The sequence below is a fragment of the Manis pentadactyla genome, chromosome 1 (genome assembly GCF_030020395.1).
Source record: "Manis pentadactyla isolate mManPen7 chromosome 1, mManPen7.hap1, whole genome shotgun sequence".
In the NCBI taxonomy this organism is placed as follows: Eukaryota; Metazoa; Chordata; class Mammalia; order Pholidota; family Manidae; genus Manis; species Manis pentadactyla.
In genome coordinates, this window is record NC_080019.1 from 144552514 (window position 1) to 144624602 (window position 72089).

The following is a 72089-nucleotide window of genomic DNA, read 5'->3' on the forward strand; positions in this document are numbered from 1 at the left end:
CCCTCTAGCTCTATCCACTTTTTTGCACATGGTAGGATTTGTTTTCTTCTTATGGCTGAATAGCATCCCATTGTGTATATGTACCACATATTCTTTATCCATTCATCTACTGATGGACACTTAGGTTGCTTCCATTTCTTGGCTATTGTAAACAGTGCTGCAATAAACATAGGGATGCATATGTCTTTTTCAAACTGGGCTGATGCATTCTTAGGGTAAATTCCTAGGATTGGAATTCCTGGGTCAAATGGTATTTCTATTTTTAGTTTTTTGAGGAACCTCCATACTGCTTTCCACAATGGTTGAACTAATTTACATTCCCACGAGCAGTGTAGGAGGGTTCCCCTTTCTCCACATCCTCGCCAACCTTTGTTGTTCTTTGTCTGTTGGTTTATGTGATCCTTACTGGTGTGAGGTGATATCTCATTGTGGTTTTAATTTACATTTCTCTGATGATTAGTGATGTGGAGCATCTTTTCCTGTGTCTGTTGGCTATGTGAATTTCTTCTTTGGAGAAGTGTCTGTTCAACTCCTCTGCCCATTTTTTAATTGGCTTATTTGCTTTTTGTTTGTTGAGGTGTGTGAACTCTTTATATAATTTGAAAGTCAACCCCTTATCAGATATGTCATTTATGAAATTATTCTCCCATAAAGTAGGATGTCTTTTTGTCCTACTGATGATGTCTTTTGCTGTATGGAGACTTTTTAGTTTGATATAGTCCCACTTGTTCATTTTACTTTTGTGTCCTTTTCCTGGGAGATATGTTCATGAGGAAGTTGGTCAGTATGTTTTTCTCTGCATGCATTAGGTAGTACTTTCCCACATAACAGTGAGAAGGGTCTGTAACAAGATACAAGATCCAATACTGGATAATTTCTTTGTTTCTGTAATCCCTTCAAACTCTTAACCATGGTGACCAGGAATTGTTTGTTTAGAAATTAATTCTCTAATTGTTCAAAAAATCCTCCCACACAAGTGACTCAGGTGCATTTCAACAACCTTGCCTTTAGTTTTAATTAGAGCCATGATTCTAGATTCTAGAAGTACATGTATCACCCCCATTTCTGAAAGGCTGCATGCCCACACAGTTAAATCAAAGAAATAATCATTGAATGGAATTTCCTGAGGTCTTGGAAGAATGTTGTATAATTGTTAATCTAAAGATCACTTCAAAGATAAATACAAAGGGAGATATATGTGACACAATTTTTTTAATAGTAGAACTTTGGTTAAATGGATTAAAGGGATATGTGATTAAGAGTATACAAGTGTATATTTCTATTAAATATTTACATATATATAAATAAAAAACTCCACAAAATAAGGTATGTACAATTTAGAAAAAGGTTTCTCAAGAACAAACTTTCTTAAAATTGTGTTCTCTTTTATGTAATTATTAGAATGAAAGCAAAGAATTTCTGGAAATTGAAGTTATTCAACACAGTTGAACACAAGATTGTAATCTGTTGTATGGGTAGGAGGTCTGTGATTGTCTGAAAATGTTGAAAATGGATGAATTTATGAAGGAAAAATAGTCTATAAAAGCATGAGATAAATTCAGTTAAACATAACAACTTCCCTCCCTGATGATGTAATTCTACTACCACCATCTTGAAATGTTAAGAAGGAAAAGGTTTTGAGATGATAAACTCCCAATGAAGATGAAAATGAAAGACGTGTAAAATTTGTCATTTAAGATTAAAGTTAAAACATATTCATCATTCATTATCAATAGCTTATTTTTCATTATCAAAATTCTTATCCCTATATTATTTCCCTAAGTACCATAAACTGGGTGGTTTAAAACAATAGAAATGTATACTCTCACACTACAAGAGCCTAGCAAGCAGAAAACAAGGTGTTAGCAGGGCCATGCTTCCTCCAAAGCCTCTTGGGGGAGGATCCTTCCTCTCTTCCGGTTTCTGGTAGCCCTGGCGTTCCTTGGCTTGAGGCCACCTAACTCCAAACTCTGCCTATCTTTTCATGGACATACTCTTTTTCTTTCTCTCTTTTTCTTCTTGTAAGGGCACCATTTATATTGGATTAAGGGTCTACCCTACTCTAGTGTGATTACATCTTAACTATTTACATTTGTAATGACACTGTTTCCAAGTAAGTCCAAGAGTCTAAGGTACTGGAAGTTAGAATTTCAATGTATCTTTTTTGGGGGGATACAGTTCAACCCATAACAATCCTATTATATACAGGCTTAAAGAAATAATCAACCCGAAACTGGTATAGCTATTTTCATTTCAGTTTTAATGGATCAAGAATTAGTCTAAATTACTAAATCTATGTTTACATTGGCTAACTAGTTCAATTTTCTGGTCATTACATTAAAAACAAAACAGTTTAGATTAAAAAAACAGTTTAGACTTTAGAGAACTAATAAAATTTAATATATATTTTAAATTTTATGTTATTAAGGTATATAGTCAATATGTATTCAATATATTATACATATAATATTTTTTCAATAAAGGAGTTAAGGTGCTGATAAATGGGCTGGGCTGCATAATTTGTCCTTCAATCTCAATTCCAATTCTGAGTTAATAACTATCTTTTCTTTTATTCTACTTGTATAAGAAATTAAATAGGCATGATTTTAGTTCTGTCCAACCTGTTGCATGAATCTGATAATATACTAATGCTATAAAAACTATCTACATGCATGTGATTGCCTAAGATACTTTATAGAAGAAATTAAGATACGAGTGAATAAAAGGCACGTACATGTTGCAAAGTCATCTTTTTTAAGCAATGTACAAGGTATGATAGATTTCTATTAGAGAAAACTAGGCCAAGATGTGACTACAGATTCTAATTTTTGGAAACTCAAATATGCAACAATGCAACTGAATTAGGAAGTTGCCTGTGCAGAAATATTCTGAGTAATCACCCACCAAACTTGTTAGTTTCAGAGAAAGAAAGCCCATCCAGTTTTCTTATTTTATTCAGGGTACTTTGTACCATATTGGAAAAATGGATTATTATTTCTATTATATAATTTTCTACTTACAATATAAAGTGTGTTTTTCTTTAACCTGCCACAAATTATTTTTATAGTAAGATATGATCAAATAAGTAAATAAATGGGTTTTTCATGCCCAGCATGGTCTTCAAGATTATGTGACAGGGCAGGGACCCTAGTAGCCAGCTTCCTTACAGACACCATGCAACTATTTCTTTCTGAGTCTTGTCTCTTGCTAAGGGTACCTACCGCCATAGTGGTTCATGGTCAGAATGAACCATGCATTCTGGTTTGCCTGGGGCAATCCAGTGAATATTTGTGTACATTTGTCTAACACTTATCCTGAATTGTTTATTTTGCAATAAAGTACAAATTACAAACAAATGCATTATACTTAACCAGATTAGGTCTGGTAGACTTTCATGTTATACTTCCAGCTTCTTTCAAGCTCTTTGTCAACTAGCATGTAAAGCTCATAAGCAGCAATCATGATTCTATTTTTAATGTGATTAAATAGAAAACATGAACAGCAATAACTCATTACTCTTTCCTAATGCCTCAAAAACACAGCACACTGTCTTTCAAAGATGTAATGTCAGGTCCTTGCTGATGCTTAAACAAATGCACTTTAACATTGTGGGCTTAGGTCAACTAACTCCTACTGACTGGTGGTGGAAAAGCATTATACAGAACTGCAGTAGTGGTGAGGTATTTATATTTTTGGGCAACAGTTTTAGAATTTTTTCTCACTGAAGTATCAGGATGTCACATAGAAACTCACATGCATACTATATCAATTTTGCATTTCAGCAAGAATATATTTCAAAAGTATTTTTTCATTAACAGAGAAGAGACACTTTTTAAGGTAAAAATTCACAGCATGACCTTCCTGGTTATGCCTGATTTTGTCAGCTAGTTTCAATCATGTAACAAAAAAAATTGAAAGAGAAACAAAGAGACTATATAAAATGACATACAAGAATATATCAGCAGAATTTGAAACAATCAGACAGAATAAGGGACCCCCAAGGGAGAAGAAAGCTATTTGGCTGCTTGACTAATTATATGCACTAATAGATTTCCATTGGGCCCTCTGGTTTTTAAGAGTTCATTTAATTGCTGGATCAAATTAGAAATATTTCTAGATTCTTCTCACGGATAGGCCATTTGTGCAAAAATACAAAAAAATCAAGAATTCAGAAACTTACAGGCTGTCCCACTTTCTACTTTCCTTTGAATACTCTGAGTTTCACTTTCATTACCTATAAAATGAAGATAATAATAATTTAATCCAAAAATTGTTCCAAGTATAATCATGAGAAAAATAAGTATCAAATGTAAAAAAATATATAAATGCAAATATTAATCTGAATTGACATTAAATGTACTTTTAAAGCAATAATATTGCTTTTAATTTACTTGTGTAATATGTATAATTATCATTAGACACTACTTTTTTGAGTAATTTTAGTTTTTCATGGCAAAATTGAGTTGAAAGCACAGACTTTGCAGGAACCTCCTGGACCTTCATACATGCATAATCTTGCCCATTATCAAAATCCCCCATCAGAGTGGTACATCTGTTATAATCTATAAGTCTACATTGACACACCATTATTATTCAAATCCCATAGTTTATACTGGGGTGACTCTTGGTGTGGCACATTCTATAGGTTTATGTGAATTTATAATGATATGTATCCACTATTACAGTATCACAGAGAAGTTTCACTGCCTTAAAAATCATCTGTGCTCCACATATTCATCTCTCCCTCACCACTGACCCCTGGTAATCACTGAACTTTTACTATCTACATAATTTTGTCTTTTACAGAATGCCACTCAATTGTAATGGTACAGTATGGAGATTTTCAGATTGGCTTCTTTTACTTAGTAATATGCATTTAAGTTTCCTCTATGTCTTTATGTGGCTTGATAGATCATTTCTTTTTAATGCTGAATAATATTCCACCATTTGAATGTACCACAGTTAATTATTCACCTACTGTAAAAAATCTCTTTCAAGTTTTGGCAATTATGAATAAAGCTGCTATAAATATCTATGTGCAGTTTTTTGTGTGGGCATAAGATTTCACTGGTCTTGAATAAATACCAAGTAGTGTGACTGTAACAGTACAGTAAGAGTATAGTTTTGTAAGAAACTGGCAGTTTCTTACAGACTGTACCATAGAAATTCCCACCGCTAATGAACGAAAGTTTTTGTTACTCCACATTCTCACTAGCATTTGGTATTGTCTGTATTGTTGATTTTGATCATTCTAATAGATCTGTAGTGGTATTTTGTTTTAATTTGTAATTCCCTGATGGCATATGATGTGAACATTTTCATATGCTTATTTTCCATCTGTATATATTCTTTAATGAGTTGTCTTTTAAGGTCTTTGGCCCATTTTTTAATCGTGTGTTTTGTTATATTACTGTTGAGTTTGAAGACTTCTTTGTATATTTTAGTTAAGTATATTTTAGATGACTGTCTTTCATTAGCTATGTCTTTCGCAAGTATTTTCTCCTGGACTGGCTTGTCTTTTCATTCTCTAGACAGTGTATCTCACCAAGCCAAAATTTAAATTTCTTATGTCAAAGAAATTCATCTTACCAATTATTTATTGTGCTTTTGATCTAAAACATCATCACCATACCCAAGATCATCTAGATTTTCTCCTATGTTATCTTGTAGGAGTTTTCTTTTTTACATTTAGGTCTGTGATTCATTTTGAATTAATTTTGTGAAAGATGTAAGGTCTGTGTCCAGATTAATTTAGTATGTGGATATACAGTTGTTCTAGTAACTTTTGTTGAAAAGACTGTCATTGTTTCATTGTACTGTCTTTGCTCTTTTGTCAAAGATCAATGTGGGTCTATCTATACGTAGGTCTATTTCTGGGTTCTCTATTCTGTTCCATGGATCTAATTTTCATCAATACTATATTTAATTACAATAGCTTTGTAGTAAGACTAGAATTTGGGACCATCAGTCTTCCAATTATTTTCTCCTTTAATATTGCATTGCCTATTTTAGATCATTTGTTTCTCCTTATAAACTTTAGAATCAATTTCTTGATATCCACAAAATAACTTGCAGGGCTTTTGAATGAGATTTCTTTGAATTTATAGATCAAAGGGAGAATAACATATCTTGGTAATTTGTGTCATCTTATCCATGAGTGTGAACTCTCTACTTATATAGTTCTTTGATTTCTTTCATCAGTTTTGTACTTTTTTTCATAGGCCACACATATATTTTGTCACATTTATACCTACGTATTCTCTTTTTCAGGGTATTAATGTAAATAGTATTGTGTTTTAAATTTTAAACTAACTTTCATGATATATAGGAAGTTGAATTTTTAATGTTGACCTTATATCCTGCAACACTGCTATAATCACTTTTTAGTTCCAGATTTTAAAAAAATCAATTATTCTGTTTTTTCTACATATATAGTAATATTATCTGCATACAAAAGCAATTTTTTTTCTTCTTTCCCAATCAGTTTACCTTTTATTCCCTTTTCTTGTCTTATTACATTCTCTGGTACTTCTAGTACAAAAGCAGTAGAGAGAGGGGTCATCCTTTATTTTGTTGCTAATCTCAGTGAAAGAGATTCTAGTTTCCAAATAAGTATGATACCTCTTATAGGTTTTTCTATTTATTCTTTATCAAATGGTAAAAGTTGCCATCCATTCCTAGTTTTCACCATGAGTGGGCATTGGATTTTGTAAAATGCTTTCTCTGTATCTCTTGAAATGATCATGTGATTTATATTCTTTAGCCTGTTGATGCAATGGATAACATTAATTGATTTTCAATGTTGAATCATCCTTGCATACCTTTAGATAAATTTCGCTGGATCATAATAGGTATAATTATTTCATACATTGTTGGATGAAATTTGCTAATATTTTGCTGAGGACTCTTGCATCTATTTTCATGAAAAATATTGTGCATAGTATTCTTATATTTTGGTTTTGGTATTAGGGTAATTGTGGATTCATAAAATGAAGTAGGAAGTAATCTCACTGTTTCTGTTTTCCAGAATAGATTGTAGAGAATCAATATAATTTTTTTCTAAGTATTTGGTAGAATTCACCAGTGAACAATTTGAACCTGGTATTTTCTGTTCTGGAAATGTATTAATTGTTGAATCAATTTCTCCAATACATCTGCCTATTCAGATTGCCTATCTATTCTTGTTTGAGTTTTGACAGATGTGTGTTTCAAAATATTGGCCCATTTCATCTAGGATATCAAATTAAATTTATGGACATAAAGCTGTTCATAGTATTTCTTTATTATCCTTTTTATGTCCACAGAACCTGTCATGATGTCCCCTCTTTCATCTCTAATATTAAAACTTCATGTCCTCTTACTCTTTTTATTTTACCTAGCTAGAAGCTTATTGATTTCATTGATCTTTTCATAGAACCAGTTCTTGATTTTTAAATTTTCTCTGTGGATATCCTGTTTTCAATTTCATTGACTTCTGTTTTATTATTTTTTTTTCTCTAGCTTACTTCAGATTTAATTTACTTTTTTTCTAATTTTTAAGGTGGATGCTTAGATTATTAATTTTAGATTTTCTTTTTTAATATATGTATTGAATGCTATAAATATCCCTGTGTGCACTATTTTCACTGTATCTGACAAAATATAAGTTGTGTTTTCATTTAGCTTAAAATAGATTACAATTTATCTTGAAATGTCTCCTTTGACTATCCATGTGCTACTTTAAAGTATGTTGCTTAATTTTCACATACTTGGAGGAGTTTTTCCATTATCCTTCTATTATTGATTTGTAGTTTAAGTCCATTGTGGTCTGAGAGAAGACATTATATAATTTATATTCTTTCAAATTTATGATGTGTTTTATGGCTCAGAATGTTGTCTATCTTGTAAGTGTTACATGTGAGCTTGAGAAGAATTTGTATTCTGTGTTCTTGTATGACATGGTCTATTGATGTCTATTATATTCAGTTGATTGATGGTGTTACTGAGCTCAACTATATCCTGACTGATTTTCTGCCTGTTGGATCTGTCTATTTCTCAGAGAAGGGTGTTAAAGTCTCCAACCATGATAGGGGATTCATCTATTTTTCTTTGCAGTTCTACTAGTTTTTGCCTCACATAATTTGATGCTCTATTGTTGGGTCCATATGCATAAAGATTTTTATATCTTTTGGGGGGAATTATGTCTTTACAATTATGTAATGCCCTGTTTTGTCCTCATAACTTTCCTTGCTTTGAAGTCCTCTGTACCTGTAGTTAATATAGCTACTCCCATCTTCTTTTGATTAGCATTAGCATAGCTTATCTTTCTCCACCCTTTACTTTTAGTCTCTATGTGTCTATATATTTAAAGTGGGTTTTCTGTAGAAAATGTATAGCTGGGTCTTGTTTTTTGATCGACTCTGACAATCTCTGTTTTTCAGTTGATATATTTATACCATTCATGTTCAAAGCTACTATTGAATAGGTGGATTAATATCTATCATATTTATTACTTTCTATTTGTCTTTGTTCTTTGTTCCTATTTTTGTCTTCAACTATTTTTTTTTTGCCTTTTTTGGTCTTAATTGAGCATTTTATATGATTTCATTTTCTCTCCCCTTCCAGCATATTCATTGTGATATTTTTTTTACTGTTTTTTGAGTCAATGCCCTAGAGGAGTTTTCAATATACATTTGTGAGTAATCTAAGTTCATTTTCAAATAACACTGTATCACTTCACAAGCAGTGTGAGTTCCTCATATAACAAAATAACCCTAATCCTCCCTCTGGTCCCTTTTATCATTGCTGTCATTCATTTTCCTTATATATGAACATTCATACACATATTTATATACATAAGCATATATAAATCAATACATTGTTACAGTTGCTATGTTGAACAAATTGTTATCTGCTAGATCAATTAAGAATAAGAAAAATAAAAGTATTTTTTTATCTTTACTTATTTCTTCTACAGTATTCTTCCTTTCTTTATATAGATCTAAATTTCTGACCTATATCAAATTCCTTCTCTTTAAAGAGCTTCTTTTAAATTTATTGCAAGATAGGTCTGCTGTTAACAAATGCCCTCAATTTTGTTTCTCTGAAAGTCTTTAAAAAATAATTTTTCAGAGCGAAGAATTCTAGGTTGGTATTTTTTTTCTTTCAACACTAAATATTTCACTTTACTCTTTTCTTTCTTACATGGTTTCTAGGTTCATATACAATTCCTGTATTTTCTAATATTTAGTTAAGGTATTTTTTACAATCCTTATTTTTTCTGGATTTTTTTTTAACTTTGAATTTTTTTTAATGTAGTTTCAAAATGATATGCTTATCATGGAAAAGCAGTCAAAAGGTACATGTTTCCAGTTATAAAGTAGATAAGTCTTAGGAATATAATGTATAGCATGGTGACTATAGCTAATATTGTATTGTATACTTGAAAGTTTCCAAGAGAGTGGATCTTAAGGTTCTTTTCACAATAAAAAGTCTCTATGTATGACAAACAGCTATCTATATTTGGTGATCATTTTGGAATGTTGTATACCTGATATTAATAAAAAGTTGTATGTCAATTACACTTCAGTTAAAAAAACCTGATCTTCCAAATGTGCCACACTGCCCTCCTTATATATACAAATGCTTATGTATAAATGTGTGTATATATGCTTATGTTTATATACATGTGCCTATATATTTATGTATAACAAATGAATATTTCCTGTTGATCCTGAAGCCTGATTTAAATTTTTTTACCAACTTTATTGAGATATAATGCACAAATCAAATTGTAAGATATTTTATAAAAAATGATATATATTTAAGTAGGATTTTGGGGGAGGGCATTTATCCTGCTTGCTGTTCTATGAGGTTCCTGGATTTGTGGTGTCTGACATTAACTTGGGCAAATTCTATTATTATTTCATACATTTTCTGTGCCTCTCTATCTTATATCTCCTGATACTGCCATTTTGTATCTGTTAACCTTTTATAGTTGTCCCACAATGCTTGGATATTCTGTTTATTTATTTTTTCAGTCTTTTTTCTTTTTGCTTTTCAGTTTGGGATTTTTTTCTTATTTTATTGAGACAGTCTCAAGATCAGAAATTCTTTCCTCAACCATTTCCAATCTACCAATAATAAGCCATCAAAGGTGTTCTTCATTTCTGTTATAGTGTGGATCATTAGCATTTCCTTTTTAGTTCTTTCTTAGAATTTCCATTTTTCTGCTTACATTGCCCATCTGTTATTGTATGCTGCCTATTTTATCTAGTAGAACCCTAAGTATATTAACCATAATTGTTTTAAATTGCCATTTTGATAATTCCAACATTCCTTTCATAACTGAGATGCATCAGAACTCTGATGCTTGTTCTGTCTTTTCAAACTGTAGCTTTGCCTTCTATTGTCATTTCTCATGATGTGACTAATCATTAAAATGCAATGTATTTTGAAAGTTTGGTAACTGGAAGGAACCTGTATAAGATACCTCTTTGCAAATAACATGCAATGATTGGATAACTTGCCTCATATAGTGCATAAAATCACTAGCTATCACCATATAAACAAATTTGGGGCAGATAACAGGTTGGTAAGTATGACAATATACAAATGAAGAAATCATTTTTATGGGGTTACTGATAGGCTTATTCTTATTAGTGTATTGAATTTCTGATGGTATTCCTCATCTACTTTTATGAACTTATATCTCACACTGAAAGAAAATCATGATGAAGTGACAGAATACAAAATTAACTTCTGATAGTTTTCTTGAATTATCAATATGTACCAACTTTTATTAGGAAAGTGAAATTAAATTCAGGAACATCAGTCTAAAAAACAACCTAGCTGTTATCTATTTGCCTAGATAAAAACCTCATAAGCTACTTAATTTTTCTCCATTATATCCATGGCCTCTGTTAAAATACTACTGTTTCAAATTTAAAAAAAAAGGATTATGAATTCCATATGCAAATTTATAACCTAGTATGGCTAGCAACCTCATAATGAACTCCATTATTTGAAGTAGCATTTTGTTATGGAACATGGTTTTTACTTGCTCTCTTACTTCTGTTCATTAAAACAATGAACACATTGTAATGAATAAAACATTTGTATGCCATTTATTACATCCACTTCTAAGGTGCCAATGCTGACCATAAATTGAACTCATGTTCTACCATGTCTATGCCAAAATCCATTTAATAAATAGACATCTAAGGAGTATTGAGAGAACAAAAGGTTAGGTTTCTCAGAGGTTTTCAACACCTGAATACCTTTTTTGAAATCTAAACATTATTCATTTTAGAAAGTAGTAAACATGAACAGATGGAATTTGACCTTTTGTGGCATATGGATAAAATAAATCTAATTTACTTTGGGCTAAATATAATTTTGCAATTTTTAAAAATGCACTTTTTTACAGGAATGAAAGTAACTAGAAAAGAATTGTAAAAGTATGGGAATTCTGTTGCCATGTGATTCATTAGATTGTGCAATATTTCTAAAGAGTAAGAAATCACGTACTGATATAGAATTACTGTCTCACTGACCTGATGCCATCAGGGACTAAGGTATTATGTATTGTTAACATTTTTTTTCTATTTATTTTTATTTATTTTGATATTTAATGTACAATTACTTGAACAACATTATGGTTACTAGACTCCCCCTATTATCAAGACCCCCCCACATACCCCATTACAGTCTCTGTCCATCAGAGTAGTAAGATGCTATTGAATCACTACTTGTCTTCTCTATAGATACTGCCTTCCCCGTGCACCCCTGCTAAATTATGTGTGTTAATTGTAATGCCCCTTTTTCCCCCTTATCCAGCCAGGAAATTGAAGCAACCTAAGTGTCCATCAGTAGATGAATGGATAAAGAAGATGTGGTACATATACACAATGGAATATTATTCAGCCATAAGAAGAAAACAAATCCTACCATTTGCAACAACATGGATGGAGCTAGAGGGTATTATGCTCAGGGAAATAAGCCAGGCAGAGAAAGACAAGTACCAAATGATTTCACTCATCTGTGAAGTATAAAAACAAAGCAAAAACTGAAGGAACAAAACAGCAGCAGACTCACAGAATCCAAGAATTGACTAACAGTTACCAAAGGGAAAGGGACTGGGGAGCATTGGTAACTTTTTAAATCTTGAATTTTACCATTGTAAACATCAGCATTTCAAAATATTAACAAATATTTGTTATAATTCTTTCTGGCATGTGTTATATGTTTTTCAGCTGAGGAAAAAATCTGTACTACATTTTTACACTATCCAAAATGTATATATTTATTTATTTTTAATTTTTATATCATTAATATGCTATTACATGAGCAACATTGTGGTTACTAGATTCCCCCCATTATCAAGTCCCCACCACATACCCCATTACAGTCACTGTTCATCGGCATAGTAAGATGCCATAGAGTCACTACTTGTCTTCTCTGTGCTATAGTGCTTTCCCTGTGCCCCTGCCCCTATATTATGTGTGCAAATTGTAATGCCCCTTATTTCCTTTTTCCCTCACTTTCTACAACCCCCTCAGTCCCTTTCCCTTTGGCAACTGTTAGTTCATTCTTGGGCTCTGTGAGTCTGCTGCTATTTTGTTTTTTAAGTTTCTGCTTCGTTCTTATACTCCACAGATAAGTGAAATCATTTGGTACTTGTCCTTCTCTGCCTGGCTTATTTCACTGAGCATAATATTCTCTAGCTCCATCCATGTTGTTGCAAATGGTAGGATTTGCCCTCTTCTTATGGCTGAGTAATATTCCATTGTGTATATGTACCACAGCTTCTTTATCCATTCATCTACTGCTGGACACTTAGGTTGCTTCCATTTCTTGACTATTGTGAATAGTGCTGCGATAAACATATGGGTGCATATGTCTTTTTGAATCTGAGAACTTGTTTTCATTGGGTAAATTCCTAGGAGTGGAATTCCCAAGTCAAATGGTATTTCTATTTTTAGTTTTTTGAGGAACCTCCATACTGCTTTCCACAATGGTTGAACTAGTTTACATTCCGACCAGCATACACTATCAAAATTTAAAACAAACAAAAAGTAAGTAATTAAAATTTTTGGATTAGAAGTAAAGCTTTCAATTAATCCAAAATTATAAATACTACATTGAAAAATAAGTGAGGAATATTACTAAAATTAAAGTTCTTGTTAGATTAGATTTTGTCATAAAACATTAGCTAATTAGAAAGATGAAATTAGCATAGGTGAAAGGAATACCCACTAATTCCTAGATTTTAATGTTAATTAAGTCCATTAATTTTACTGATTTGCATTATGTAATAGAAAGATGGGGACTGAGGGAAAAACTGGCACACATAGCAACCTTGGAAAAGGAAGAATGGCATGTATCAACAGAAGATGCTCAAGTCTTTCAAAAGGATTTGTGATTACCCTCATATGTAACCAGTAATTAATTAACCAAATCTAATTCATGGTTAATAACATCATTGTTGTAATCAACATTTAAGAAAGGAAATGAGATAATCAGTGTTAAGTGCCAATTAAGTGGACTAGAGGGGGGTATACAAACGCTTTATGAATGAGGTAAAAATTTCACCCATAAGAAAGGAAAGGATTTAGAGAAATGGAAAGGAAGAAAAAGAACTAAGAGTAACTTCAAAATATTAGAAGGGTTGCTTGACTTGACTATATTATTTGCTTTTAGTGGCAGTGTTCTTTAGCTGAACACTGGTATGGGCAGTAATACTAAAAGAAAACATGTATTTCTCTCTTGGGGAGAATGCATAAGCTTATTTCTTATAAATGTGTAAGACTATACTCATTTCAGAACTGAGCTGAGTAGAAACACTTTATTGATATAGCTATTAATTCAGTTCCCTAATTTGCATATCATTTGTGCATCATGACCATACCTGTTAATCAGTTCTGGGCAAAGTGGCAAACACTCAGCCTTAAAGTAGAGGAAGAATATAAAAAAGAAAAATCTGGTAACTTTGACTTGACTATATTATTTGTTTTTAGTGGTAGAATATCTGGATTGGGTTATATCATGTTTGAATCTTTTTGGTATTTTATTAGCAATAGAACAACCCTTCTAATATTTTTGAAGTTACTCTTAGTTCTTTTTCAGAATTTCTTACACTGGTAGTGTTATTAAATTAGTTATTTCATTTGATTTTTGTTGTTTACTCAATTTACTTAAACTAAAAAAAGAAAAAACAATTCACCTATTTATCCCATCCCCTACTCTCTGCCTCTGGCAACTGCCAATCTGCTCTCTGTATCTATGAACTTGGTTTTATTTATTTAATTTTAGATTCTACATAAAAGTTAAATCATTTGGCATTTGATTCTAACATATCTCTTGGCGTAATTCCCTTGAGGTGCATTCATGTTAATACAAATGGCAAAATTTCATTCTTTTTATAGCTGAACAATATTTTATTGTGTGTATGTGCATGTGGTGTGGGTGTATGTATATTTTATATAGATATATATATTATTGATTTATTTTTATATCCATTTCCTTTAGTTTTCTTAACCGTCTTCTTTTCTTTATCCAGTCACCCATCAATGGAAACCTACGTCGTTTCCATGTCTTGGCTATTGTAAGTAATGCTGCAATGAACATGTGGGTACAATTTTTTCATTTTTTATTTTTTATTTTGGTATCATTAATCAATAATTACATGATGAACAGTATGTTTACTAGACTACCCCCATCACCAAGTCTCCCCCCATTACAGTCACTGTCCATCAGCATAGTAAGATGCTATAGAATAACTACTTGTCTTCTCTGTGTTGTATATCCTTCCCCTTGGGCCCCCCTACATTATGTCTGCTAGTAGTAATGCCCCTTTTTTCCCCCTTATCCCTCCCTTCCCACCCATCCTCCCCAGTCCCTTTCCCTTTGGTAACTGTTAGTCAATTCTTGGGTTCTGTGAGTCTGCTGTTGTTTTGTTCCTTCAGTTTTTGCTTTGTGGTTATGCTCCACAAATGAGTGAAATCATTTGGTACTTGTCTTTCTCTGCCTGGCTTATTTCGCTGAGCAGAATACACTCTAGCTGCATACATGTTGTTGCAAATGGGAGGATTTGTTTTATTCTTATCGCTGAATAATATTCCATTGTGTATATGTACTACATCTTCTTTATCCATTCATCTACTGATGGACGCTTAGGTTGCTTCCATTTCTTGGCTATTGTAAATAGTGCTGCGATAAAGATAGGGGTGCATATGTCTTTTTCAAACTGGGCTCCTGCATTCTTAGGGTAAATTCCTAGGATTGGAATTCTGGGGTCAAATGGTATTTCTATTTTTAGTTTTTTGAGGAACCTCCATATTGCTTTCCACAATGGTTGAAATAATTTACATTCCCACCAGCAGCATAGGAGGGTTCCCCTTTCTCCACAACCTCACCAACATTTGTTGTTCTTTGTCTTTTGGTTTATGGTGATCCTTACTGGTGTGAGGTGATATCTCATTGTGGTTTTAATTAGCATTTCTCTGATGATTAGGGATGTGGAGCGTCTTTTCATGTGTCAGTTGGCCATCTGAATTTCTTCTTTGGAGAAGTGTCTGTTCAACTCCTCTGCCCATTTTTTAATTGGCTTATTTGCTTTTTGTTTGTTGAGGTGTGTGAGCTCTTTATATATTTTGGATGTCAACCCTTTATCGGATCTGTCATTTATGAATATATTCTTCCATGCTGTAGGATGACTTTTTGTTCTACTGATGGTGTCATTTGCTGTACAGAAGCTTTTCAGCTTGATATAGTCCCACTTGTTCATATTTGCTTTTGTTTCCCTTGCCCAGGGAGATATGTTCATGAATAAATATTTTTTGAGTTAGTATTTTCATTTTCCTCAGATAAATTCCACTCAGAACTGGAATTGCTGAATCATAGGGTACTTCTATTTTTAATTTTTGAGGAACCTCACAAAATAGTGGCTACCCCAATCCATTTCCTCAATAACACTCGTTATTTCTAGGCCTTTTGATAATAGCTGTTCTAGTAGGTGTGAGGTGGTTTCTCATTGTTGTTTGATTTGCATTTCCCTGATGATTCATAATGCAGAACATCTTCTCATGTAGCTGTCGGTCATTTGTAAGTTGGAAAAATATCTATTCTGATCTTCTATTTTCAAATCTCATTTTTTTTCTTTTGATTTGTTGAGTTCTTTATATATTTTGGATATTAGCCTCTTATAAGACACATAACTTGCAAATATTTTCTCCTACCTGGTTAGTTGTCTTTTCATTTTGTTAATGAGTTCCTTTGCTGTTCAGAAGCCTTTTAGTTTGATGTATGCCCCTTGTTTGTTTCTGTTTTTGTTTTTACTTATGTGTCAGATTGAAGAAATCATCACCCAGACCCTTGTCGAGTTGCTTACCACCTGTTTTGTCTAGGAATTTTATGGTTTCATAGCTTATGGTCAAGTCTTTAATCTAATTTGAGTTAATTTTTGTGTATGGTGTAAGACAGTGATCCAATTTTATTTTTTTTACTGGAGCCATCCAATTTTCCCAACACCATTTATTGAAGAGACTGTCCTTTCCCCATTTTATATTCCTGGCTCCTTTGTTGTAAATTAATTAACAATACATCTGGGTTCACTATTTTGTTGATCTGTGTACCCATTTTGATGTCAATACCATACTGATTTAATCACCATAGCTTTGTACTATATTTAAAATCAGGAAGCATGAAGCTTCTAGTTTTGTTCTTTCTCAAGATTGCTTTGACTATTCAGAGTCTTTTATGGTCCCATACAAATTTTAGGATTTTTTTCTTCTATTTATGTAAAAAAATGCCATTGAAAATTTAGTTATTTCATTTGAACTACTTTGCATTTTTCTATATTTGAAAGCAGAAACCTTACTGGCTACTTTGGCCAGTTCCTTTTTCTTTATCTCTTTTAGTGAGGTTTTGTCAGATACTTGCCATATAATTTGATACCTTTGTCATGGCTGCACAAATTTTTAACATTTTTCATACATATTGGCCATGGCTCTCAAGAAATGTTGCACATTTCCATCAGTGAAATGTAAAAGTAGGCAAAATTTTAAAGTCTAATAGTTTTAAAAGCTTTTTCTTTTGTGGAAAAAAAAACAACTTTGGATAGAATAGATATTTCATGGGTACTAGGTATATATAAGCTACTGAATACATTGCATATGCTCTGGGAATACGTTTCCCATATTCCCAATAAAGTAGTTGAGTTACATGAATGAGTATATCCACTTAATAAAAATGCAATGATATTTCCAAGGAAAGAGCGTGTTTGTGTATTTGTGTGTGTGTATATGTGTATTTGGTAATCAGAAGTTCAATACCAAAACAAGTCAAAATACAAACTTGTATCTGTAAAACAGTCAAGGACTGTTGCTTATAAGCAAGGAAAAGACTACATGTTTGTAGTTAAGGAAAAGTAAAAGTAAGTTATTTATCATGCAAAGATGTAACACTTGATCTATCAGGGTCTGAGTCCTAGGCAGACCACAGCCATTACAGAAATAATAATAAAGAAAATTTTAAAAAGAAAGACAATTATTCTGACTTTTACTAGTTCAGGTCCTCAAAAATGAAGAGTGATTGAATATCTTTGTATTTAGTCCAAGGAAGTCCAGTAATTTAATCCAGCATTTAGTCCAGGCATCATTTTCCTATAAAGATACCAACATTTCCTCAATGTATGAGACTGTCTTGCTTCAAGAGAAAGTGGAGTCAAAAAAAAATTTCCGTAGGTTTCTAACCAAGTGCATAACTCAGTCACTTAGGTCTGTCTGTGTCAATTAATACTCGCTCACACTTGTACTGGTACTTTTGTGTTTCAATTCTTTCAGTATGTTTGTTTGCTTCTTTTCCTCCTAGCTGGGTGTCCAGTCTTTTACCAGTATGGCCACACCAATTAACTGCCCCTGCTAACTGTATTGCATCCGGTCGTACTTCTGAGTGAATGATCATGCTTACCCTGAGTCCCAGCAAGCCTGGGTCCAGATACCACTGACCTGACTTTTATTTTGGGTATATTTTCTTGGATTCTTGGACATAGAGCATGCATTTTCATATAGTAATACATATCATTTATAAAACTAGGACAGAAGTAGATAATATTTTAGAGAAGACCTAGGTGAGAAAATTGCATTTCATCACAGATAATCTTAGTAAAATGAAAAAAAAAATTACCAATTTGGTAAAGGAAATGTGTTGTGGGGGTTTGGATTCCAGTCAGGCAGTTAATAAATTTTAGTTAATAAATAAAACTGAACGTAAGAGAAAAAATTCATGAACTTGACAAGGATACAGTAACATCCAAATATGTAATCAGTAGGAGGATGAAAATCAAAGGGCCATTCAATCATTATTGAAGAAATAGTTGTGAGTTCATTAAAGACTAATCTCATTTTCATTTCTGATTGGTAGTTTAAAGAAAGTTATACATAATAAATATGAATGTGAGCAATGCATTAACATAGTAATTTGTGAGCATTTGAAAGATTGTCCTCTTCCGCTGCATGTATACACAACTTTGGAAGAAACACACACAGAGCAGAGAAGAGAGAGGGAATATCTATAATGTCAATTAAAGCAACAGAACTGATTCAGACAGCAGATAGGATGGTTATAGCTCAACAGCCTTCACAGTGTTGTTATGATATCTTTGTGGATAAGATGCAGAAACACACTGGATATTAGTAAAGGACTGTGGATTGAAGGCCAGGTCATTGCTGATTAATGGATCTTTGTCTACAACTATAAGGACTCAATGTGTTTTAGAGCTCTCTTCCTTTAAAAATGTCCCATTGAATAGCTTTATCAATGGCTTTTCTGCACACACAGAAGTCATGATAATCTTTTTAGTGGGTGACACAAATCTAGATTGATGGTCAATACAACACATGCAAAATTTGGATTCTACATATCTTGCCAAGTTTGAAGAACAGCCTAAATCAAACAGGAAGAAACTTAATGGATAATACAAAGCTCCTCGTTTAGCCTAAAAATTTCAAAGAAAAAACAAGCAAACCCTAGTTACAATGAATTAATGCCATTTTATGTAAAATGAGGACCTGGATAACTCTAAGATTAACACAAATCAATATGACCTGTGACTACCGTAAATGAATTTGGAAAGCATTGATGGTATACAATGATATAATTTGATAGTATACAGAACAAGACTACACTGTACTGTGATCATCACTAATTAATTTGGGATGAATTCCTGGACATACAATATAGTATATAGAACTAAAATAAACTCACTCTTTTACTTTGTGTCCAGCTATATGAATCATATTTTCTGGAAATGAAAGACATGGTAAAGATTACTAAGGATGATGAAAGACAGGTACCACGTGGAACACCTCAATGAAATATGTATTGAAGAACATGTTAACTGTTATTATAGGAGAGATGGCAAATATCAAGGCCTGAGAGATTAGTAATTATGATACAGTCAGTGACTCACATGGGTCCAAGTATAAGAAAATGCCAGGAGGAAACACCATGTATTTGAAATCCATGCCTATCAAATGACAACTTTGCTCAAGAAATGTGTTTTAGTCACAGATGTTATCAGTTGAAACTAGACTCCCCAGAGGGAACAACATAATTAAAGTGACAATAGGTGAGTTGCTGCAGGGAAGCCAGGAATTATCCGTAACATACCTTAAATGTCAGAAGTTATTTTTCTGACAATTTCTAACTGTGGTAGATTATGTATTCTCAATTATCAGAAAAATCATCTCTGACACTTACGGTACATCTCTCACAGGGAGGCACTACAGCACATAGCAACCAGTTGAGTTATGTATATAATCCTATTTTAGGGAGATATACATGATTTGTAGTGCTTCCCTGTGAGAAGAATGTTTTTTTTTCTTTAAGCTTGACCATGTGACTTGCTCCAGCCAATGGAATGCCAGGGGATGTTACCGAATGAGACACTGGAAAAGAAATTTTAAGGGCAATTAGGAAGTTCAGACACTTCGTTTTTCCTTCTGCCATGAGAACAAGATAGGATCTGCAAATAAGCCTGGATTGCAGTATGGCAAGACGTGGAACGTAGCTGACAACATAGAACCCGTGGGAAGGATCTGTGACAGGGCACTGAGGTGAAGTTTGTGGATCGACCACACCGAGCATCCATGATGTTATTTGGCCAGTTGAGCTTAAATAAGAGGCTTGTAACACTAAAGCCTTATTAAAAGAACACCTGGGCATAAATCTGCAAAGAAGTAAAAAGCCAACCTTTTCAAACAATATTGCTTCCCTCTCACTTACCAACTTTACATTTCCCTGTATGGCCCCGGAAGGTGACTGGTTAGCCAGAGACGGGTAAGATTCCTCAAGGGAGGAACAACCTAAGACAGGCACAGTCGCAGGGGGGCCATCAGGTGAGCAATTGGGGATCAACAGAGGTGAGGCTTAGAACCTCACCCCCACCCTGTTTTGAGAAAAATCATCTGCATCCGTGGATGTTTTGTTGCCCTTGTCTAGCTTGGATTAATACTTAGCCTATAGGCACACACCTGATCATCTACATTTGCTTTCTTACAGCACTAAACTATGTTTTCTACCTTTATCTTGCGTCTACCTACCACTTCAGCATTTTATGAAAAAAAGAAAAATAATAATAATAATAATAAGGGAGAAATGTGGGATTCACATATAAATCAAGTATAAAAATCAAATGAATATTCATATTTGACCTGATTGTTTATAGTTCATAATGCGTGATCAAAACCAAAAGTTTCTGTGATGACTGCCCTTGTACTGTTCACCATGTAAGAACTTATTCACTATGTAAGAATTTGTTCACCATGTAAGAACTTGTTCGTTGTACTTCAGAAGATCGGAGACTGATGAGAATTAGGCTTGGGGTGGATTAATGATTGTGCATAGAGTCCCCTGTACAGAATTTTATTGTTGTTAACTGTTAACAACCATTTGATCAATAAATATGAGAGATGCCCTCTCAAAAAAAAAAAAAAAAAAGAACACCTGGAAGAAACAGACACCTGTCTATATCAGTCAAAGAGGGTTTAAAAGTATTTAGGTGTCTCTAGAAAGTAGAGGTATAATGAAGATAAAAGACCTGATCTCAGTTTAATAAGAAACAATCTAATAAAAAGAAATGTTTTAAAGTGGTTTGGGCTTCTTCTGGGGTGGGTTGCTTCTCATTACTGAAGACATGTAGAGATGGAGTGATCACTTGTCTGGAGTATTAGGAAGAATCACAATAAACCATTAGGCTGATTGATTCAATAAAACTCTGCACTATAATATAGTAATGGCCATTTCCTCTTATACTTCTGTGAGCACAAAAGACTTGACTAAGTAAAATGAAAGAGATAGTAAAATTCATCTTTGATACTCTTTTTTTCCCCTGTTTTCAGTTACTAGCAAAACTAAACTCCAGCACCTTTCCACTGCGTATTTCTCTACATTGAGTAAGATACTTGGTCATGTTATCAGTGTAGCATATCAAAGGAAGACCTTGTAGTAGCATATCAAATAACTGGCCTAGTCTTCATTCTGCTTTACATATTATTCCCTGGGGCAGATCATTTTAATCCCTCTGAGCTTTGTTTATATTAACTAGGTGTGATAATACTTCTCCTGCCTGTTTCATAGTGATATTGTAATAATGAAACAAAATGGTGTTGGTAAAACCATTTGTGATAACTTAAGGATATTCAAGTGTAGATAGTTTTTATCATCATCCCTCTACAGATAATTATAATCTAAAAAGGATTACATTTCAATTAAAATGTTAAATAGGAAGAAATGATTAATGTGGAAATGAGGGTTTTTTTTTCAACAGAGAGAAGAGTCTTACCAGAATCTGACAAATTCTAGTATGTAGGTAGCAGCATTTTATTTTTATCTGCAAGATTTCTGTAAAAGAAAGACAATTGTTTAGTCACTGAAACCAGATGACAAGTATATGGTTAAAATATTAGCCCTTGTAATTTACTATAGGGTATGCAGATGACATAAAAAAATGTTTGCTATTTATTCATGTATGCTCAGGGACACATTCTCATTAATGATTTATGATTAAAAATTGAATGATCACAGTGAATTGACCAATACCATAAATTTGATGACAGTATAGAAGGCAGAAAAATGAAATTGCAAAGAAATTCAGGAAAGTTGGAAATTGGCTTTGTACAAATACAATTTGGTACTAATGAAAGGTTATTATAAGTAATTCAATGATACACATATAGAGAGAGTAGATGCTAGACATAGTGTGGAATTTGCACTATTTATTCCATTTTGAACTGCTATCCAGCTTTTTAGAATTGTCATAATCTTCGGGTGCTCTGTACCCTAAATCTTGTATCTGGTTCATGTTTGCATGCTTTTACCTTTTTCTCAGCTTTCATTCCTATTTCCATCACTCAGAGAGTCCAGAGTTATTATTAAATTGCCTTATCCTCCCTCATCAAATACCTTACTCACTCAATATTATTTATTTCAGGGAACTGTTCAAGTAACTTGCTAATATGTAACCGATAACTAGGGGGTTATGGGATTGTGAAACAGGCTTTATGAATGAATTTATGGTGAAACTTCAGACAGTATGATAAAGGGAAATGAATTAATAAGAATAATATGTGAGACCAGGTAAGTCTTTCAAATATTACTTCAGTCAAAGTATAAAATAAGCCTAATTTAGTGTATTATCTACATATTTGATCATAGCGACGTTTAGAAAATGGTATAAACAATCAGAGCAACCCTTAGAAATAGATAAAGGATTAAGCACTACAACTAGAAAAGGCTCTTTACGTTGGTTTCTTCTTTTTCTTTTCTGCACTTCCTACATGGGAGATAAATTTCACTGATATTATTATTGCTCTGTAATTTACATAATTCTTTCTGACAGTTTCTAAGTGCCATCCATTTTCATGTACAAAGTTAGCAGCAATTGATGCATTTTTGGTTTGGAATAGAACACATTTATTTCATGGGCAATATACCCTTTGAAATCAGGAGATAAGCATACTTCAGGGAAGATTTTATAATGCATGCTGTATTCTCTTTGTAATGTGTTTGAGATTCTGAAAATTTACTCATGTTGTGATAGGAGTAAATTTAAGTTTGAAAACAGTTAATAGTTTTATTTATGTTCTCCCTATTTTCTGTATATTGTCAAAATGAATGTGTGGTAGTGTAATGAATGTGACAAGTTTCTCAAAACTAATAACTAATTTTGAGTGAATCTGAACTGACGCTATGGTCCATTAAGTTTTGAACTATGGTTATAATTTTCTTGAAAAGACCCAGATACAGGCTATGTTTTTTTCATTATCATAAACCTGAAAGTAGAAAGATATGGAGGTTTACCTAGCTCTCACAAAGGCTCTTATGATATGAAAAGGCCAGAAGTAGTAGATTAGAACATCTAAACCTGCTTTATGGTTCTGATATCCTCCTTTCAAATCCTACTATAAATATGTAGGACTGTCAAGCATGAGACACTTATGGAAATAAGGCAGGAAGGAACCAGTTCTCAACAACAGTACAAGCAATGGAAAATAAATGGTCTTTAAAGGCTTAATAAATGCACACGTCACTGCCACTAACTAGATTATGTGAAACAGAACAAAAGGTAACTCCACTCAAGCAAAATATTTTGATTTAATGCCAAAGCACAAAAAACACATCCTTGGTGTTAGCAATATCTTAAGCTTTAGTATTTTAAAAGAATATTTGAATTGCAGCCACATTTAAAAGAGAAAACCAATATAGCCAAGTGCCCTTTCTTTTCTGGTGAACAGCTTACAAAAATATGTTTATTTTGCATCACTGTATTTGCATACATGCCACTATCCTTGTTTCTTTGATAAAAGTTTTATGGGCAATAAATTATAAATCATGCTTATGTATAATTAATCCCTTTAAATACATATTTTAGTTTTTGGCTTTTTAAATGAAAACCATCTTTAGCTTTGTATTTTTAAGAGATTCAAATTCAATACTTGAAGAAATTCATGAATAAGGCATGTTCCAACCTTAATTTGCATTTTTATAGTGTCTGCTGTAGAACAGTATAGATTTTGCTTTCTGAGTGTACTCTTTCAAGCAGACACTATTCCCTTAAGAATAAGCCTTGAGAAAATTCACTTGCCCTTCATAAAACATACATTTCATTATCTTCCTATAAATTGGACACTTCCCTAACATGGTTATGCATTTGTGTCTACTCCCTGAATATTGTAATATCCTCTAGTTCACATACACACACCAATACAAACAAAAAATGACCATTTTATTGTGTTGAATTGAATGGCAAGTGACCTGACATGAATCCAAAATGCACTCTACCTTCAAGAAGATAATCTTGAAGTTATGCAATTCTTTAAGTAAGAAAATCATGTGGGAGAAATTAGTTTTCCTGATATATAGTCACATTTTAGACCTGGTTTAATACTTTAATATGTTTGTTAAAACAGCTATGAGTTTAGAATATAATTAGAATGCTGAACTAAAGGACTTTTGTGAATAAACTACAAGGGAACTCACAGAAAATGAAACTAATAACGTAGGTATTCTCCTTTCTCTCCCTTCCTTCCTCATAGGTCTGTTTCTCAGTAATCACTGGTATTCATGAAACTTTAGCTTTGTAATTAAGGGAGGAGTTGCACTTTCTTTGCAGCTAGGACTTTGAGTAAGAAGAAAGGTGTAGGTATTACCTGGGGGGGGTCACCATCCAACTGTACAAGAACTGAGGTGAGGAACCTCTAATTATCCCCTTCTATTCATTCTTATTCTGTGTCAGAATGCCCTATAGTCATAGACATATTTAAATAATCTCATCATTTCTTTCTTATAGAATTCTCTGTTTCTGTTACTGTTTCTCTAATTGTGTGCCCACCCCCATACTCTTCCTCCACAAAAGAAGATATGATGTTTCCATATGCACATAGGTATTTTTTCCTGTTTCTCTTCTCTCAGATCTCTCTCTTCCTTTCTCTTGCAAGAATACCCATGATTGAATTTAGGGCACACCCTAAATCTAGGATGATATTATCTGGAGATCTTTAACTCAATCACATATGCAAAGACCCTTTTTTCTAAATAAGATCATCGTCACAGGTTCCAGGTGTTAGGACTTGAACTTTTCTTTTTGTTGACCACTATTCAACACACTACAGGGTAAGACTGATTAAAGGAATTTTGTCAGATTTTTGGACTGTAGGCATAAACCCAGTTGCTTTGTGGTCTAGATGAGATGTATTGCTGGCGTGGAGAGAGTTATTTTCTCTACCTTTGTTTGGAATCCTACCAGGGGCTGGTAGTTTTGCTGACTTGAGGACTTTACCTTTTCTATGGACCCTTGTCTTTCAGTGCAGAAGCTGCGGTGACATTTGTGATGCTCCTTCCAGCAGTTTCACAGGCAGAGCACATAGGCAGAGTTTGAGCAGGTAAAGTAGTTGGTTCATTACAGGAGACTCAGCAGAGAGGCGTCTAGGGACTCCCTTCAGGAACAGGGAGACAGCCTGAGGGGGAACATGGTGAGCACAGGTTCACTGGGATGGGGAATAAATGTCAAGGTGAACCCAGCCTAGTAAGGCCAGCTGACATTTAGTTTGCAGCTATAATTTAAGTTAAAAATGAGATATTTCATGATTTTATGAAAAAATATGGGAAAATTACAATTAATTATATCTATTATATATATATATATACATATATATACATATATATATATATATATATAGTATGAGAAGGGTGAGATAAATAGCTGCAGTTCATAGAGTAGTCCACTTAATTTTAGCCTTAAGTTCACCTTTTTTTTCCTATTATATTACTATAAAACAGATTCAAATGTGTGATTTGGGTCTCTCTTTGACTGAAATCTCCTCCTAGTAAGCCTAATTATGCTTTTTAATATTGCTACTTCTAATCAGGTAATTTCTCAAGAAATCTTAAAGAGAACTGAAGTCAATAGCCCATTTTGCCTGGGACTAACCACACCAGAGCATCAGTCAGAAAGGGAGAATAAATGGAGAAGTTCTTAGATGCCATACATAGAAGAAAATAAGTATATGGACTTTGTTTTTTAACTTCAAAGTTACTAGTTGAATATTGGAGACTAGTATTAGGTTTGTGAAGAATACACCTTTTCCCAGTGCTTTCACTCTCTCTTGACAGCCCCATCCACGTGTTAACTGTAATCTGAAGAGCTGGCGCTTGGTCCTTTCTTGCATCTTTTCTCCCCTCTCCCCCCTTCTTTTTCCCTTCCTTTCCTTTGCCTCCCTCTCATCTCTAGGCTAGTGCATAAGAAACAAGGACTTTCCTCAGTTTTGAAGGTGTATTTAGTTGGGACTCTCTTCTAACATCAGAGGTGAGCATTTCATATGAATTTATGACAAGTACATATTTCACACTTAACCAATAATTTAGAATCCATTTTAAGATGGAAAAGAAAAGAAAATGAAATATTGGTAGAAGCTTCTTTAAATATTCTAAAGAAATATTTAAAATTAGGAAAGGTTACCACTCTCCTTTGTTCTCAGACTAAGCCAGCTAGGAAAATAAGAAAGGTTCTTACCAATATTTGATATCAAAACCACTTCCCTGCTTTGAAGAATGATTATAGGTGAGGTCTATTGTCTCATATTTTTGGATAACCATTAAATGAAACTCTGGTCCATTTTGATAAGTCATTGCATAATTACTATATTATGAAATAGGAAAACATTTTTGGAGCAGCAATAAAAGGTAGAACAAGGAGTTTTCAAGGTAATTAACAGACAGACAATCGGAACACATCCACTTTGGAAACATACATGATATGGCATCAGTGGTACTTAATGCTTAAGGTATCAATTGAATGTGCATAATTTAGATTTTAAGAAGAAACAAATTCTAAATAAAGAATAACATTTTTACCATAGCAACCATACTAAAAGTCAGTGTTCTGGCTTTCAATTTTACCTGTACAAAATGCAAAGATTTTTCCATACTTTTAGATTATGGTTTTACTGAACTCTATCTACTGTATTATATAGCACTAAGGGATTATGACCCTCATGGAATCATATCAAATGTGATGTAAAGTGAACTCTTTATTGCCATAGCTGAAATACAGATTATTGGTTGTATTGAATAACAAAGAACTCCTTAAGACATATACAAGAAATTCATTAAAAAGGAACACAGATATTCACTAAACATAGGGAAACCTGTTCAGCTTTATTAATAATGATGAGACCTGGTCAGACAATATCTACTTATTTGTTGATAAATTAGCAATTTTTAAAAATAGTAACTAAGTTTAATGAAGAGCCTACATTTTTAGAACCTCTCCAGAAGGTATTTTCCCGATAACTAGCTTTATGATATATATATATAGAGCAATTTTACCTCTGAGATTTTATCATAAGATAATTAGGGATATTAAAATATAAATGATAAATACAGCAATTATTTAATAATCATCCCTTACATTTTCTAAGATTGGTATATTGCCAAACATTGACTAGACACTTGATAGATCATTTCCTGCAATTCAGTCTCTTCAGGTTTCTGATTTGGCACGTAAGGAGCTGGGAGCTTGCAGTCCATCCCAACAATAAGTAAACAGCTGAACAAACTAAAAATTAACAACTTTTGTTAGATCTGTCAGAGAAATGAGTTCACAAGACCTCCAATATTAAAGCAGCAGGCAGACAGACACAGAGAATCAACCTGCTAGAGCAAAAACCTTCATGGGACCCGATGTCACACCGGTAGGGAAACCTGTACGTGGTTGACGAATTTCTGGAGGCTCTATGTAGGAAGCTCAGTCCCTGGTCTGAAGCTGAGACTTGGATAAGTAAGATCACATGGCTCTAAGTTATCAGATTTTCATCCAGATTTGTCTGATTCCAAAGTAGTTGCACAGTCACTCTCTTTACTTTCTCCTTTTCCTCTTTAGTATGACATAATAGGACCAGAAATTAAAATGAGATAGTAGAGGAATATATGTTGACAAGGCATAATATTCACTATAAATTTTCAAGGAAAAATGAGAGATCTAAAAATATGTTCAGTTTGATACAAGTTTGTCACCTGTCTATTTTCTATGAAAAAGTGAAAGAATTATACCCACATGCCTAATGTTTATTTCTGGACAGTAGAATCATAGTTGACTATGTCACTGTTATTAATGGCCTTTCTAAATGTGTATATATTTCAACAATGCAGGTGTATGATTGATACGAACAGCTAAAAACTATATTCAGAATAACAATAATAAAAACAAAGAAGAGCAGAGTCTTAAAAAATCGGGATGTAAGCAATGTATGAGTAAGCAAACCCAGAAGAAAATGTTGAGAGGTCTGTATTAAAACCTTTATCATTATGTTAGTGACTGATGATAACTTACTTTCCTATTTAGACTAGTTACACTATTTTGTTTTAGAATTTCAGATTTTCAATATTAATAATGAATCATAAGAAAATGTGTTCTTACTCTCTACATTTTATCTTCTTGGTACCCACAGTCATCATGTAAGAATAATGATGGTTAATAATAATATTTGAGGAAATTCTGTTCATGCAGCAGATTCTGTAACTTGTTCATCCACTATTGTACTTCCTTTTTTTCAGTTTCTATGGATCACATATTGCAAAAGTTTATGTCATCTGGGTAGAAAATATAATAGACATGGAGAGATAGAGGTTTTTATTTTTATTTTTTTCAATCTTGTCCCCTTGGAAGAGAAAATGGCTCTTTATTTTGTAACTCAGATACTAGGCAAACAGCACATGGCATCGCTGACTGAGCCGCAAAATCAAAATTGACAAATCCTGGAGGAGAAGAAACTTACCATTGCAAAGTCAGGCATCGCTGTGCATGCTGCCTGGACTGCTCTGTATCCTCCTGCTGCTGCTCAGAAGCTCCCAAGGTTCAGCTGACAATAGTTTGGTTTCTCAGACAGGTCTAAAAGGGAAGGATAATTTTATCATAAGGAAATAAAAGGATTGGCATAAAAGACCAGTTATTTCTGCTGCTCTTGTTATGATGAAAAATCAGAAAGAAAGGCTGATGTAAAAACTCAGCATGGGGTATGAGAAAAGGAGAATGAATTAGATTTCTGTTTGACACATCTTCTTAAAACTAAACATAATTTAACAGTTAGTAGCAAAGATTCACTGATGAAACAAGTGCCATTAAAGTATTATGCTCACACATCACTGATGGCAGTGAGATTCAGCACAATTCTTTTGGAAAATGTTTTGACAAAAGCTAACAGGAACCATTTATATGTTCATATATTTTGAGATGTATACAGTGCTATCTACATAGATCCAAATACTCATGTTGGTGTTATGCACTTAGAAAATTGGAGCTAGGTAAACATACATTGATTTAGGAATATTTGTTCAATGGTTAATAAAATTATGGTGTATCAACTTGATGGACTATTATTCAGTTATTAATAGGTCCAATTAGGCAGAATGGATAGCAGCATAGAAAATGCTCAGCAATGCTGCTTTGGCAAAAGCAACATATTGATTTGTGTGTATACAGTGGTTGAAGTTTTACAAAAAATATATACAAAGAAAAAGAATATTAGTGATAGGTAAAATAGAAATGATTATGATGAATTAATGGAGTAATAAATTCATGGAGACTTTACTTTTTCTATTTTTAAAACTTCTATAAAACTCTTCTTAGCATAACAAGAAAATGTTAAAAATCATCAAAAACTTACTATTTAGTTTTGGCTTGCCAGAAAACTAACACCCAAGTTAATCTCCAGAAAGCATTTGAGAAATGAATCATTCGATTCTGATTTTTTTATAACATGTGATAATCAACATTAAGCAAACATGCACATAATTACTTCTAACTTGTATTCACTTACCTGCTACTGATATGATGTGAATAGTTTAGGGGGAAAGAAAGAACTAAACAGTAAAGCAAATAGGTATCACTATTAAGCTGATGCTCTCCAATGTTTCCCAAGATTTCTCAAGTTAACACAGAAATGGAAAATGGAAATATTTGTATGGTACAGTGCAGTACATGGACGAGGATGTATTCCTGGGAGAGAACTGAGAGAATGGGGTTGGGAGAAGCTTCATTTGCCAGGGTTGCCCCAGGCCCCACCACTGTGCCAGGTGCTAAGGGGGTTGATAGTTCAGCACACTTTAAAGTTACTGAGAATTTCAGCTTTGAAACGTGGATCAGGAAATAAGAAGAATAAAAATGAAGGTAAATTTGCTGGGAAATGGATATGTGTGTGTGTGTGTGTGTGTGTGTGTGTGTGTGAAGGGGCGGTGGGGAGAGGGACAGGGAAAGAGAGAGAGAGAGAGAGAGAGAGAGAGAGAGAGAGAGGAGAGAGACAGAGAGAGAGAGAGAGAGAGAGAGAGATAGGTGTGCTTGCAACGGGATTAGGTAAATGGGAGCTCATAGAAATTCACCCGTCTGCTGTGACTTCCCATTAATGTCTAAATTTGGTTTCAGTGGATGCTTTTGTTAAGAATGTGCCTCCCCCATCCCATTCCCTGGGCAAATCTCTAAAGAATGCACTGAGCTGCCCTATGAAGTTGAAAGCAAAGAAATAAACAGCCCCTAGTTACTTAGGAAATACACATTTACAGGCTTATAATTTGTTTATTTTCTTTTTCCATTCAGTCCTTAATAAGTTGTTTGCAGTTAAGACATAGCTGTTGAGATTCATATCTTGTGTAGTCTTAGATGAGCTCATGACCTTTTGCTTATTAGTGAACAGAGAAGACTTACTGGGCGTAAATATATGCCAGGAATTTTTCAAATGTAGAAAATGGTAAATTTTCTAATTACAACAACCAATCTTGAAACAATATAGAGAATAAAAGCAATGTATAGCAGTGTTCTTTAAATCTATAGAGATATCAGACCAAAAATGTATCTTATCTTTTTGTTATTTATTGTATGAAATTAATAGAGAATAGTTATGGATATCTGAGTGTCTCAGATTTTAATTTTAGATTGTTTAAATATAAACATAATCTCTCTTTTTCTCTTTATCAGTCTTTGTTTATTTGGCTGCTAAATTAAAAACAATAATTAAAAGATCTGATCCAGCCTTCACAGAATCCGGGAAATTAATTGACCACTCATTTTATCAATTTCCTCCAGCAAGTAAATTGCTATTCAGGAGTATTCAGGCCTTTTTTTAACACCTGTGTTGGAAAAGCTATTGGTATGGATCTCTTATTACAATCAAGAATAATAATTTTCAAACTATTTTCTTTGAAGCTATGTGCTTCAGAGATTCTGCTTATTTTTAATCTAGTTTTCATTTTTGTGTATGCTTCAGTTAGTAAAGTTATAATAAAATTAATATGTACTCTCAAATATTTACAATTTAGAAACTATTGATGCATTGTTTTATCGGACCAAAAATTATCTCTTGTCAACCTTACCTTACTGAGCAAAGTTCTTCAATTATTCGGACAGTAGTAAAAACAGTTAGCAGTCCCAGCTCATCAACAGATTTCCTAGGTTCTGTTCAGTGGAAGGAAAACATTGGATATTGAAGTGGTTATATTATTATAACTGTCAAGCATAATCTGCAATTCCAAATGTCTGTGTTCACTAAAATAACCTCATGGTTCTCATTGATTAAATTTACAGTAAGAATATATAAATTTGAATTGATGGAATAAATTTACACGAATGAAGTCATTCTTAAAAATCCTTTTTTTAAACTATGGGGCTTTATTGTAAGATTTCACTTAATGCTTTCTGTGACCAACACCATTTGACATGTGATGTAGATGTTTTGGGGAACACATTTGTATTCCAGATCTCCTAATTTAATGCAAACTTCCTTTCTGAAAATTTGTTCTAGGTAGGCATGTCAAAGCGTCCAAAATAAACTTCACTAATACAGAAATGTTTTATCATTTGGTGTCACCAGAAGGCATCACTTGTGATGCATGTGACCAACTGACACTTTCCACCCACAGCATCTTTGGGGTCCCTTTCAGCATTTGTGCCAAAGCCCAGCTTTTCTCAGGAGGTCCCTCAGCCAATGATTGAGCTCACAGTGCCTAAGACAGGCTCAGAGGTCCCTATTGGGTTGGTTGAGAGTTTCTCCTTTCTGCCCAGTCCTATCCCCCATTTTTACTTTCTCTCCCCACAAAACCCTCAAAATTAGTGTATTTGTCTATGCATCTGCTTCCCTCAGAGCCTGAACTGCCTCATTTGGATAAATGCTTAGGTATATGTTTTTACTGTTTAAACATATACCTTGATAGTTTTTTACCTATTTGAATACATATAAGTTATTGAATGAATTAATATCTAAGCAAGATTGTTGGGGGGGATGAGTACTTGCTTCAAAAACCCGTACTTGAGACAGCTATTTTAAGACCTTTCAACACTTTAGTTACAGTTTTTCGCCTCTTGTCCAGTGGACAAAGATGAAACCTATTAAGATTATTTTAACTCCGTAAACTGGTTGTAGTCACTATGCTTAACAGTATGCAAATGTATAAAATATATAAAATGTGACTTTTAATTTTTCCACAACTTTTAATAATATATATCATGATTCATACACTTTAACATGTTTCTTTTTACGAAGAAAAAATATGTAATATTAGGAAGATATGAGGGAAAAATATTACAACCAATTGCACAATGGGGACATTAGCTAGTGAGCTTTAAATTTTCTTATACATTTTTCATTTTATTTACTTATTTTATATATTTCTGCACTTCAAATAGCTTGACATACAGACAGTTCCTATACTCTATTATTCTTCAGTCTAAATATTATATTACTTAGAAAATACTTTTTCTTATATAATCTGTATCGTAGTTTTAGGCAACTAATTAGACATTCAATTAGATTAATGTAATTAGACCAGATCCAGTTGGTCTGGTCTGGAATCTTATGCACATCATATTTATATAGTTATAGTTATATGGTTTACGAAGGAAATTCAACACCTTCTTAATGCTAATCAGATCTGTGTAAGTGGGTGAGTTTTGTCCTGTCCAGTTCTTCAGGCTTAAGCTTGGACATATTTTATATATAGTTTGCCTGCTTAGTTCCTCTCATTTTGTGGCTACAACTTGGAGGTAATCTGCATGAAGTGACTCAGGGCACAGGTCTTGCCCCTACCCCTTCCTTTCCTAGGAGCATATAATCAAAGTGATTACTTACATAATGATTTACTTTCAACAGTATCCAAATTTCTAAGTTCAAATCTGTGTCTGTGATTATAAGCATAGCATCCTCCCTTGTGTGGATTTTATTAATCTGCACCATTTTTGTTTGTTTTTTTTGGTGAAATTCAGGTACCAAAACAAAATAAAATGAAATAAGAATTTATGAATGTGTTATAAAGAAAATCTCAATGAATCAAGTAGATTAAATTTTATAATCTTGAGCCTTTTCTCCTCCTTTCATGTAAATAACCATTTAACACTATCTTATATGTAATCTGAAAACCAAATGTTTTAAAGGCATAGGAAACTATATTTAAGAAAAGACTATGACATATAGACTGTCAAAAACACACTAGGTTTTTGTTTTTTAAATTCCTCATTCGTTATTCACTGGGGAAACTCATAAAGGTTGTGATTTCACTTTTGCTAAATCAAGTACTGAAATCCATATATTCACATTCTTTGTTATGAGATAAAAGATCTTACTTTTTCCTGCATGATGTAGTTCTTTAGGTAGCTGGCAAAACACACTGTCCATTCAGCAATTATGAAATTCTCTCTTGGTACGACAAATGTATTCTTTGTGCCTTTATTCTTAGACTTATTATACTGATTAAGAGGATTAATCTACTGGTGGAACTTTATTATTCCCTACATTAGGTCAGAAAAAAAGATTAGTTTTGCAGAGAAAAATGACAAGGCAGCAGTCACATTTGATACTTTTCCCCTGTTGTTTTAATTTAGCTATTATCCAGATTCAATGGAATAAGCATATTAGTAACAAAATTATTTTGGAAGTTGAAATAAGCCCTGATGTCTGGCATTAACTAGGAATATGACTTTCAAAACATTTAATCTTTATGTGCCCTTGTTTTCCTCGTTCATGTCTCTTGTGCTGTAAACTTGCCAACAATATCGATTTCTTTTACTAAACACACACGGATACTCAAATCTCCCCCATGAGAAAAATCATTATATTTCTCAGAATGGGATTGTTTTTGTGATTAAAGGAGATGAATAAAGTGAAATTAACAAATATTAAACATATGCGTATTTATGATTTTCAAGGGCTACTTGTTTATTTTGTCATTTAATAAAAATAGATCACCTACATATGTGAGGAACTACTCTTAAAATTTAAAATAGTACATGAGCCAACCGTTATATCTTTCTCCCAGATGCATGCCATTTGTCCACATCTCTTCCAGACAGTCTTCCTTGTTGATTTTATTCTCCTTCATGGTTTACTCTGTCACCTATGTGCCAATAACTCTTAAATTTACATCTATGGTTCAGATCCTCCTTTGATCTCTGGATATATATATAGAGCCAACATTTTATGAGACATTTTGTTCTTTGCTTTACTCCAAGCACTTTATACTCAATAAATACAGTAGTGAATTATGTTTTCCCCAAACCATTGTTTCCACCTATATATTCAATTATAATGTCCCCACCAATAGCCCAGTTGTCCAGTATTATTTTTTCCACTATTTTCACATCCAATCATTTTCTGATTTCTAACCAAATGCTATCATCTTTACACATTTTAAATCCTCCTGTCTTCTCCAGGTTGCATGCTACATTAGTCTATGTGATCTCCCAGTCCCCCCAGGATTTCTTCTTCTAATCTGTTCTTCACACAGGCACCAAAATAATCCTTCTACAATGCATATTTACCCATGTTTGCCCTATGAATAGAAATGTCAGTAATATTACATAATAGTAACACCTATACCTCTAAACTCTACCTGCTTCTATTGCCACCTCCTGCTTTCTTTGCTATGCTTCATTTTGTAGTCACACTCAACTACTTACCATGTTCTGAATCTTGTCATTTTAGCATTCCACAATGTTAGACAGGTCCATCTCTGCTTTAAATAGTCTTTTGTGTCCTCAGTTCTTAGAAATTTTCTATGTGTCCCTTATCTCCCAGATAAATAATATCTTAAGAAACTTTCCCCAAATTTCATAAATCCTTCTTTTCCTTCTTTAAGCCCCTTTATTTTGCATAATGTTCATTTGGTCACATCTCTTGTAAGTTAATAGGCCATGAGCAATATACATGTTTTATTGTACAATCTTTGTTACACAATTGAGCATCACCTTTGGAGATGGAAAGGCTTGTACTTCTTTGATCCTAGGCAAATTACTTAGCCGTCTTAAAATGAAATATAATTCTTTAGTTGTAAAGAACATATAAGGGTCAAAAACATATAGGCATGTCATTATCTAGCTCATGGACCAGGTTCACGTAAACAATTATGGACTCTTACTTGTAATAGCTTTTATATTTATATTATGTCCTTGAAGGAGAGTTGCATTGATAGGTCTTTTATTAGTTAAGGTCTAAGTTTACTCTAGGTGCCTTTTATGTAGAGATCTCTTTCCAGTGGACTGGTCTTTACCCCCAAATAATTTAATATCAGAGAACAAAAGCTTTAAAATTCTACAAGATTCTCCTTCTACAGCAGTGTTAGCCTTTCTTTACCAATGGGTTAGGTATTTCCACTCTTGAATTACATGAAACTTTTCTCTGGTGTGAAATGACACACTTTTCCAAAGCTATGTGACATAGTTATACCAGTTTTTACATTCTGTAATTTCTAGAACCAAATGTAATATATATTTTTAAAAATTCCTTTTACTGGTTATGTTATTAAGCTAAATATATCTTAAAAAATATTTTTATTTACCTGAGAAAAGTAACTGGTATATTATATGTATTTAATAAATGATAGATAAAATGCCAAGGATCATGCTAATTATAATTTCAGTATACTTGACACTTGACTTAGAGTCTGAAAAATTATAGGTGATCCAATAAATAACTAAGATTAAGTAAATGAGTGACTGAGTTAAATGAAGGAATTAAATCAAATTAGTAGCTGTAAACTGTGGTTGTTCATCAGAGCTCACCAGTAGAATGACTTCTAAGAAGGCAAATGCCTACTTCTAAACAATGAGTTACTATCAGAAACTTGGAATGTGGGGCTAAAATATTTGTATTTTTAAAAGTTCACAATGTCTATACACAACATCAGTGTACTTAATGCTACTGAACTGTGCATTTAAAAATGGTCAAAAGGGTAAAGTTTGTGTTATGTATATTTTACTACAATAAAAAATTAAAGAAAAAAGGTTCATGATGTCTATTCATTATGCTGATGATTCTTAATAGTAGAATACCCCAGAGGGAAACATGAAAACTGCCAGGCTCAAGAGTTGAGAGATCACATATGGATTGAAAAAGTCATATAGTCTCCACAAATCCTAAGTGTTTCCACAGTATGTTTTTTGTTTTTGTTTTTTTGTCTTTCAGCCATGAGGTAATGACATAGAATTCAGTAGCTCTTTTGCTGGCTTGATCATCTTCTATGTCAAATTAATTTATTTCTCTGATGCTTATCTTTCCTTCTCTAGATCTAGGTAATACTCTCAGTCATAAGGGCTAACACCAAGTTAAGTAATATCCAAGAGGGTCAGAACAACACCAGTGTCATAGGGAAGAATAGTGGGAATGAATGATGTTCACAAAACATCAGTTAACAAACACATCTGGACCAAATGCTGCCGATACTCACTTCAGGTACCTTAGTTTGGCTTCTCGGTAGCCTCTGGAGATCATGGAACTCATTCTATTTATTCACTCTATAGAATTCATTCTATCAAGTGTGTTATCACAGAATGATACACATATGATTGAAACATGCCTTAATTGATTTTAGACATTTTTAATTGGTAGTATTGGTTTTGATAAGGTGTGACTTCTAAATATGTTTATTTTGAACTTCTCTCTGCTCTTCCCGAATCTGTCCACCAGTGATACACCTAATTGCTTTAGTAGCAGTGTATCTGAATGTATTGGTATTTAAGCTATGCAAAGCTTCTATTAAAAGAGAGTATAACGTAGAGACAAATCATTCTCCAACTTGGGTGTGCATGAAAAACACTTGAGGTGCTTGTTAAAAATGCAAATTTCTTTAAGCCTAACTCCAAGAGATAATTTTGTAATTCTGGAGTGGAAATGACAGTATGCATTGTTAATAATACAAGTGATGTAAGTGGTTCAAACAAATGCTAAAAATTAAGGACCACTCCCCCCCCATCCCTACCCCAGCATACTAGTATAGATTTTGGTAGGTCTGTGGAAAAAGAGATATTACCCTTTTCACCTTACAGTTATATACTTTTTGTGCCTAAATAGTGGATGAGAAGATAATATTATTCAAGATAATGAGTAAAATACTATACCATTCTTTCTATTATTTCTAAAACTTCTCTTATTTACACTAGTAACAAGTATTTTATAGCAAACATTGTTTTCTCTTCATATTCGTATTTTACTTTCTCTATTTTTAAACTTTCAAGTAGTATAGTTTTAAAGTTATATTCATGAGATTACATTTATTTTATTTTTTTTTAGATAATTATTTTTTATTGAATGGTAGTTGACACACAGTATTACATTAGTTTCAGGTGTACAACACAGTGATTCAACATTTATATACATGATAATTCTAGGTACCAGCTATCACCATACCAAGTTGTTACAATATTTTGACTATATTCCTTATGCTATACATTACATCCCAGTTACATATTTATTTTACAATTGGAAGTGTGTATATATATATATATATATATTTTTGTGAGGGCATCTCTCATATTTATTGATCAAATGGTTGTTAACAACAATAAAATTCTGTATAGGGGGTCAATGCTCAATGCACAATCATTAATCCACCCCAAGCCTAATTTTCGTCAGTCTCCAATCTTCTGAAGCATAATGAACAAGTTCTTACATGGAGAACAAATTCTTACATAGTGAATAAGTTACATGGTGAGCAGTACAAGGGCAGTCATCACAGAAGCTTTCGGTTTTGCTTATGCATTATGAACTATAAACAGTCAGTTCAAATATGAATACTCATTTGATTTTTATACTTGATTTATATGTGGATACCACATTTCTCTCTTTATTATTATTATTTTTAATAAAATGCTGAAGTGGGTAGATACAAGATAAAGGTAGAAAACATAGTTTAGTGTTGTAAGAGAGCAAATGTAGATGATCAGGTGTGTGCCTGTAGACTATGTGTTAATCCAAGCTAGACAAGGGCCATAAAACATCCACGTATGCAGAAGATTTCTCCATGAGATTACATTTAGAAAAAGAATATCCACAAAATGTCTGGTTTGTGGTGAAAGAAGAAGAAAAAAATCTACCTGTTATACTAATATGCATATGCATATATGTGCATGCATTTGTGAGTGTGTATATAAGTGTAAAATTCTATTTCAATTAATGATTATAATGAAAAAATTTCTATTTTTGAGTTTCTTTGATATTGCTAATGATTTTTAAAATTTATAGTCTATGATAACATGTTACTTTTGTAGTGTGGTGTTTTTTTGCTTTCATATACTTACATGAAAGCTGTTAAATCCAAACCATGTGAGTTATAAACATTTATAAAGCAAAACCACATCAAGATTTAAAAAACACATGTCACTTTTTCACAACTCATAGCAGTGATTAATATGAACTAAGTGGAAGCTACCATTTTACCAGTTTTTCAATTTAACTATTTATGATGAGGAGTGGACAGATCAAGCTGTACTCTTAAAGGTAATTTCTCTCAGGGGATACTTATGTCTTTGACTTAGATTATGTTTAATTCACCTCAACTATGCCTTGTGCTTTCTTCACTATTTTTCTGCAGATTAGGGAGTTATTTCTAAAGTAGCTCTTCTTCAAAAGAATGATGAACAATCAAGAGTATTCACTGTTATCCATTCAAAATGCTGGAGTCACAAGATAACAAAGGCAAATTTAGGATACCTATTTGTAAATCAACAGGCAAAGTTCCTTATACATAGAAATCAGATGGGAATTTAGGTGGAAAGAGGCAGTATCAAATTAGACTGCAAGATTGGCAGTGAGAGATGTGTCCTATTTTGCTTGCTTTCTCTTCATTCCTTTTATAAGTGCCCTTGCTTTTGAGGAGCAGGAAATGGAATTTAACCCTCAGGCTGTTTCTTAAATTAACGGAAGCCAATCCCCAACCCTTTCTATTTCTCCCACTATTTTGAACTTTTCTCAGAGGCCCTCTCTGAGGTATGCCCTGATTCAGTTGAACTAAACTCTGAATTAAAAAGGCATAGTCACCTTAGTTCTCCTAGCATGAAAATTAGCAGTGTCCTGGTGTAACAGAGATTTTATTTTAGCAGTATTTAGGAAAATTGTAATAGTTTTCCAAGATTGACATTTGCTTAGTGTTTTAATTAGCTGTTGCAAGCTCTTCCTTATTGATAATCCTTCAATTTTGTCTTTTCTTCACTTAACTCATTGTTTAATAGTGAATTCTCTTTGATGAGATATCTCTTTACCAAAGAGTTTTTCCAAGTGTTGACCCCATAACAATCTCCCTAAGAGACATGATTTGATTATGTCCTATTTATATTGAAACTGAAGAAAGAGTTGAATTGTCCTTAAAGATGAGGCTGGATAAACTCTGTGGACTCTGGTTGTTGACCTTTTATCAGTCCTCCTGTTCCTTACTCTAGTGCTTTGACATTATTTAACATCCTAGAATTTTGAAACAATCCTTAGGTGGGTGAGGGAGCTGTTCAAGTATAAATGATATTAAATTTCTTTTTGTCAGACACACAGAATGGATGTAAAGAGTCAGAAATTAATATCCTTTATAGAGAAATAAAATATTATTTCTTAACCCTTTTGTGGGCTAAGCTGCATATCTGCAATAAATGTTAGATATTAATGTGGATCTTTCATAGTTTAGGGATTTTCTTCATCTATAATTCAGCAGTATTAACTACTAAAAAAAGCACAAAATGAAGCATAATTAAAAACTCTTTGGTAAAGAGATAATCTCTCCCAAGAGAACTCACTATAGAGCAATGAGAAAAGAGAAGAAAAGATAAAATTCAGGAATTATCAATAAGGAAATGCACACAAGACTTGAAAGGAAAGGATAACAAAGGTATATAATTAATACTTTTTATCTTACTGTATTTCAATGAATTTGCAATAGAGTGACTGGTCATTACTGTTGTTTCATCTCAAGTCTAGAGAATAGGGAATTAATTTTAAACCAGGCTTTGATCATAACCAAATCAAGTATTATAAACACATTTTGACTTTCCTATGTGAGTACAGACAGTTCATGACTTAAAATTTTTTGACTTTATAATGGTGTGAAAGTGGTACACATTCAGTAGAAACCACACTTCGAATTTTGATCTTTTCCTAGGCTAGCAATATGTTGTATGATACTCTTTCATGATGCTAGACAGCAGCAATGAGGTGAGACTTTCAGTCAGCTCCATGATCACAAGGGTAAACAACCAATACAGTTAAAAACCTTCTGTACCCATGCAAACATTCTGATTTTCACTTTCAGTAGTTTTCAATAAATTGCATGAGATATTCAACACTATTATAAAATAGGCTTTAGGTTAGGAGATTTTGACCAACTGTCAACTAATGTAGGTGTCTGAGCATGTTTATGTAGGCTAGGCTAAGCTATGATGTTTGGTAGGTGAGGTGTATTAAATGTATTTTGTGGACTTAATGATATTTTCCATTTATAATGTTTTTATTGGGACATACCCCCTTGTAAATTGAAGATCTCTATGCTAATATGCTGGTCTATGAGGGCTGGGACAAGGAGGATAAGAGGAATGGGCCTAAGGTACAAACTTTAAGGGAGGTCTTACTTCAGAGTCATGCAAGTCCTGACCCTGTAACTACACAACCCTGAGAGTGGTTGCCTCCCTGTATTTTGCATCCTAGGCTTCTCATTCTGTTGTGGGGAAATCCAATCAAGGGGGGTCTCCGTGCTGGCTAGGTGAAACCACAACCCTGGAGAGAGGGTCCTTGACTCTGGTTGAAAAAGAATTCATGAGCAGGTCGAGGAGGTGCAAGCAAATAGGAGTTTATTAAAGTGAAAGTAAGGACCTGCTCCTGTGATGAGCAGCACTGCGGTGTGTGAGCTGTGTCTTTTACAAGGGATCTAGTATGCTATGGGGTAGTCTCCTTACAATATTCAAGGATGTGGGGATGGGTAATTTGCCTAATGGACTGGGCTGCACAGTATCTGGTGAGGGAAAAAGAAAATGTTTCCTCTTAAGAGGAAAGATCATAAGACTTTACTTTGGTAGGTATGTTCGGGTCTGCCAGTACCCTGTTGTTTTGAATCCTGAGTATCTGGTTACTTTGTATTTTGTAAGCATGCTGTTACACCAGACCTTCTGATTTGAATCCTGAGTCCCTCTGCTCCTTATTCTAGCCTATCCTAATCCGTTCACCTTGGTCTCATCCTTTAACCTATATCTGTATTATTGTTAGACTACCAGGTAATGAACGAGCACACCTGCTTTTGAAATAAGGCTAATATATTAATGTTTATCATTAGAAACCTTGCTCATATAAACAAATTGCTGTAGTAGCTGTCCATCTTTCACTATTATTACTTGTGTTTCAGGTATTTGGATGTTATTTTGTCTTGACTTATGATGCAATTAGCCCAGTATTCATTTTTCAGAAAATGAGAGTTTGAAGATCTGGTTACCCATGCCTACACGTTTTTTTTACTGATATCTAAGAGAATACTTTACAAAGATAAAATATTTTTTAAAGTTAGGTGAGGGATCACTTACTCAGTATGTGGTTTGAAAGGCATATAGGTTTCCCTTAAGCTTTAAACATCTCTGGTGCTTAAGATACTGATTTGTGTCATTCAGGAATGTTCTGTACCAGCATAGACTATGTTTTAGGATGCATAGACTATGAAGCCTTAATTCTACCTTAAAAAAGAAAACCAAGGTACTAAGACCATATTTTTCTGAGTTGAAAAGTCATGAAAAAAGGAAACAACTCTGTAAGGCTAAAATGTAGGATTTCTGATAAAGATCAAGGCAAAGAAACTGCTGGAGCACTTCACCATAATGAGCTGACGTTCTTATGTCTTGAGACTTTTTGTTGGGGCCAGCTTACTCACTAGGCACCGAGCTGTTAGGTGCTCACTGAAAATGTTTTAGTTCCTTTTAAAATCAAAGGTGAAAAATGAATACAATTCAGCCTGGATCATTTTTATACTTATATGAATATATATGTATATATTATATAAAATATAATTTTTTTTTAATGGAAGAAGAAGGCCATTAAAATAAAAGCTCCTAAGGCTGATGAAAATCGTAACATATCCGTGTTAGTTATCACTGAAAGATACTTTTTTTCTGATAAGAAGCATTTCATGCCTTAGTTTAGGTAACATGCTCATCTGACTTGGCTAAGTGCCACCAGAGTTTGAAACTGAAACACAGTTTAGGAAATCAGGTGAAAGCCAGTTGGGAAAAAACAAACAAATAATCCAAAAAGTATAACAAATGTCTACTTCATATGGTGGTTAGGAATTATGAATGCTGAAAACAGTCCCCATGTGTATTGAAGTTTAAGGAATTACTAGGTGACAACTGGCAATTCCTTTCAACACCAGGCATGTGTTCCTGGTGAAAGGGTGGTACAGATAGATATATCTGATATGTATGCTTGAGTTGGATGTGGAAATATTGACAAACCAGTTTTCCATCTAATTCATCCCTCCTTATTTAATATCAGAATTTAGTTTCCTATGATATGATATTGCTAGTTCTCTTTACAATGTTCTGTTCTCTATGTAAGATCAGGTTTTGTAAAGTGTATTAGTTTTCAAGGGACACAGCACCACACTGAGTGGCTTAAACAATGGGAATGTGTCTCTACAGCTCTGGAGGCTAGAAGTACAAAATCAAGGTGTTGGCAGGGGTACTTTCTTCTGAAGCCTTTCTCTTTGGTTTATCTGTGTGTTTACACGGTCTTCCCTGGGTACATGTATATGTGTTCAAATTTCCTTTTCTTAGGACACCAGTCATATTGGATTAGGGCCCATCCTAGTGACCTCATTTTAATTTAATAATCTCTGCAAAGACCCTATCTCCAAATATAGTCAAGTTCTGGGAGTTAGAACTTCAACATATGAATTCGGGAGGGGAGCACAATTCATCCTGTAACATGAGGTAATCAAAATAGCTTAAATATTCTGTTCTAGGTACATATGTTTGATTATTATTACTACATATTTTAATATTTAATATGTGGTATGCCCTAATATGAACTCTGTAGATGGAACAGTGGCAGGTCTTGAGGACATAGGCTTGTGTCATTTAAAGTCAGAGAGAATTATAGCCACTATGACAATAACATGGTCAGAACATTAATACTTTTTTATTGTGATAGATCCAATAATAACATTTCCTACAAAGCAGTATTTCTAATATTATGACCATGAATTACCTGCATTCTGCTTCCATGGATCTTGAGATGTTATTTGTTGGCTCCACCCAGATCCACCCAAGCAGAATCTCTGGAGGTAGGAGCCTAATATCTGAATTTTTATAAAGCACCCTGAGTGATGCTGACACATGCTGATTCAAGAACTGCTCTGGAATCAAGTAGAATTTTTTTTCTCTTTCACTTTTTAATTTAATGGCTGCTATATACTGAAAATTTGTGCCCCCCCCATAAAATTCATATGCTGAAACCTAATCCCCAACATGAAGATATTAGGAGGTAGGCCTTTTGGGAAGTGATTAGATCACGAGGGCAGAACCTCATAAATGGCATTAGTGGCCACATAAAAGAGGCCCCAGGGAGATCCCTTGCCCCTTGCACCATGTGAGGATGCAGTAAGAGATGGCTGTCTGTGAACTAGGAAGTGAGCTCTTACCTAACACTGAATTTGTGCCTTGATCTTGGACTTCTCAGCCTCTAGAGCTGTACAAGATAAATCTGTGTTGTTTATAAGCCAGCAAAGTCTATGGTATTCTGTCAAAGCAGGTCAAACTAAATGGCTTTCATATTCACAGAATTGGAATGCCTATAATCACTCTGTATAATTATCTGTTTATCATTGCTCCATAGGTGCATCTATTTATCTATGTATCCATCTATCATCATCAATCTGTATCACCTAAAATATATTGAATGCTCTTAAAATCAACAACCAAACCAAGAACAAAGGCACTGACAGTAATATACATCTACTTCCATGTTCTCTCTTATGCTATGACCTTATCCTTTTACAGTTATCACTATTTGAATATTATTCTCTTGCTAATAAAAAAAGTATGTATATATAAAAGTGTCCATGTGTCCATGTATATATGTCTGCATATATACATACATTAATGTGTGTGTGTGTGTGTTTATGTCTCTCTCTAGTTTAAACTGTGAACTTCTCTTTTAAAAGTTATCAGACTGTACAGTCTTCAAGGATTTGCTCAACTTTCTGCCAAATGCCAATATTGTGCTAAATTTAGTTATTCCAAAATGTTGCAAACAACCTTGTTTTTTTTATATAAGATGATATTTTATTTTATTTTATTTCATTTTATTTTTTTGATATTTTTAAAATTTTTTATTAAGGTATTATTGATATACACTCTTATGAAGGTTTCACATGAAAAAACAATGTGGTTACTACATTTATCCGTATTATCAACTCCCCACCCATACCGCATTGCAGTCACTGTCCATCAGTGTACTAAGGTGCCACAGATTCACTATTTACTTTCTCTGTGCCTCCCGCACACGATGTGTACTAAACATAATACCCCTCAATCCCCTTCTCCCTCCCTCCCTACCCACCCTCCCACACCCCTCCCCTTTGGTAACCATTAATCCCTTCTTGTAATCTGTGAGTCTGCTACTGTTTTGTTCCATCAGTTTTGCTTCATTGTTATACTCCACAAATGAGGGAAATCATTTGGCACTTGTCTTTCTCTGCCTTGCTTATTTCACTGAGCATAATATTTTCTAGCTCCATCCATGTTGTTGCAAATGGTAAGATTTGTTTCTTATGGCTGAATAATGTTCCATTGTGTATATATACCACTTCTTCTTTATCCATTTATCTACCAATGGACACTTAGGTTGCTTCTATGTTGGCTACTGTAGATAGTGCAGCAAAAAACAGGGGTGCATATGTCTTTTTGAATCTGAGAACTTATATTATTTGGGTAAATTCCAAGGAGTGGGATTCCCAGGTCAAATGGTATTTCTATTTTTAGTTTTTTGAGGAAACTCCATATTGCTTTCCACAATGGTTGAACTAACTTACATTCCCAGAAGCAGTGTAGGAGGGTTCCCCTTTCTCCACATCCTTGCCAGCATTTATTGTTCTTAGTCTTTTTGATGCTGGTCATCCTTACTGGTGTGAGGTGATATCTCATTGTGGTTTTAATTTACATTTCCCTGATGATTAGCGATGTGGAGCATCTTTTCATGTCTGTTGGCCATCTGAATTTCTTCTTTGGAGAATTGTCTCTTCATGTCCTCCACCCATTTTTTAATCGGATTATTTGCTTTTTAGCTGTGGATGTGTGTGAGTTCTTTATATATTTTGGATGTTAACCCCTTGTCAGATATGTCATTTACAAATATATTCTCTCATACTGTAGGATGCCTTTTTGTTCTGTTGATGGTGTCCTTTGCCGTACAGAAGTTTCTCAGTTTGAAGTAGTCCCATGTGTTTATTTTTGCTTTTCTTCCCCTTGCTTGAGGAGATGGGTTCAGGAAGAACTTGCTCATGCTTATATTCAGGAGATTTTTGCCTATGTTGTCTCCTAAGAGTTTTATGGTTTCATGAATTACATTCAGGTCTTTGATCCATTTCAGATTTACTTTTGTGTATGGGGTTAAACAATAATCCAGTTTCATTCTCCTGCATGTAGCTATCCAGTTTTGCCAACACCAATTATTGAAGAGGCTGTCATTTCCCCATTGTATGTCCACGGCTCCTTTATAATATATTAATTGACCATATATGGTTGGATTTATATCTGGGCTCTCTAGTCTGTTCCATTGGTTTATTCTGTTCTTGTGCCAGTACCAAATTGTCTTGATTACTGTGGCTTTGTAGTAGAGCTTGAAATTGGGGAGCATAATCCCCCTAGCATTATTCTTCCTTCTCAGGATTGCTTTGGCTATTCAGGATCTTTTGTGGTTCCATATGAATTTTAGAATGATTTTCTCAGTTCATTGGGGAATGCTGTTGGTATTCTGATAGGAATTACATTGAATTTGTAGACTGCTTTAGGCAGGATGGCCATTTTTTTTTCTTCTGGTATCATTAATCTACAATTACATGAGGAACATTATTTTTACTAGACTCCCATCACAAAGTCCCCCCAACATACCCCATTACAGTCACTGTGCATCAGCATAGCACTACTTGTCTTCTCTGTTGTAAAACCCTCTGTTGCCCACCCCACCCCTGCTACATTATGTCGGCTAATAGTAATGCCCATTTTCCTCCTTATCCCTCCATTCCCACCCATCCACCCCAGTCCCTTTCCCTTTAGTAACTGTTAGTCCATTATTGGGTTCTGTGAGTCTGCTGCTGTTTTGCTCCTTCAGTTTTTTGCTTTGTTCTTATACTCCACATATGAGTGAAATCATTTGGTGCTTGTCTTTCTTTGCCTGGCTTATTTCACTGAGCATAATACCCTCTAGCTTCATCCATGTTATTGCAAATGGTAGGATTTGTTTTCTTCTTATGGCTGAATAATATTCCATTGTGTGTATATGTACCACATCTTCTTTATCCATTCATTTACTGATGGACACTTAGGTTGCTTCCATTTCTTGGCTATTGTAAATAGTGATAAACATAGTGATGCATATGTCTTTTTAAAATTGAGCTGCTGCATTCTTTGGGTAAATTCCTAGGACTGAAATTCCTGGGTCAAATGGTATTTCTATTTTTAGTTTTTTTGAGGAGGCTCCATACTGCTTTCCACAATGGTTGAACTAATTTACATTCCCACCAGCAGTGTAGGAGGGTTCCCTTTTCTCAGCATCCTCACCAGCATTTGTTTGTTGCTTGTCTTTTGGATGTTGGCCATACTAACTGGTGTGAGGTGATATCTCATTGTGTTTTTAATTTGCATTTCTCTGATGATTAGCGATGTGGAGCATCTTTTCATGTGCCTGTTGGCCATCTGAATTTCTTCTTTCGAGAAGTGTCTGTTCAGATCCTGTGCCCATTTTTAATTGGCTTATTTGTCTTTTGTTTGTTGAGGTGCGTAAGCTCTTTATATAATTTGGATGTCAACCGCTTCTCAGATATGTCATTTCTGAATATATTCTCCAGTACAGTAGAATGTCTTTTTGTTCTACTGATGCTATCCTTTGCTGTACTGAAGCTTTTTAGTTTGATATAGTCCCATTTGTTCATTTTTGCTTTTGTTTCCCTTGCCTGGGGAGATATGTTCATAAAGATATGCTCATGTTTATGTCCAAGAGATTTTTGCCTATATTTTTTTCTAAGAGTTTCATGGTTTCATGACTTGCATTCAGGTCTTTGATCCATTTTGAGTTTACTTTTGTGTATGGGGTTAGATAATGATCCAGTTTCATTCTCTTACATGAAGCTGTCCAGTTTTGCCAATACCAGCTGTTGAAGAGGCTGTCATTTCCCCACTGAATATATCCATGGATCCTTTATCATATATTAATTAACCATATATATGCTTGGGTTTATATCTGGACTCTCTATTCTGTTCCACTGATCTATGGGTCTGTTCATATGTGGGTACCAAATTGTCTTGATTAGTATGGCTTTGTAGTAGAATTGAAGTCAGGGAGCATAATTCCATCTGCTTTATTCTTTTCAGGATTGCTTTGGCTATTCAGGGTCTTTTGTGGTTCCATATGAATTTTAGAACTATTTGCTCTAGTTCATTGAAGAATTCTGTTGGTATTTTGATAGGGATTGCATTGAACCTGCAGATTGCTTTAGGCAGGATGGACATTTTGACAATATCAATTCTTCCTAGCCAAGAGCATGGGAGGAATTTTCATTTATTAGTGTCCTTTTTAATTTGTCTTAAGAGTGTCCCATAGTTTTCAGGATATAGGTCTTTCACTTCCTTGGTTAGATTTATTCCTAGGTGTTTTATTCTTTTTGATGCAATTGTGAATGGAATTGTGTTCCTGATTTCTCTTTCTGCTAGTTCATCATTAGTGTATAGGAAAGCAACAGATTTCTGTGAATTAATTTTGTATCCCGCAACTTTGCTGAATTCAGATATTAGATTTAGTAGTTTTGGAGTAGATTCTTTAGGGTTTTTTATGTACAATATCATGTCTTCTGCAAACAGGGACAGTTTGACTTCTTCCTTGCCAATCTGGAGGCTGTTTATTTCTTTGTGTTGTCTAATTGCCAAAGCTAGGACCACCAGAACCATGTTGAATAAAAGAGGGGAGAGTCGGCATCCTTGTCTTGTTCCCAAGCTTAAAGAAAAGCTTTCAGCTTCTCGCTGTTAAGTATAATGTTGGCTGTGGGTTTATCATATATGGCCTCTATTATGTTTAGGTACCTTCCCTTTATATCCATTTTGTTGACAGTTTTTATCATGAATGAATGTTGAATTTTGTTGAATGCTTTTTCGGCATCTATGGAGATGATCATGTGTTTTTTCTCCTTCTTTTTGTTGATGTGGTAGATGATGTTGATGAATTTTTGAATGTTGTACCATCTTTGCATCCCTGGGATGAATCCCACTTGATCATGATGGATGATCTTTTTGATGTATTTTTGAATTCGGTTTGCTAGTATTTTGTTGAGTATTTTTGTATCTGTGTTCATCAGGGATATTGGTCTGTAGTTTTCTTCTTTTGTGGTGTTTTTGCCTGGTTTTGGTATTAATGTGATGTTGGCCTCGTAGCATGACTTTGGGAGTATTCCCTCCTCTTCCACTTTTTGGAACACTTTAAGGAGGGTGGGTATTAGGTCTTCACTAAATGTTTTATAAAATTCAGCAGTGAAACCATGTGGTCCAGGGGTTTTGTTTTTAGGTAGTTTTTTGATTACCAGTTCATTTTCTTTGCTGGTATTTGGTCTATTCAGATTTTCTGTTTCTTCCTGGGTCATCCTTGGAAGGTTGTATTTTTCTAGAAAGTTGTCCATTTATTCTAGGTTATCCAGTTTGTTACCATATAATTTTTCATAGTATTCTTTCATAATTCTTTGTATTTCGATTGTGTCCATAGTGATTTTTCCTTTCTCATTTCTGATTCTGTTTATGTGTGTAGACTCTCTTTTTTTCTTGATGAGTCTGGCTAGGGGTTTATCTATTTTGTTTATTTTCTTGATGAACCAGCTCCTGCTTTCATTTATTCTTTCTATTGTTTTATTCTTCTCAATTTTATTTATTTCTGCTTTAGTCTTTATTATGTCCCTCCTTTTACTGACTTTGGGCCTCATTTGTTCTTCCTTTTCTAGTTTCATTAATTGTGAGTTCAGACTGTTCATTTGGCATTGTTCCTCTTTCCTGAGGTAGGCCTGTATTGCAATATATTTCCCTCTTAGCATGGCCTTCACTGCATCACTCAGATTTTGTGTTGTTGAATTATTGCTTTCATTTGTGTCCATATATTGCTTGATCTCTGTTTTTATTTAGTTATTAATTCATTCATTATTTAGGAGCATGTTATTAAGCCTCCATGTGTTTGTGGACTTTTTCATATTCTTTGTGTAATTTATTTCTAGTATCATACCTTTGTTATCTGAGAAGCCGTTTGGTACAATTTCAATCTTTTTGAATTTATTGAGTTTCTTTTTGTGGCTTAGTATATGATCTATTCTTGAAAATGTTCCATGTGCACTTGAGAAGAATGTGTATCCTGTTGCTTTTGGATGGAGAGTTTTGTAAATGTCTCTTGGGTCCATCTGTTCTAATACATTGTTCAGTGCCTCTGTCTCTCTACTTATTTTCTGTCTTGTTGGTCTGTCCTTTGGAATGAGTGGTGTGTTGAAGTCACCTAAAATGAATGCATTGCATTCTATTTCCCCCTTTAATTTTGTTAGTATTTGTTTCACATATGTAGGTTGGTGCATATGTTGGGTGCATAGATATTTATAAGTTATATCCTCTTGTTGGACTGACCCCTTTATCACTATGTAATGTCCTTCTTTTTCTCTTGTTACTTTGTTTTGAAGTCTATTTTTTCTGATACAAGTACTGCAACTCCTGCTTTTTTCTCCCTGTTAGTTGCATGAAATATCTTTTTCCATCCCTTTACTTTTAGTCTGTGTATGTCTTGAGTTTGAAGTGAGTCTCTTGTAGACAGCATACAGACGGGTCTTGTTTTTTTATCCATTCAGTGACTCTATGTCTTTGAATTGGTGCATTCAGACCATTTACCTTTATGGTGATTATTGATAGGTATGTACTTATTGCCATTGCAGTCTTTAGATTCATTCTTTCCAAAGGTTCAAGGGTAATTCCTTTACTATCTAACAGTCTAATTTAACTCACTTCATGTGCTATTACAAATACAACCTAAAGGTTCTTCGTTTTTTTTTCTTCCTCCTGCTTTCTTTATATGTTATGAATCATATTCTGTGCTCTTTGTCAATCCCTTGGGTGACATCTATTTAGCTTTAGGAATATTTCCATCTATAGGAGTCCCGCCAAAATGCACTGTAAAGGTGGATTGTGGGAGGTAAATTCTGTCAGCTATTTCTTATCTGAAAATTGTTTAATCCCTCCCTTGAATTTAAATGATAACCTTGCTGGGTATAGTATTCTTGGTTCAAGGCCCTTCTGCTTCATTGCATTAAATACATCATTCCTCTCACTTCTGGCCTGTAAGGTTTCTGTTGAGAAGTCTAATGCTAGCCTTGATGGGTTTTCTTTTGTATGTGATCTTTTTTCTCTCTCTAACTCTTTTAAAAGTCTATCTTTATCCTTGATCTTTGCCATTTTAATTATTATATATCTTGATGTTGTCTTCCTTAGGTCCCTTGTCTTGGGAGATCTGTGTGCCTCCATGGCCTGAGAGACAGTCTCCTTCCCCAGATTGGGGAAGGTTTTAGCAAATACCTCCTCAATGACACTTTCTATCCCTTTTTCACTTTCTTCTTCTTGTACCCCTATAATATGAATATTGTTCTATTTGGATTGGTCACACAGGTCTCTCAATATTCTTTCATTCTTAAAGATTCTTTTTTCTCTCTGTGCCTCAACTTTGTATTCCTCTTCTCTAATTTCTATTCCATTTACTGTCTCTTCTACTGCATCTAATCTGCTTTTACATCCCTTCATTGTATGTTTCAATTCAGGTATGGAATTTCTTAATGATTGAATCTCCAACTTAAATTCATTCCTGAGCTCTTGAATATTTTTCTGTACCTCCATAAGCATGTTTATGATTTTTATTTTGAACTCTCTTTCAGGTAGATTGGTGAGTTCAGTTTCATTTGACCCCTTTTCTGGAGTTTGTGAGATTTTGGTCTGGACCATGTTCTTTTGATATTTCATATTTCCGTGTGGTACCCACTAGTGCCCAGATGCTCTAGTCTCTGGAGCTGCTCAGCCCCTAGAGGAAGTTGGGGGTCATAGGGGAACGGAGCTGGTGCCTCGGGGGGGAAAGATTTGCTTCCTGATTCCCATCTGCAGTGCTGTCTCTGATGTCAAAACCAGTGGGCTGAGCACACAGGTGTAAGCCTCTGTGCTCAGCGTCTCTAGCTGTTATAGGCGGGGCCTCCCTCTGGCTGGCCTGATGCCAGCCCAGTGACTGCTGGTTTGCGAACCCGTGACAGCAGGCTAGGACGGAGTTGCAGCAGGCTATGTGTCACTGTGGGGGCGGGGGGCTTCGGAGCTGAGTAGGCAGCCAGGGGAATGGGCTGCCTGAAGATCTCCAATGTTCCCAACCTGCTGTGCCTAGTGTACCCTTACAACCTTGTCCAGCTTTCCCCTCCCCCATGCAGCAAGCTCTGTGCAAACCCCACCCCTTCAGTAGCCCTCTCACTGCTAGGAAGCCTCTCAGACTGCCTGCCTTTCCCTTGGGCTGGCTGTGGATCCCCTCCTCCACAAATGGCTGGGATCTCAGTCTCTCAAGCACTCCACCTGTCTGAGCTCCCCAACGTTCAGAGCACCGCACAGTGTAGGTATCTGCTCCCAAAGCATACCTCCAGGGCTGGGTGTTCAGCAGTCCCAGGCTTCCACCCCTTCCCTGGCTTCATTTCTCTTCCTCCCGCCAGTGAGCTGGGGAGGGGGAAGGTCTTGGGTCCCGCCTGTTTAAGGCTTTCATACGCTACCCTGATTTCTGAGGTCTGCTCTGTTTGTGAGGTCTGCATGCAGTCTGGTTCAGCCTTCTTTCTTGTTGCTGTTTTAGGGCTAGTTGTATCAATTAACTGTATTTTTGTTCTATTTGTGGTTTGGGGAGGAGTTCTATGTCTCACCTCTCATGGTGCCTTCGTGGCATCCTCAGGATGGCCATTTTAACAATATTAATTCTTCAACACACGACCTTGTTATTCATTTTCATTGTTATAGAGTTATGTTGAATAAATACATCACAAATTAATTGTTCATTCTCTTTTTCAATTGAGTTAATTTCTAGTTTTTCCATCTTTAAATATCCTTGCTAATAATATTCATGTATATGCATCTAAGTGTATTTATAGGAGGGATATTCTTGGGTATATGTACCTAGAAGTGCAAATGATGAATAGTAGGATATGAAAATGCAGCTTTAAATTTCATCAAATCATAATTTTCAACTCATTGTAGTTGTTTAAATTCTGAATAATGTTGAACCTAACCACTCTAGCATATAGTTTTATAAGCGTTCTTAATTTTTGTCAGTCAAATGGGTATGAAATGGTGTCTCATTGTAGTCTCAATTTACATTTCCTTGATTACAAAGAGATGTCTATATCCTTACTGATCATCTATGATGTTTCATCTGTTTAAAATGTCTGTTCATGTCTTTTGCCTGTTTTTCTGCTATGTTGTTTGTCTTTTTCTTACTAATTTTTAAAACAGTTTCTTTCCTTCTAATACATTGTTGATCCTATTCCCTTGTCAGTTATATTATTGCAAATATCTTCTACCATTTTTCATTATGTGTTTTCTCTAATTTTACCATACCTTTTGAAAAACTTAAGTTCTTATTTTAAAAAGAGTCAATTTTATTATTCATGTTTTATATAGTTGGCAGCTTTGCTGTTTTGTTTGCAAAACTTTTTTATCCCAAGGTCAGAAAGATGCTAATTTATATTTTATACTAAAAGTTTAAAGCTTTGTGTTTGATATTTATGGACTTTATCTAGATTTGCTTGTGTGTGAAATTTCAGGTAGGGATCCAATCTCCAACTTTTTTTTTTTTTTTACATATAAATGATCATTTTTCTTCAGTTCTATTAATTGAATTTTTTTTTTCTTTTTGAACTGATCTTGTATACTACCTTGTGTTGTATCATTTCAATATGTGGATATGTCTCTAAACATTTTTATATTTAATCTGTTTGTAATTCCCCAATTCAAGCCTACACTATCATATTTATTATAGCTTCATAATAAGTCATGATATCTTGTAGAGTAGGTCTCTATTCTTTTTCTAAAAAAAATTTCATGGCCATTTTTGACACTTTAATCTTTCATATAAATTTTAAAATCATCTTGAAAAGTTTCATAAAAAGACTTCTTGGTATCAAGCCAAAAAATTTCTATTTATCCTGCTGACTCACCAGGGGCATAAAGAAAAGAAAACAAAAATACAACTCTAGCCTCTAAAGCTACTCTATTGGAATTCATATTTATAACTATTTCATTTAGAAAATATATCCTTACATAGTACCTACTTTGGGGTTGAAAATATATGTTTCCTTAGGGCATTAAGGGAAGGGATTGTAAATTAAAGTTCACATTTTCTTCCTATCTATTTGGTTTGCCTCTTGTAAGGAATTAGAACGATGTCACTTCAACTCCATTTTTATACCTGAAATGGGCTATTACATTAAATGTTTTTTCATGTCTTTTTATTTTATAGGTATTCAAATAGCAAGGACTACATACAGTTTGGTTATAAAATGGTTTATTTATTATTAATTGAAAATAAATGAACCCTTCTTTCACAAATCTTAAAATTTTATTAATTGGATGAATAAATTTGGTTCAACATTCACAGTTCTTTTGATAAGAACAGAATGGTACCAATCACCCCACCCTTATCTTTGTAAGGGAATTAGTTTCAAACATAATGTATAACTTGGATGAACACCGATTACATGGCAATCATAATATGGATCCTTTCTCTCATTGCTTCATGTATTCACTGGTTGGAAGTTGGGTAGCATGTAAATCTGTAATAGCAATGTACAGAATAAAGATCTGGTGAGCAAAGAGTTTGTATAGTTTCTTAAAGTGCATTATTTATTCACGATAAGTAGCTTAGATAGTAGAATTTAGCTTAATGCATATGCCTGTTACTTCATTCCTTTAGCAAGGAGCTTTTTTTTACTTCTAATTTGCTCAAGGACATCGAATGTGAGGACATTTAGTATTCTGTGACAGTGCACTCTGTTCTGTTAATCCTTTCTATGCTGAGAAGCTGGAATGTGAAAAGGTTGTAAAACAAGGAAACAAACTCAAATGGTTATTTCTTGTTTTAGTCTAACCCCATTATAATACAGCACCAATAAGCATGATGGCTAAGATAATAAGAGCATCCTCTCTATTTGTGTCTAAAATTCACTAAGACATCAATTCTAATTTACATAAAGTGAAAAGGTATTTACAAAGTACAAAACAAAAGATAGAGTAAAAAGTACAACTTCCATTCTTCTGTTCTGACCATGTTCTCTGTGGTGAGCTTTGCTGGGTTTGTGCTTTTACTTTGGACTAAAATCAGTTAGAAGAAATTGGATTCCAGGACTTGATATCTTCTCATTGAAAAATCAGTAAACAGAAGGGAGGGAAAAAAGCAAACTTCATAACTGAGAAAAATTAAAACCCTCCCTGTAAATGAGGTTATATACACAAGATCAGATCACAAATGAGCAACTGAAATCAAAGCAGGAGTCAAAAGCATATACTGGACATAGTGCAGGACAAGTTATATCTCCAATATAAATGAAATCAATTTCATGAAAAGTTTCTTAATGCTGTCACGGATGGTCTGTCCTAAGACAGAATCTGAGTGAATTGAGTTATTTACCTGTGGCAGTATCAAGTGGTCTTCCACAACAATGTTTCCTAAACTTCCTTGTTATCTGGGGTATTTGTTAAAAATACAGACTACTTGGTCCTACCTGAGATCTACTGATTCAGAATTTATGGTACAGGAATTTTGGAATCTGTGCTCATTATTAGTTCAGCTTGGAAAAATCCTGCTTTAGAGGAAGGTAGGTAATACAGTGACCAGCATAGCACTAGTCCTGTGTATTTATGTGTATGTGTGTGTGTGTATGTGTGTAGTACTACTTTATAGAAAGTAACATTTAGTTTTAAAATATCTCCCTAAAAATACTCAAAACTACAAGAATGATCTAGTTAATATTCAATTTATTACAGTTATTTTCCTGATAACTGTAATGATGGTCCTGGCTTTCTGTTTTAATTTTATAGTATCAGAAGAGCCTTCGTGTTGGAATGAGACCAGGGCCTTCTCACTAGCTAGACAGAATGTGTTAGAGCCTCTCTGGACTAAGCAAGCTAAAATTTTATCTTCCTCTGTTAAGTAGGAAAGGAAATTTAAAATGTGTTTTTTATTTATGTGAACTAAAATAGCTGACATGATAGAGATTTCACAATGTCTGATTTTCTCTATTAGTAAATATAACAGAAATTGTTTAAAGCAGCAACCAAAAACAGCAGGACAGGTTTCATTCAATAATTTCAGAATGTGTTCTTAGAGATAAAAGGTTTATAAACAAGATTTCAACTTAATTGTAATTGTAACAATTACACAAACACATTTTTCCTTGAACATTTGACTAATTTGCATATGTAGTTTTTCTCTTTGGCACCTTTCATTCTTTGGAAGGTGGTGCATGTTTTATAGCAGATATTGATTTTTTCAGTAGGAAGAGAGGTTCAAGGAGATTCAGCAACTTGGTTGGAGGCACATATCAGTCACTGGAAGTCCTAAGTAAGGAAACTATTCCTCACTGACTGCCTGGCATCTCCTGGAAGTGTGTTTGTTACAGCTGCTCTCTCTAAGACAACTTAGCCCTAGAGAAACCCACATTTCTTGCTTTGTTGTACACCATAGCCCTTCCTTTCAGTATTGTAGGTGTCAAAATTGCTTTTAAGGATGATTAGTCAAAATAAATGCTTTTCCCCTACATTTTAATCTTTGTAGAGCCTTTCCACGGGAGCCAACGTGAGGGGCAGATGCTCCACAGCACAAGCCTCATCTTTTTCTCCTCCTGTGGCCACCTGCTTCCTGCCTCAGCACTTGGCTCCACCTCACAGCCCAGCTGCTTCCTCTGTTCCAGCCCCCATGGCTCCCTCAGGCGTGGCACAAGTGCTGTGTGAGCAGTGACCCTTGTGGCTTCCCTGTCATTGTCCAGCTGCCTTCAGCCTGAGCACTGACTTTAACAGATTCCCCTCACATTTCTGCTGTCAGCCTGACTCCAGATCTCACAACTCCCCTCATCCATTTTGCTGGCTTCCTGCCTCCATTAGGTGCTTGAGAGATTCTTGAACGTGCCCCATCTGTCTGCTGACACCTCCCAGTTTAATGGCTGCCCACCTCCTTGGACTGTGCCCACTCTCATCTCCAAGGAGAGAGGCAATTCTCCACAGTGGAGGCAATGAAGTGCAGAGGGCTTCTCCAATATACACTTGACAGTGTTGTTCAACTAAGCTTCAAGTTATTTTGAATTTTGTGAAAATAAGCATTAAAAATATGCCTACATCATAGTTAAGTCAGATGTAAAGGTTATCTTGCATCAGGCTTAGAAGACAAGCATAATAAGGCACATAGGTAGCATAATTGCAGTAGAAAAATCACTCCAAGAACTGAACTGCGCCAGGGTACTGGATCTCTAATTTCTCCTGAACTTTAGCAACATTTCTGGCCTTGAGAAGTTGCTTTGCTGATCCAGGTCTCAAATGCCTCATTAATAAAATGTAAAGTGTAAAATTTTGTATGCCTAAGGATCACGGCCTTGGCCAAGGAAGGACTTAAATTAAATTCATTATAAAAATAAGATGAAAATAAGTAACATTTAACAAAAATTGACATTTAGTTCTGTTAAAAAGGTAACATTCTATGTTATCATAGGAAAGTGAAAACAATATTTTGGCAACATATATAATAAGCAAATCTTTTTAAATAAAATTGTTAGCATTTTTAAGTATTTATTTTCATGGGTACATATAGAAATACAGTCTTTCTCTTTTTCTGTCTCTCTTACATGTACAAGATTGTGTACTTCTAATTATCCCTTGCTTTTTCACTTAAATATTATATTATGGTTTTATCAGAATTTAAATTAAGTCTTATTGTAAACACAGTTTCATTTTATTTCAGTCTTTACATCGGTTTTCAATAGTCATATTTATTCTATTAACAATTCCCTTATCTTTTGATTTAGATTTTTAGCTTTCATAAATAGTTACAATCATAGACATTTATTTAGTATTTACTATGTTCCAGGTTCTATTATAATTGTTTTCCATTTAGTATCTCATTTAATGGACATCTATTTTTTTATATCCTGCTTTATTTCCAAAGTATTTAAATAGAATACTTATAAGAAATATAAAACAACATGATGGAAATAATACCTGAGAAAATCCTTAGGAATAGGAAAAAAAGAAAAACTGAAGAGTCATGAAAAGCCAGGGTTTCCTTTATCTCACCTCCTGATAGTCCCTACACATTCTTTAGAGACGTATATCAAATTAGATTTGGGGTTTTAAACAGCCAAACTGGGGGAGGGAATATAGATTAGCATGGTGATATAATTATTTACACTAATTATTTACTCAATTCCTAGTATTATTCAGTGAAATCAAACCAGTTCCCTAGAAAGGCACCGCTTCTTGGTGTGGAGATAGATCTCAGGAAATAAAGATGTTTGGCCATGTACTTCTACTATGATTTTCAGAATTATAGAATATTAGTGTGTTTACAACTCTTGACACATATTATCAAAATCCTTTTCCAAGTAAGCACTGGGAAACTTTCCAATGCAATAGATGGAAACAACTCCTCTTTGTTTCATCAACTCCTATTTCTTTGACTGTAGGAATTGATGAATTCTTCTCATTGTGTTTGCCTGAGTTGTATTTGGCAGTTTATGAGTTTCCCAATCCCTTCTGTTAGTAATAATTTTGATGAGGGATCTTATATGGGGACGTTTTGGCCCAAGGAGCTCTGGCATAGTCTGTATGGGTAAACATCTCATAGTTTGTTAAAATCCAGCTCAACGGATTGGGTTTCCCACAACTGAGGCATTTATCACCGTTTCCATTATTATTAATTATAGTAGGACCTAGTCCTCTTTTGTATGCAAAACATTTTAGCAGAAATGTCATGTCAAATTCGGATATGCTCTTGTTCTTAATATGTGCTTTAAAGTTGAAGAGAAAGAAAGCAGAAAACAGTGATAGTGCCTTTGTCATCTTGGATTTTGTAGGCAAGCCCAGCCTCCAATAAGCTTGAAGGCAGAAATACATTTTGGACTAAATTCAAACTCTGTATAAATTATATTTTCAGTTAAAGATATATGTCTTCTCTCATCCTATAACAACCCATCTTTGCTATAACTTACTAGTAAAAAAACTATTTTCTCATTTTTTTGGTACATTTTCCTCTTGCTAAATCTTTCAGAAACAATATTAAATCTGTGATTTAAGGATTCATTGTGTTAATGCACTATTCTTATCACCTACCTGCTTTTCTTCATTGTTTTGATTCCAAAGGAATTTAAATCATCTGCCAAAATGGATGGGTAATTTTTTTTAAGTTTTTATGTTTTGTGAGGCTAGCGTTTATTTTAAAAACAAAGCAGGATGTTTCCAAGCACTCATTTTAATCAGATAATTCTCTTAGCATGTGGCCTATTAAACCCAGAGGCTTCTGTTAAGGATGCAATTTTGAATGTTTCTGAGAAATAATGGACTCAGTTCTCTCAGAAATGCAACCTGCTCATATTCCATCATGTCGGTTGCATATGCCCCAGACACATGCTGTGTGAACTTGGATTGCTGGCGTCAGGAGAAAATCACCGCTGCAGTGCATTATGATGCTTTCTCTGGCAACACGTATTTGTACATAGTCTACAAGAGTCAAACAAAAGGGAACAGTGATATAGAAAAACAGATGCATGCATGTCTCTAAATCCAGTCTAGACCTTTAGAAGATTAGTATCTGATTTTTAGCTGCAGTTTGATGGAGATGGAGAATGTTGATAAGGCTGGGGAACAGAGCAAAACAACAAAGAAAAGAATTTGAATTCTTTAGTCTGAAGAGAAGGTTGAAGGTTAAAGACTATCTTATTAATGGAATTCAAGTTATATAGAAGTTTTGTAATTGAGGCAAAATGAATTAACCTTGTTCAAAGGCAATTTTGATTTCCGCTACAATGTCTTTAAATAAGAGAAAGTGGGGGATGGGGAGAGGACAGGATGATGGAATGTCTGTGAGCGTGGGCAACTTTCCCAGGGTTTTTTTAATCTCACCTCCTGATAGTGCAGTCAGAACTCCTCAATTTAATTTTTCCCTTTGCCTTTCTATCTATTCTTTCCCTATTTCTATCCAGAATGAAACATTGTTCTGCTAAAATTGTCCCATGTGCACGATTGCAGAGATATTCAGAGATTGGTAGCACTGCCTTCTGATATTAGAATGAGATAAAAGCAGCTTGTCAGAAATTACCAATCAGAATTTTAATTTGGCATAAAGCAGATATTTCTGACAGTAATGGTTGTTAAACATGGGAGAGCTATTGGGAAAGTGAGTTATGCATCCCTAACTCTGTAACCAGGGAGCCAGTCTAGAGAAAGTTGACTTCAAAAGCAAGAAATGACCTAAATGGCTTGTCAAATTTTTCACTCCAGTTTACAGTATCTAAACAATAAAAACATAATCTTTCTAATCTAGAGTATTTCTAATACCCTATTAATTTTGCAAAATATGGTGCTATATTGTTTTCACCAAGTTGGGTCTTTAGCTTGTCATTTTTTAGTTTGAAATCACAGCCAGGAGGTCATTACTGTTACTGATGAAGATTATATTCTGAATGATAATATTCTTCAAAATAATAGAGTTTTTGCTTGTTCTCAATATTCTTCATTGTCAAATTATATCCAAATGAACTTCATCTCAAGATTTTTATTGATAATCAGCAATTACTGATAAGGCAATTACTATAAGTGAAATAATCCAGATTTAAAGCAGATTAAAGTTGTGTCTAATACATCTAATATTAGATGTTTTTGAAGGTATTGGTGTTTCTGATTCCTACTCATAAAGCTGTGCAGTATTTGCTATTATCTCTCCAGATTCCATCATAGAAATCTGTTAAGCAAGCAAAGCTAGCTTTAGTAGATATATGACAATGAGTGAGAACAGTATCTTGATAGAGTCTTAGTAGTGTCTCAGTTGGGTATAATAAGAAGATACTTTTGGATTTTAATGACCTGGACCTGGTGATTTTAAGGCAGGTCTAACAAGGGTGGGAACTTGTAGGGAAAATTTAGGGTATAGTAGCTTTGGGTTGGTGGATAATGTGGGGTAAAAATCTTCAAGAGGGTCTGAATGGGCAAGCTGTTAGTCTTGATAAGTAAAATATTTAGTTAGTATAATCTTATCTTGTGGTAGTGTATATTTTATGGAGCAGGAAGCTGTTATTTCTTTGGACCCAACATTGTTTAACTTAGGAATAGGAAAGTATACTCTTGGCCTCAGCATTAACCTGGGGCAAGGAATTATGTCACATTTAATTTCTTGATTTCATATTTAATAGCTCAGATCAGTGGTAATAAAAAGGAGTGTTTAGGTCCTTAAGGATTATTTATTTAAAACAGTTAAACTTTAATTTTAAGATCCCTCGTTTTTCCTTTATAATAAATGGACAGATTAGTTCTTGGTCTCATATCTCCTTTATCTAATATTAGTGATTCTATTGACTTTCTAACTAATACAAGATTTTTAATCACAGTGTTTCTAATACATGAATTCTGTATTTAATGCAAACCTTTTTGAAGTTTGCTCATCACAAGATAATTTTAAAGAGTATTCATTAAGACCATTATTTGAAATGATGTCTGAACTACTGATAAAGCTGGACAGTGAAACACGCTTATAGAACATTTACTGGGGAATTTTCTTATTAAAATAACATATTTTTCATATGTTATTGGAAAAAGGACAGAATGTAAAGTAAATCCTGTAACCCTAAAATACTGGTTTGTTAATTGACATAATACTTTGTATAAAATACCATGGACCACAAATATCTTGAGTTAATATAAAAATATTTTAACATTAATAGAAGAAAAACCCAAAATGTCTATTCAGCAATAATGGAATGAATAAATGAGTAATTAAATAGACATATAACCATTACAATAATGTTTATGAAAACCTTTTGAATTATGGAAAATAGCATATGAGATAATTTAAGTGTAATAAAACCAGAGTAAAAAAACAAAACTCTCATTTGCAGTATGTGTAATCTTGTGGCAGCCATTAGTTGCTTGCCTAATATCTAGTTTATTGCATTTTTTTAACACTGATTTGTCCTATGTTAGAGATGCTGAGCTAAACACTATCCTGCCTGAAATCCCTTTCAGGTCGGGTTGACCAAGTGATATTCTACTGTGGATTTCTGGAAAACTTATGCTTTGCTGACATGAGCATTGTCCCAGCCTCTTTAAAACTTCCTTCTTTCTGCATGGAATGCAGGAAATAGGTATCTTGCCAGTATGAGGTTACCGAGAAGACAAAGCTGTAAGTCAAAGGTGGAGATGTGGAGAGAGATAGCAGGGGCACAGTCTCTGGAGACACCGTAGCAGCCCTCAACTGCCTGTCTCTGCATGACCTGTTACGTTAAAACCAAACCAAACAATATCAAAAAATTGGGGAAAATTTAGGAAAAAACATCATCCCTTTCATTAAGCCACCATAATCAGTTTCTACTGCCTGCTATTAAACACAATCCCTAGCTGACACAGATCTCAATTCTGAAAATAAAGACATAAATGTAACAAAATATACCAAATATTAATTGTGGTAATTTCTACATGTGATTGTAGACAATTTGAAAAATGTCATTCTCTTTGTGCTACATATTTTTAAGCATGTACAATGATAATATATTTATTGTCAGAAATAATTGTATATCTTAAGCATAAATATATTTTTCTTTAAGGAGTACATTTATAGAATGACAAAGTTAATATGCCTGCCTATTTTTGTGATGCAAATCAGATATGCATAAAAAAGACATAGAATATTGTGTCTTATGTTTGGAAGAAGAGTCTATTAGGAAACTAAAATGTATTTTGGATAAACTAATATCGGGAGTCTGTCCAAATAAGTAACAAGTGTATTAATATAGAAAATTGAACTATCAAGTTTCTCTGTTTCTTTCATAGGTTGTTTACAGGTTTGTTTAATTCAGTAAGAGCCTTGAAGCACACTATGTGTAGCAACTCCCAAGCAAAATTAATAAATGCTCCTAAGTGTATGTGAGTGTGATGGCAGGTGAGTGGAAAGGGGGTTATTATGATCATCAGCCTTTCACAGAAGTGATCACAAAATAGTCCAAAGCATTATTAGTGGTTCTTTGTAAAGTGTACTTTCTTTGCTTCATGACTGGTCTCTTATCGTGTTAATAATTATGAAATGGAACATGCTCTGTTTTGTTATGAAGTGATGGTTTTAACGAGAAGTTCTGCTAGTCATCCCAATCATTCTGGTGAAGATTTCTTTGTTTTTATTCTCATCTCTCTAGTCCCCCCACCTATTCCTTGGGATAACTTAGGAGCAAAACAAATTAATGGATTTTGTTGTTCTGCTGAAGTGGTTTTTATGTTGGAAATGTTTGAGGACCATAGAAAGTTCTTAAAGTATTAAGACATTTAAAATTAAAAGTAAAAGAAAGTCATATAATACACTTTACTTATGGCAATTTATTTTCTTTTATTCCATAAGGCATTCAACAATAGTGGCTGAACCTCTGTGGATATCATATCACTACTTTAGTGTTGTAGGACATTAAAACAATAGAATTTGAGATTTCTCCCTGTAAGTGCTCAGTGAAGTGCTAGAGGCCAGACTGCAAGGAATCATTATTTTATATAAATGTTAGAGCTGGAAGCATGCTCACTTAATTTACTCCCTTCATTTTATGGAAGATAAAACTAAACAAGGCCCAAACAAACTGAAGTGTTCTTGTTTTCCTTTACATTTCAGTTTCTTTCTTACCATGGGACCTGCACACATGCTGTTGCTTTTTGTTAGGACTCACCCTAACCTGCTGAAAAGTCTAAATTTATCACTTCTTCTTCCAGGAAGCTCTCCCTGAACCTTACCCTCGTACAAGTGTGGATTAGGTCTTTCTCTGTTGTCCCAGAGAAACTTGTGTACTATTTCTTTTGTTAGTTAAAACATTGTATCATGATTGCTATTTTGCTTTTCTTTGGGTCCCTCGAGATTGTAAATTCAACTGGAGAAGCACAGAGGCTAAATTTTCTTTTGTTCTTCATGGCTCTAGTTCATTGCAAAATAGCTTGCACATGGTAGGTGCTCAAAAATATTTATATACTGAATCAGGACTTTCTAAAAGTTAACAAGGGTATAATTTCATGAGCCATGTAAAACATACAAATGCCTACATATGAAATTTAAAATATATATATTTGGGATATATTAAATTATAGGGGAAAAGAAGCCATAATAGTTTCAATTTAACAAGAAATGATGAATTATTTTGATTGCATGCAGCCAGAAAAACAATAATATACTATATTCTAAAGGGTAAAATTCAAATTTCATGAGAAACTGTAGTTATAACAGTGATAACAGTTAACATTTGTTGAAAAAATTAGTAAGGTTTTGTACACACACAATGAAATTCTAAGCTGCATGAGGATAAATGAACTACTCCTACATTCAACAATATGGATGACTCACATAATAATACTGAATGAAAGAAGCAAGAAACTAAAATATACATATTTATGATCTCACTTTCACTGTGTTCAAAAATAGGTAAAACTAATCTATGATGTTGGAAGTCAGAAAAGCTGTTACCTTTAGTGAGAGTACTGACAGGAAGGAAGGCTGAAGGAGTTTCTGTGGTGCTGATTCTGTTCAGCTTCTTGCTGTGGGTACAGCTTTTGTACATACTCATCTTGTATAAATTAATTGTGGTATACAATTAGAGTTTGTTCACTTTCTAGTGCATACCTTTATTTCAATAAAAATGCATGTATGTGCCCCACCCCACATACCCCAAACCCTCCCAAATTTAAGGGCCAGTGTAGTAGAACTGACCAGTTAAATAATGAATCATAATTCACACCAGTGTAATATACACAGTATATGACACCAGTATAATATACACACCAGTTTATCCTCACTGTCATTATTGTATCATCCAGGCAAATATTTACTCTTCACCATGTGGTTTGTATGAGGCCATATAAATTAAGGCATTGTAAGGTGACTAGACCTGAAGGTTATCAAATTAGATGTCAGAACATCCATGTGTCTCATGTTCATACAGCAGCTTCACTCAACATTACATGCTTTAACTTTACTGACCTTGTCATTTCCATATAAAATACAGATATTTAACAGTAGGTTCTCTTAAAAGGAACATATTGTGGATAACAAGTAATGGTTGAAACATATGTGGTTTCCTTGTCTGAGCAAATTTATAGAATTGTAGTGAAACTATAAAATCCAATTTATCAGATGCCTTTGGTACCTTGGCCCCAACTCCCTTGACCCACTTGCGCTTGCCTATGTCTGTGGAGAATACACTGTAGACTGAGAGCTTCCCACCTCCAGGGCCTGTCTGTCACTCGTCTCTGACAAAGGACTTCAGCAGCACTGTAGGGATTTTAAAAGAGTTAACATAACAGGGGCCAGTCCTCACTGCCTGCAGGATGGGAATGTGTAGATAAATGCTCCAGTCTTCCAAGTTACCCCCAGGATTATTGTACTATGAAGTGGATTGCTGGCTGATGCACACTCACTAGCTTTTCTCACTACCATGTTTTCCTCTATCACTTCCCAAATGGTCTATCTGCACCAAAGTTCTTACTTCAGCACCTGCTTTGGAGGAGCCACAAGTATACTCTTCTTCTCTCAAGCCATGAACTTACATGCAGATTGTTTTTAATTTATGAATTTGTATTCCTTTTTCTGTTATCTTCTGAATTTCATGAACATAGTTTCACTTCACATGAAAATATGACAGTGTCCATTCCACCTCCTTTCAGCATTTTTGTGGAAGTACAACCAGATGGTATAGACTGAATAGGTAAGTATAAGGAGCACTTCCTTAACCTAATATTTTCTCACTCTTCTTCCAGAGCAAATGCATGAGATTGAATTATTAAATTATTATTTCTCACAGTAAGATATATTTCCTGGAGCCTGTAGTTAAAATGCCAGGGATGGTGCATTAATTTATTATGAGCTCTCAGCCACACACAAATATATCTCCATCCTCACTCAAAGCTCTGAAGAGAAGGACCTATCCAACAGCAAATTCTCAAGGACGCCTCCCACTTCTTGGTTCTACTTTTCAACCTGTGTAAAATTTGTTTTTGAAAGTCACTGTATTACTCTGTTAAGGCCACCATACAGAATAGCACAGACTGGGTGGCTTAAACAAGAGAAATGTATTTTCTTACAGTTCTAGAGGCTAGAAATACAAGATCAAGGTATCAGTTGGGTTTATTTCTCCCTCTTCTTGTCTTGCAAATGGTTCCTTTTTCCCTGTGTCCTCACATAAGCTTTCTTCTGAGTGCATGTCTCTTGAATCTCTGTATATCAATCTCTCATCACAAGGATACCAGTGAAATTGGGTTGGGCCTCATTTTAACTTAATTATGCCTCTTTAAAAGCCCCATCTGAATATATATTGGCACCTTCTGAGGTACTGGGGTTAAGGCTTCAACATACGAATTTTGAGGAGTCATGATTCAGCCCTTAATGGCCACATTGGTTCTGGAAGACCTGATGGTAGAGGCAGAGCCCGATGAGAGGAAGCAAGGAGGAAGGGAAGTGAAGCCGAAGGACCTGCCCGGGCTAGACATGATGTAGGCAAGAGGGGCGCATGGAACGCAGCGGCCCTCAGCAGCAAAAAGAGTGATTTTCTGGAGTTAAATAGATGCCACCTCTGCTATGTTTTTATGGCTGCCAGAAACTGTGCCCTCTAATTAGGAAGGATACTGTCCTAGACATTACTAAAGTACTTATCACTTTTTCAGACTGATATTGCAGAGTGGGTATAAGGTTTAGAGATATACTTACTCTCTGTGGATTTTGAACTCCGTGTCTATCATTGACCAGGTCTGATAATGTGCTTGCTACTTAATCTCATGAATCTCTTGATTCTTTATGAATGAACTGAAGATAATCTTTCTCTCAAAGAATTCACACAAGGTATAAATGAGAAAATGCATATAAATTGCCAAGCACATAGACCTTAATAGATTCTTTATTGATTTTTATCTGTATGTTCACATTGTTTTACAAATCCTGAGAAAATACTTCATAAGCCGTGTAAGTTTTGAAATGCTGAAGAAAGCTGAAGTGATGGAAACCTTTGGTAGTTAGGGGCATGAGATTACTTTAGAGCTTAGCAATAGAAAGTAATTAGAAACCAAAGGGTAGGTAGGCAGAAACTGAATAGAAATGTTGATTTTTTCCCTCCTATTCTTGACTAGTGTATTGGGTATGTAGAAGGGCATTGGCAGAAATGACATTGTCTATAGAACCCAATAATAGCAGCTAATCCAGTGCCAAAGGAATTCTTGCTCATCCTCAAAGAACATTAGCTCGTCCATTGCTCTATATAACACCATGACATTAAATGGTAAACTGGAAGGTTAAAAATGAGCGTATTTTTATGAAGCTTTGTACTTTTTATCGATGATTCTAGTTCCTTACTTTCTGTACTTTTCTAGGCATTTGCCTAATGGATTTGGGGTATTGACAGTCATAGATCCCTGGATTTGAGCCATGCAGAGTAAATACCTAAATGTTTGTTCTGTGCACACACTAAAAAAAAGTAAACATGGGTGCCTTTTAAAATCATGAACAACTACAATAGAGCAACTCAGGTTAAGGCAGAGTCTAAATCTTCCTCTAAAATAGCAGAACAAATAGGCACAGGGCCTACTGGTCCTTGGCCATTTTTGTACCAAATACTGCCATATAATTTCCAAAATATTGCTCTTTCAGTTTTGTGTTCACTTGAAGCATGTCACCCTTTCCCATTCTAGAAATACTTCAAACAATATAATTTAACTTAGTAGATAAAGTTCTGAAAATTTGTGTTTTTCACAAGTTTTATTATTAATTGCCCAATACCTGCTGTTTAGGGCATAATAAATGATGGTCAAAAGCTGAATGACTTCCTTTCCATTTCTGTTTGCTTGTGCCTCATTAAATTACAGCAGAGGAAAAACTGCAACATACTAAAGGCACAGAAAGATGTATTGGAAAATCATAAGAAAGAAAGATGAGATGACAACCATAAAAGGCTGGGAAAGATAATAACAAGGACAATATAGATGGGAAAACAAGTGTAAAGAGAGATTACCACACTATTAGGGTTCCTTTGGTTTGTGATCGCTGCCAACTTCTCTTAAAGTCACTGGTTCCAGTATAGTAAATTTATCTTTGAGGATATATTCATGCATGACTTCTGCCCTGAATTTCTGCTCATTCATTTAATCAGGCACATTTTGTTTAGATCATTTCAGCCTTTGCTCACTTAAAAAAATACTTTTGCATGTACCCAGAAAGTCATAGCACAGAACACTAAAAACTCTATAAACAAGTTCTCTCTATCTCACCAAGATAATCACTGTCCTATTACAGTGGGGAAACAAAACCCTTCAAATTCATAAGACTGCTTAGAAAAGTCTCTTAAACTTTCTATTTTACATTAATATCTTTTGGCTAAAGGAATTAATTAGTTAATAAACCAATGACACTTGTATCACAACAGAACAGGAAACCTTTCTCCACAAAAATGCAAAAATAATATTCAGGAATTTTATTTTTGTTGTTCAGAGTGCATAAATATAACCTGGTAAAGTCCAAAAATATTCTTGTGATCGACCCCTTGAGAATGAGTAAGTGTTATAAATTCAACATGCAGTGTACAAATTTCAAAGCATACCTTATCATAAAAAGACCAAAAAAAAAAAAACTTAATTAAAAAATGGCCAGAGGATCTGAATAGACATTTTTCCAAAAAAGACATAAAGATAGCCAACAGGTACTTCAAAAGATGCCCAAGATCACTAATCGTCAAAACCATAATAAGATGCCACCTCATATCTGTTGGAATTGCTATTATCAAAAAGATAAGAAATAACAAGTTATGGTGAGGATGTGGAGAAAAGGGAAACTTGTACACTGTTGGTGGGAATGTAAATTGGTGTAACCACTACGGAAAACAGTTGGAGGTTCCTTAAAAATAAAACTGCCATACCACTCAGCAATTCCACTTCTAAGTATTTATCTGAAGAATGCAAAAACACTGATTAAAAAGTCTCTTGACTTTTTTTTTCCGTATGTTCATTGCAACATTAGTAACAATAGCTAAGATATGGAAACAACCTAAGTGTCCATTAATGGATGAATGGATAAAGAAGATGTGGTTTATATAAATTGGAATACTTACTCAGCCATTAAAAAGAAGGAAATCCTGCCATTTGTGACAATATGAATGTATCTTGAGGTTATTATTCTTAGTGAATGAGCCAGAGTAAGACAAATACTATATGATTTCACTTATACATAGAATCTAAAAAATGAAACACATGAACAAACAAAGCACAAGTTATGGAAACAGAGAACTCATTAGTGGTTACCAGAGTGGAAGGGGGTAGACAGGTGGGTGAGATGGGAGAAGAGGATCAATTGTATGGTGATGGGTGGTAACTGGACTTATGGTGGTGATTACTTTTTGGGTACAAAATTAAATTTAATATATAACTGACACTTATATGATGTTATATATTAAGTCTACCTCAGTTTTTAAAAGTGCATACTTTAATTCCACAAAATAATTGTATAGGTCAGGCTCAGGTATAACTTCCCATTATCTGTATACTGTGTGTCTACATACCTACCTACCTATGTAATCTATCTTTTGTCCTTTAGTGAATTGCATTTTTCTATTTTCATCAAAATCTGATTTGAGTATTGACACCCCCATCTGACTTTTTCTGAGGCTATACATTCAAAATCATGTAAGAGGGGTGTTAAGCTATATTGTTCTGTTTTTAAGTTTTCCTCACCCATAAATGGCAGTGTTTTAAACTATATAGGACGCTGCAAAGGTTGGTGGTACAATGCTTGACAGGCATTAGAGTCAAGCAAACTGTTTTCTTCTATTAGAAAGAAACCTGAACCCCAGGGATCCCTCTCCTCCTGCTCCTGTCTTCTGGTGATTTAAGCAGCCTGCCATCACGAGAGAACACTGACATTGTTGGAGTGCTGCCCCTTTCAGGTTCTTTCATTTATTATTTTTTATTTTTTGACAAGTAATGTTCAGAGTTCCTTTTTTGTTGTTGTTTAGGTGAGGCTTTATAAAAATAAGAAGAAAAACTGGAGATATAAAGAGTTTTGATTACCTCTCCTGTTTGTTTCTTCACAACAAAGGGTGTTTGGTGGAGGAAAATTAGAATTTAAATTTAAAAATCTCTGTTTTCTTTTAAAATGAAATTATTTTCAGTTATTTGGATGATATTTGTTTCATACCTTAGATCATGTAAGAATTTAGACATGAATACATTCAATCAGTTTATTGGTTTATGAACTTAAAAAAAATTAGATTGTTAAATTTTCCTTGTCATCATAAGAAAATCAGAAATAAGATTGGTACAAAGTCATTTTATTCAATTGTTTTTGTTTTCCTTCCTTAATATAAACATGAAGATGAGAGAGAATCACAAAATTTACATTTTATGTATTTCCATCTCTGTTGGATCTTCTTCAGCACAGGAGAAATGATAGTATGTTTTTTATCTTAAAATTTTCTCTTGACTTTTTTTTCCTTCAGTACCCTATTTCATTTCCTTTACAGCAAAACTTCTAAAAAGAAAAAAAAGTCTTTGTTTTTAAACATAGACTGTAGTTACTTTAGAGTCAAATGGTTCTATTGTGAGCTCTGTTCCGTAAGCCATGAGATAGTCTACAAAAATATATACGATTCATGAATGTAGTTCCTCTTTTTCACCTTCCTAAAGGTATGAATTGCCGAAGTATCTGCCCTTAAGCCCTCTCCCCTCTCTACACTCTCTGTCTTTGCAGTCAGTCCACTCCTACACATTCATCAGTACTGTGAGGTATCACAAACCTGGGACCTTCAGAGTCCTCTCACTGGTGAACAGGCAATGTCTCTGAAACAGGTGAGCAAGAGATGGCTACATGTGACTGGACCTTTGGTTCTAAAAGAGTTCCTTTCTTTAGAATACACCTGGAATTTGTCATTGCCAGTGCTATACAACATCCCGTTATCTACCTACCTGTCTTCTGTGCGGTAGATGTGTGTGAAAATCCCAAAACATCTCAAGGATGCTTATGCCCAAAAGAAGGTGCTATGTAAGCATAAACATCAAGAGAACTTCTCAAAATAAAAAGGCAATACAAATTTACAGATTATTCCAGGGGCAGACCAGAAAAACAATAGCCTCATACTTTTCCAACAAATGAGAGATGTCCCTCAGCCCAAGGCTACCTGCTTTCTGTGTTCTCTTGCAAGTTGTGTTTCTCTTGACAGATTGGTGTTCTAAAGCACTTCACTTGAATAAGATACACAAAATCTCAAAAATTGAATGCCTTTTATACAGTACATGGTTTGGTCCTATCCCCACCACTCTCACAAACACTTCTGACTCATGTAGTCATAAATATGTCATATTATAAAGTCTAAACCTAAAACTTAACACTTCATTAGTGGGTTAGAATTATGCTTCTTTAGGCAGAGGGGAGTCAGCCAAGTAATGCCATAGTTAAAGATATGTGAGTGAATCATTTTGCTGTTTGACGAAGTGCAGTGAACAGAAAGAAAAAGATGTAAGACTGAGTTTGGGGAGACTCACTAAAAGATAAATTCCAGTTTTATTCTTTATATTGTGCCTTTTGCCTGTAGTGGCAGATTATATGTTTTAAATAACTGCAACACCATTTCCCACTCTGTTCTTACAAATTCTCACTCCTGCCACTGAGAACGGAGGTTTGTATTTTCTCACTGTCTCACTGTGCATCTAGGAGGAGGTTTATGAGTTCTCTGACCAATAGAGTACAACAGGAGTGATGTTATATGACTTAAGAAGCTAGGTAATAAAAAGAATAAAAGATCCACATGATTATTGGGAAACTTGCCTTGAAAACCAAACCACTAAGCTGTGAGGAAACCCAGGATGGCCCACGGGAGAGGCCACAGAGAGGAATGGAGGCCCCCAGCCAACAGTCACTGCCACGCACCAAACATATGAGTGAACCACCCTCAAGATTATTCCAGAACCCAGCTTTTCAGTCTTCCAGGTGAGGCCCTAGGAGATATGGAACAAACATCCCTCTTAAGCCTGTCTGAATTCCTGTCCCTGAGAACATGAGCACAGTACTGTTTTGTACTATGCCATTGAACTTTTCGGCAATTTGTTGTATAGTCATAGTGTTTGAAACACCTGTTTCTTAAGTGAACAAAGCATTAGGAGCAGTGATGAGTCAAGACATTAGTTTATTTTACATTTGATTGACTAAATGTGCATTTAGAACCATGTGCCTAATGTTTTTATTTGATGATATATGTATACATGTATTATTAATAATCAAATTGAATAACACAAAATC